General features: G+C 42.0%; 2 long non-coding RNA genes across 4 annotated transcripts; one reads left to right on the forward strand and one right to left on the reverse strand.

The window, feature by feature from the left end:
• Positions 1 to 1,567: 1,567 nt before the first annotated feature.
• On the reverse strand, positions 1,568 to 36,502 carry LOC124849756. Its single transcript, XR_007030282.1, has 3 exons — positions 36,319 to 36,502; positions 32,787 to 32,839; positions 1,568 to 1,664 (listed from the first exon to the last, which is right to left on the reverse strand). It is a non-coding gene; the product is annotated as an uncharacterized LOC124849756 (long non-coding RNA).
• Positions 36,503 to 44,996: 8,494 nt separating this feature from the next.
• Positions 44,997 to 47,496, forward strand: LOC118290861. 3 transcript variants are annotated; one of them, XR_004786499.2, is made up of 5 exons: positions 44,997 to 45,132; positions 45,834 to 45,907; positions 46,084 to 46,199; positions 46,350 to 46,551; positions 46,646 to 47,496. It is a non-coding gene; the product is annotated as an uncharacterized LOC118290861 (long non-coding RNA). The 3 variants fall into 3 exon arrangements; XR_004786498.2 differs by having other exon boundaries at positions 46,084 to 46,551; XR_007030279.1 differs by having other exon boundaries at positions 46,084 to 46,527.
• The last annotated feature ends 4,626 nt before the right edge of the window (positions 47,497 to 52,122 follow it).

The following is a 52,122-nucleotide window of genomic DNA, read 5'->3' on the forward strand; positions in this document are numbered from 1 at the left end:
GCTGCGAGCTCCTCGTTGCGAAGACGTGAGCTTGGTCGTGACCGAGCGAGTGAGGTTGTGAACGGGACTGCAGCGCTGCGCCGCTTGTACTCGGATGACTGACAGAGCGGAGATACGCCCCCTGGCTGTGATTGGACATTTTTGCTGGGGCGCGGTGGATCCTGGCAAATGGCATTAAAGGCAGAAGGGGGAGGGGAATGACCCAGAGTCTGTCACAGATGATCTGTCTCACATATTACTACCAGCATATAGCGACAGTTTCAGCAAATATGAAAAAAAGTTATTTTTGCAAATCCTACCGACAGCAGCTTTAAAGAATAAGGCTGGTGTTATTACAAATTTGTCAACAAATCCTTTAAAAATACCTTTACCAACTATGTCTAAGTCTTTCTCTCATAATTTCAAACTTATACTCTGTGAGACTATTTGTCCTCCTAAAGATCTAAATCTTCAAAAGCTGCTCACACAACGTTTATTTTTTTTTTTAACGTTCCTAAAACACTTGGGCATTGTAGTTACTCAAACAATAAATTTATTTGTTGTGGCCTATTTTTAGTAATGAATTAATACATATTTAGTGCTTTAGTGAGTATTTGCTACAGAAGGACTGTGAATATGGAACTGCCTAAAAAACAGGGTCAGTATTCATATTAATAAAGTAATGTGTTACCCAGTTTGACAGAGTGAGGGTGCGGATAAATACACAAAGGACTATCAGGTCTTTGGCTATGGAAAGACAACACTTGTTAGTAGGATCTAGTCTTGTCATGGTAAAGTACCAGAATTATGACCTTCATATGATAAATGTCTAAATATCTTGATATGGTTACTGAAACGATACCACAGGCCTGCTGCCATTACTTCTCATTTGATAGAAAATGTGCCCAGTAGAGCGCTCACCTCCGTCGAAGAGGGGTATTGAGTCATTTGTGTTCAGTCAACTTTGGTGCACTACCGTAGTGTGCAGACTAATAATCCTTGGTTACACCTTCATCAGCACAGATTTATATTTAGTAGCAGACTTATATTTAGAGTCATTTTTATGCTCAATAGAATTGTAGATTATGTGCTGTTCAGTGTTTTCATGTTTGTTTTTTCACACAATGAATTAGTGAATTTATATCATTAATAATTGGATTATTGTAAATAATTGTAAATATTGTCAAAGTTTTATCAAAGATTTTACATGGTGTGCAGTAATCCCATATCCGCTCGTACTTGAGTTTATATGTTTTGTCTTTGATTGTTAACTTAAATTTGCAACCAGATATCAATAATCAAACAGCATTTAATAAGATTATATAGACCTCCTTGGTGGAGGTCATTTTCTGCTAGTAGTAATAACCATTAGCTGAAGTGGTTAGGGCACACACAACCACCACATGGGCATAAATGCCCTGAGGTGCAAGTCCCCTCTTTGACGGCCTGCTGGACCATTTATTGCAGGTCATTCCCCTACTCCCTCCCACATTTCCTGTCCACATCACTGTCACCCTCTAATAAAAGTCATAAAAAATTCCTCAAAATGTAATAATAAAAAAGGTACATACCATGATTATTGTAGCCTGACTTGCCGGATGTAGGCTGTGGGTATAAGCCTCCCATTGGCCACATGTCTCACACGGCATTCTCCTTCCTTTCCACTCCCGGCCTCTTCCCGTTGGCTATGGGAAGATTCAGATTGTGTAATCAAACAGTCAAGATTTTTACTCTTTTGAGGAGTTTTCTTTGAGGGGAATGATCACCTGCCCACGGGAAAAACAAGTTCCCCCCGACACTATTCTGCAGGGGCCCTGTTGATGCCTGGTATTAAGCAGCTTGCAAGTTATGGTAAAGCTAACATTATTGGTGTGAATGTTGTGGTTTCATCATCGGTTGTTGTCACTATGAAACCTGGCGCGTGCATAGGAGTGGAGAAGAATGGTTTGCGCACGCGCGCACGCACGCACACGCACGCACACACACACACACACACACACAGACACACAGACAGACAGACAGACAGACAGACAGAGCCCCTATGTTGCACATCAACTTAACTCAGGGATATGGCTCTTAGTTAAACACACTTTTCAAGAACCGGTAGTAATAAAATGGGGGAAAGTACCATTTTTATTGTGATATCTTACTAGTATTGGTTTACCATGCAATTATAGTAGGACAATTCATTATTTTGGTGGTTTCACAGGATGTGTTGATCAGAAAAATAACATCACCATCATTATCCTTCCAGGAGAAATACACAAAAAACACCCGTCACAAATAAAGTTTACAGAATATGTCCTAAACACACATCTAGCTTTAGTTTGGTCCTTTAGATGACTGTAAAAAAAAAGACATGACCAAAAACGGAGATCATAAGCAATTATCTTGTCCAATATATAATAAAATCAGATGTCCTTATAATCTCAGTTTACAACAACAAACGTGTCCACAGCCCGAGGTTTTGCAGGAGCCTTACACGCCGGGCCTCCGTGAGCTGCCATGAAATTAGGATGGGGTCTGCGGAGATGGAGGTGGAGTGCAGTAAACAAGGCGGTGCTGCTCCCCAGCTGTGAAGGTGACACAGGGATGCTACACGCAGAACAAGCCCTTTTGATTAATCACAGGATATTTACTAGCTCAGATCTAATCAAAGACTGCAGGATCACAGGCTACATCATACACGGCCGAGGAATTTACACAGCAGAGTTAACCTGTCACCTGCCACCGTCCCCTTCCCTACATCTATAAACACTGTGTATAGTTTGGCCAGCAGTTACACACCGCAGGCAGCCAGCCACCCCGAGACAGCGCCAGAGGTGATTGTTTTATTTCCGCTGAAACATTATAAGCTGCACTCAGATACTCAACACATGTCGTTTCATATAAAACCTTATGGCAGAGGGGAGAAAGAGCCATTTATCTCAAGGTGGTTGTGGTAATGGGATACAAGAACGCGAGCCGCTTTCTCACTAAGTAAAATACAGCATTGTGTTCAGCGGCCTGTTCTGTCAGCCTGGAGCAGTGCGGGATGGTGATCTCCGGAGGACGTGATAAAAACTAAAGATGAATCAGAGTTTACAAACAAGAAGGGATTAAGCAGGTAGGATCTGTGATGGTTTATAATGGGACTTTAGAAGTGGTTCATCACTCGCATTAATGTTCAGAGAACACAGCAGGGATTTTACATAGAGTTAAGTACATGTAATCTAGCTTCAGCGAGGATGCTATTTCCAGCAAGTTGAAAAAAAACAACTGATATTCCTAAATGAATCCCCAACTATTCTGAAACTTCACTGCTGCTGTGCTTTTTAATAAATGTTAGTTAACTAAATGTTTGAATGTTACATGTTTTATTTTGATCCTGGGAAGAGCTTTGTGCTTATTTGCTTGAAAAGTGCTTTATAAATATAAATAGTATTATTTCCACAAGTTCACACAACATCCTCATAATCGCATATAATTTTTGCAAATGAATTAGACATTTGACAATACCTAATTACTTAAAAGAAAAAATTGGAAATTACTTCTCTATAAACACTTAAATTACAATGCATCCTTTAGTTAACTTGACAATCCATCTTTTGAGACTTTAAAACTACTGAAACTGAGCTTGAATTATTGGAGAGACACCAGCACTAAAACTGATACATCGAAATTAATTTGTCTACTTACATAGGAACACAAAGTTACAGTATTCATATGCAAAATGTCTCTTTATTCTATAAGCTAATAATTGTAGCCAACATTTTGTAATGATTATGTTACACTTGTGAAAAAATATCTGAAACTGTATGAAATGGATAAAGACATAACCTTTAGGGTGACCTGTGTGCTGTCTTCTGTTGTTAGCCCTTGTACTGAGGAGACAGGCAGTAGTAGAAGTGTTGCAGCACTGCCATGTTCATGAAGGAATTGGGATAAAGTGTGGCCTGCACTATTGTGTCGCCTGGAAAATGTCACACGGCGGGGGGGGGGGGGTCTCTCAAGAAAACCCTGACAACACTGACAAATAAGGGAAAATTCACAGACTGTTAATTATTTTTAAAGATAAAAAAGTACAAAGAAAAGCAAGAATCTATCTAAAACATTTTTATCCCTTATCTATATTAATGTGCCCTCAGTGAGAGTTTGAGATAGAATACTTTAGGTTGTGTTGAAATAGTGATTGAACATGTTCAAGCAATCGATCACTAAGTGATATCGATCAACATCTCTGCCACATGAGCTTCGGACAAACAGTTATTCTATCAGAGGAGAGCCTTTTTGTCAGTCTCCCCTTCTGCCAGACATTTTCGCAGAGTGACGAGTCACATTAGACGTTAGAGGGAAGAGTAATTTCTGTGTCACAACCCTTTAGCCCGACCTCAATGACAATCGCCAAGACGAGGGCGTTCTCGCTAAAAATTCATCACATTTGCCCTTTTAATGGCCTCCCTCAGCCCTCTGCCAAGGATTCACAATCGTCTTCCTCCTATTGTGTTGCTCCAGCGGCTCGGTATCTCTGGTGGCAACAAAGTGATTTCAAGGAGTGTATCAATACTTACATCACCCCTCTGGCCCTCTCCCTTCACTGTTGACACTACAGCCCTCGGAGCTAGGCCCAACTGGCAGAGGGCCATCCGCTTTATGGAAATGAGGCAGACAGAAATATGCGGTGGTGGATTTAAAGCTCTTTACTTAATAGATTGCTAGAAAAGTTTTAATCTGCCATTTGGAGATACACGTCTGAGAAACATGCAGGTTTGTCAGTAGGCTGCAGTGTGGTAGAGAATGCCACTGCTGGTGGTCAGTGACATTTTCACCGAACACTAACATAAAAGGAGAAAAAAATGGAACAACTTAATAAAACCACAAAAACACGAAATTTGATATAAATAATAATTATTCGAAAAATGCAATTCTCCAACAGCATTCGACTGTATTTAATTGTTTCAACGTGATAGATCTGCAGAGAGAAACCTTCTCACTAAAGCCTCAGTCTCTCAGTAAAAACAGGTTTGTCCCGACATCAAATATTCAGACAGACTTGTAATTCCTTGTGAGTGAGAAACCCTGTAAAATGACTAGGAAACAAAACACTTGTGGTAAAACAATGTTCCGAAGACATTCTGTCAGATTCGACCCTTTTTTACAGATTTCATCACTGAGCTGCTGTGGCGTAAATGCCTTAAAACACTTTGGCATAACATGCTGCGTCCGGAGATCCTTGGCTTCTGAATAATGAATCTACAGTATGCTCCAAACAGCTGTCTTCTTGCAAGAAGGTTGTTTTTTTTCCAAGGCTTTTGGTTCAAGTCACTCAAGTGCTTTTTAAGAAATCGGCTTCATTTGTAATAATTCACCTGGTTCTCGTCATGACATTGACTTACCAATCGGTGGTGCCTGACCACGCAACAAACCCTTGTGATTGGCCAAGAAGCAAGTAGACAAAGTAATGACCATCCTCCAAATCTTGCTGCCCACGCTCTTCATATTTATTTCAGAGGTTGTGTATTTCTTTAGGATTGCAACATCTGTTTGCTCCCAGTGCCAGCTCCCTCTGTCAGCCACCCTCTGTTCAATAATTCCCATCCTGACCCCCGAGAGCCCCTGACATCACAGCACCGGCTGCTGCTCAAACTTCAGCGGGACCAGACACAAAGGAACAGGTGCCCGCTCACAAACCTGCATCACCTACGTACATCATCCATTTTGTTGTTGTTAGCATAAGACAAGCAAACTCTTTCTGTCCTCATCATAAAACTGATAGGGGGGTAGGGATGAGTACCTAAATGATAACCATGCAACTCAGTTAGGCGACAAGCTTTGGAAGTATTGGTTTGTATTTTCATGTAAAGTGGGCGGACAAAATAATGGCAACACCTCATGGAATTGGACTTTCGATGAAAATAATCAATTAGTAAAATCGAACAGCTTAAAGAGGTCTGAGCTCAATCTGTAGGGGTATTGTTTGGTGAAAAGATAATATGTTGGGAAGGAAATCATGACAAAATATGCAGAGATGGTACATAACTAACCTACCTTTGTAGCAGTATTTGCAATTGTAATGTAGTTAAGTCTTGAAAGATAACATTTTTCTTATCACCAACAGACCCCTAAAACTGTCTTTGAATACATACGACTTGCTCAACTAGCCTGTTGCTGTGTGGCCCAAGCTCACAATTCCAACTGAATTTGTTAAAATTTGAAATGGATCAAAGATGTATGGTGTAAACATTTTTAAGATTATAATTTTCCTAAAACAATTGGCCATAGTAGACTTTTGCAAATGTAACTCAAACAAGAGTAAAAAGTGCATTTGCTAGGGATTTCCCGCTGCTATTTAATACACATTTGGCACTGAATGTTTACAGCAGCAGGATGGTGTGTGTGTGTGGGATTGACTCAAAATAAACTACAGTGACTATGTTCATCGCAATGAAAGAACAGGCCACTAAGTGCCACAGAGTGGCTCGCTGATGTTTTTTTAAAATCCGTTTTTGGATGACGAAGGAGCTCAGAGGAACAATATACAACAGATTTTGGTGAGACAGTATTTGTAAGCAAAATCAGCTTTGCTGGTTATGTCTATCATCACCATTATTCTTAGTAACAATTTTGCCCAAACCCTATTTACATGGATGGAGAAATATTGTTTTGAAAATGATTCACAACTCAGTGATTATTAATATTTGTACTTCTTCCGTACAGAGGCATGGCAGTGAGGGTTTACAAGACCAGACCGACAGCCTGTCAGCATTTCTGACTAATCAAAGCTTTTCTGTCTGGTTTTCTCAGCGAGATCCTCGTTGTCAGAGACACTGATGGTGGCGGGGTCTATCAACAGATGCTACCCACTGACCTTAGAAAACATGGTGTAGGGGCCAGATGTTCGCATAACCTCCCAACCTTGGGACCAGCTGATGTGGCAATGACGGAGATGGGTACTGGCAGAAGAAACTGATCTACTGGCATCAAAGGTTCCCGTATTTCCCACTTTTTCTGTGTTGGTCTTTACACCCCAAACTGGGCAATACTGGAAGGCAGGGAAAGATGGAGGATGGACGGAGAGAAATATGTAAACACAGAAGCGAAAGAGACAGAGGCAGAGGGCGGGAGCGCTGGTCAGTGGTGCTGACGCTTGTCACAGATGTTGAGTTCAGCACAAAACTCTGCCAGGAGCCATCATGTCAAAGCTAAGTTAGCTGAATGAACAAGAAGAACTCCAGGCCCTGCCACTTCACATCGCGCTCAAAATTCAACAGCTGTTTCTTGAACGAACGCAGATGCAAAAATAATGATAATAATGCCTACTTACAGCTTCTGCTTAGAAGTAAACAATCCTCCTTGACCACACCCTGGACACACAATGCTGTAGCTCTTTTGGACATTTTATTTTAGAAGCAGCATTGGTTTTGGCTGGAGGAAACAATTGTCAGAAAAAGGGTTTTCAGAATAAATTAAATATGCAATAAAATCAGTTTTTTAAACTAGGTTATCCAGCAAATTTGTTCTTTGATTGTGCAGTTGTCAGAAACAAGCAAATCCTCTCTGTAACAGATATATACTGTGTTGTTGTTGCTTCAACATCATTTCACTTCAAACCAACGCCTGTGCTTGTCTATTCTGGCATCTGAAATTCTTAACATTTTGACTGGGTGCATATCTTGGCTTAAAGCATCTTCACTCAGCTCACAGAATGTCTTTGTGCCAAGGCCACAGCCTGTGGCTGTTTCCTAGTGACAGATGAGCGAGCATGTCAACATGTTTGTGTGTGTGTGTGGCGAAACAATAGGCCTTGTGAGCTGTGAACTGTGCTATTATGGGCAAAACTGCCAGGTTATTCAGTAACCAATCCTCCCAAAATATTAATACAGATACAATAACATGTATTCAACTTTGTAAACATTAACATAATATTCTGAGAAAATGGACTGGCAGGCAAAAGTAACATAGTAACCTCTGAAACATTGCTTGTTGCATGTCCTTGGCCTCACACAGACGAAATGATCACACATTAGTTGTAATTACTTTCCCAAAAACGCTCATTTAAACAGTGACAAACTGTTTAACCCCAGACACAATGTGTCCTTATTTGTCCGAGGAAGGTTTCGACTAGAAGAGCATTAGAAAATAATGGCGAGCTTAACACAAAAAGATAACTCTGACATGTGGATCTAAATCTGTCCGTCCTGTCTCCAGGCCTGTTGGCAAAGGGCAGCTCAGCTGTAGCAGGCAAATTGTGTGAACAGCGGACTATGAACATCTCTCCACAGGCCATACCAAGGTGTCTAATCCAGGAAACGCTGTGAACACACACCCCGTGGGCTCCCACAGTGCACTGCACAGCACAGCCTACATCCCAGCACACACTGCAACAAATCTTCCATTTCAACAAGTCGGTTCCTCTGCCCTTGATCTGAATTATTTTTTAAACACTTATACAATTTGCTAATAGGCTCAGATTTTGTCGTTTGTATGAAAACAGATGTCTTGTTAGGATCGGGGCAGTACGCTACGACATTTGTTGCATGTGCTATGAGTCCATACATCCAACATTATTCCCACAATTCCTTGGGACCAATCCCATCAGTTCTATGCAGTTGCCTCTATGTCGTTTCATCATTGAGTAGAGTCAAGTAGAAGACTATAAAGGTATTTCAAATGAAATGACGTGCCAAAGAAAAGGGAACACTTACAGATATAACATACAAAAAATGTTTTCCTTGGCTCACCTTCAATGATAAATGGGAGCTCTTGTTCTCCTGTTGGTAATAGGTACCAGCATTTTAAAAAGTGACAACGAAAAAAGAACAAAGAACCCAGGCCGCTAAAGCGGATGACACTACTTGTTAGGGTTTGGATTTTGTGTTGTGTGTGCAACAACGATGTCTGTTGCATAACTGTGTAAATGATGATCTGCACCACTTGTGGTTGTTTTTAGAGATGGGAACAGATGCTTCAATAACTATTATAAACGACTCTTCAATTTTAAAGTATTTATTAGTCTTGTATTTATTGGTTACGTCTTTTGTTTTGTTTTGATTTAAAACTGATTAATCATGAATTTGTGCTGTTTTCAGAAGCAGCTCCACTAATATATGATAACTGTTTTTGTACTGTTTTTTTCTTGGATAATGAAAATCATTTTGAGACTCATGCAACAAAAAAAATCTACCTCTGTAGCATCGGCTTTATTTGCAAATAAGTAAACATACAGCCCTGAAGATGGATTATATTTCAGTAGAACAGACTTCATAAAGAAACTGGTTGAGTGCCTAAATTCCAAAGTGTAGCATGAGTCTGAGCATGAGGCATTCAGTGAAACGTGAAATTCACAGCACTGTGAATTTTAAATGGTATTGTTTTACTCACATTACATACTGTAATTGTTAAGAAGGGGTTTACTTTAAATAAAAAAATTCACATTATTCTAATGATAGCAAAGAAATAACAAAGTCAACCAATCTGCAAAATTTAAAGCAAGTGCTTACTGATGATATGATATGTCCACATTTCCTCTTCCAGTGGATTTCTGGTTGTGATGCTTGTGATATTTTTGAGGACATTTATATATCCCCCCCAAAAAAATCCGCTGTGATAAATTTATAGATATTTTTCATCTACACATTACGGCACTTTACCTGAAGAAATATTGCCAGCTCGCCTAGGAGTGTGTCTGCTGTCCAGCACCTGTCATATTGGCTGAGTGTCACCCACGTCACAGGGTGTCGCAAAATGACAGCTCCCAATGTCTGCAAAGATGAAGCCTCGGGAGAAGGGGGGGGAAAAACTGGATGGATAGAAATTTCATACTCCCAAGTATATCAAAGTGACTCCTGTCAGCATTGCATCAAAGCGGAGACACAGGAACTGTTCATTTTTACAGCTGAGAGTTGGAACTGTGGAGAGGGTTTCCTGGGGGGAAACAGGCTGAAAAGGTGAGCACCGTAAATTATGTTGGGTGACTTACACGAAAAATGATGACAATGAAAAGCACTGTGTCAACCAACAGCCACTTGGATTTATGACAGCAGAGTCAAAATAAGGCTGTGACAGCGGGGTGAAGTTGAAGGGAGGCTTTTGAGACAAAGATAAAGAGTTTGAGGGATTTTCAGAGACTGGTTTCTTTATGTCAAACAAAACAATGTCCATGTGGAGCTCATTGTGAGTCCACTGGTAACCGTGTTGGGAGAATGGTGCAACAATGTGCAACACCTGTGATTTCATATTACGTTGTCTAAAGAAATCAAATCCATCATTTATGTTTTCTTATTTAGCTGGATGTAGACTATAGTGATTTTAAAAGAGTAAATTTAAGTGATTAAATTTGAATGTCCCCTGCAAATGTGTAATTATATGTGTAATACAAAAGGTGTAAACGTGGAATGAGGACTGTTTTTGTGGTGAAAAAAAGGAGCACAGAGAGCAAAAACATGATCAGAGCGTAACATAAAATAACACGGACAGTTACCATGGGGGAAGCCTCGTTACCTACACAGTCTGGATAAACAAGTGGGTGTTTTTGCTTCTACAGGCCTAAAGAGCTACGAGATAGAGATACGACTTGTGCAGCGATGACAAATATTAGGGGCTTGAGGCTAAAAGAATCGGAGGCAACCAAAATCAGATTTTGTCCCAGGGCCAAAGAGCCTGCACTGCACCGTGGGCCACTTGTGATTTCAGCACTAGCTGGTGTAACGCAACCAGCCATGCATTAGCATTGGCCCTCCAGTTAGAACAGGCTCTTAGGATCCTGTCACCCAAACTTATCATAGACGCTCACACACATTCTCTCACACACACACACACACACACACACACACACACACACACACACACACACACACACACACACACACACACACACACACACACACACACACACACACACACACACACACACACACACACACACACACACACACACACACACACACACACACACACACACACACACACGGAAAAGCAGCGCGTTTGCTGCAGCAAGTAGCCAAAGACTTCATCTGTATCAGTTTCCTGTTCTCTCCGAAGCTCTCATTTACACTCATGCTACACTCACACAGGAAACATATTTAAACTCTGCTCAGACCACTAACACCTCTCCAGAATCTCCATTGGTCAAACACACACACACACACACACACACACACTTAGTAGCCGTCAACAGTGGCAGCAGGGACGTCACTCTGCACAACATAAAAGATTGAATCTCCCTGTTAAGCAGCCAGCCCATCTCCCTTACCACTTAAAGGGGGGCCTGAGCTGGCATACAAAGTTCAACAACTGTGAAGAAGGAACTATTAAAGAGGACACACAAAGCAGTGACCTTGACTGACAAGTGCTCTTCATTCTGGCCATAAACAGCAGTGGGGCCTGATAAGTGTTCATCGGTGCAGGGAGTAATGACCTATCCGTCAGCAGTGGTTGGGCTGTGTGAGGTAGTATAAATGGAACATACATAATGTACAGCAATAATACCAGCACGCTCACAGCCTAATGTATTATCATTATTCTTGGGGACTAGGGTTCCCCCCCCCCTAACCCTGTGTAGTGCGCCACAGCGAGGCCGGTAAATGCCTTCCGGCCACGATAATTTCATTCTAATCTTTGTTCCATATTATAATTTTCATGGACAGAAATACACCAGCAAGCAACAGCACATTTCTATCAAGGGCTAAACAGAACACAGGCCATAACCGGAGATTTTATGTGACTGTATAACCCCCCAGTCTTAGCGCACCATGCAGTCAATTTATGATAAGAATGGAGAAAGCTGTAAATTAATGTGTTATGGCCCATCTCAAACAGCATCATTATGTGCTGAACTCGGGCAGCTGTATCTGTACATGGCACCAGAACCTGCTCAAAGAGGACAAAATTCTACATTTAAAATTAAAATAAAACATCAAATGTTACACCAAAATTAAATTAAGTTTTGGATAAAGAGACATGTAATGTAAAAAACCAAACTATAAATAATTCAAATTAAACATAATACCTGAACAAGGTTCGTTGTGAACATACTGTAATTTACAGAAAGCCGGTGGGAGTTAAAACACAGGCAGACAGTATTTGACTCACGTCTCTCTCAGAGAAATCATAGATAACATTTTGTACTATATTCACTGCATTGTTCTGCATACACTGCACAGAATTACCTTTTTCACATTCACAATAATTGCAGAGGGAATATATGTAAAGTGATGAAGACATGTTTCTGAGCATCACAAACACCTTGAAATTACTTTGTAAAATCACAACTTGATCCATTAGCTCCAATAAAACGTTTAATGTCTGGATGAGTATAAAATTGAATGGATATGTCGTTTTTGAAGCAGCTTCCGACTTTTGTCTTTTTTTTAAAGACTGCTGACCTCTAGGGGTGGTTAGTAATCTTGCTGATTCTCTGCCATGTCACCATAACCCTTATCTTAACAAGCTCATCAACCATGAGAAGGAAAAGCAAATAAACCCCCACAATGCTCTGAGGCGAAAAGTATTTGTGGCGTACCTCGTGTCACCTGTAGAGGCGCTGTTTTAGGAAAAGTGGTTGTTTTTACCACATACGACATAGGTCGTCGTATGAGTTGGAGGACTGTTTGGGAGCTTATTGTAATAATTTGTTTTAAGATAAAATATGGCTAAAGATGTGGCGCTAAAAAATGAATAAGTGTTCTGCCATTACTAAATGAATGTATGAAGTAGCGGAAATACAGAATTTAACTAGAATGGCACTCAGTAGCGTGCATACCTCCGCCAAGGCCCAAGAATCCCCTTAAATTCAATCAAGATGCACCAAATAGCACACAGATATTAGTCCCCTAACTATGGCTGATTTTGTTCATCAAGATCCATGCATTATTCCCTAGGAAATTGGTGAAGGACATTTTTTTTTAAATAACGCAAAGTTAAAGAAAGTGATTTAAAGAATTCCTGGATCTGCCCCTTTGTCCTTATCTGCGCCAAAATGTAATGGGTTCTTTCTTGGCCTCATGTCCCATCCTTCCACCAACGGACAGGGGTGAAAACATAACCTTCTTGGCGGGGGTTATATAACACTGACATCAATAATGGATGGGTAATTTCTTAATACTTGATTTAAAAGAGTCAGTATCAGCCTTGATACTGGTCCAGCAGATCATCCCTAATCTAAAGATTAAAAAGAAGTTAGAATGCATAAAACTGCTGGTGGTCTAGGAACAAATAAAGTGTTGAAGTCTCAGCACATTTGTGAAACTACGGTACTATTTTATGAAACTACTATTTTACATATTTTTTGTTGCTGACACTACACCATTATCAGAAATGCCCCCCGCATCCCATGAACATAGGAGCTACTTACTGTACGAAAAATAACACATCCCAAAATACTACCTTGTGAGGGCTAATTCAGTCCGGACCATATACTGCTTGTGTTGAGAGTAATCATGTACAGCAACACCATTAATTAACAGGCATTTCTGAGGCCTCCCACACACATACCATATCAAAGTCACAGCCAATGTCCTTATCCAAAACTTATCCCTGCTCTACAGAAACGAGGACTTGTAGTGCTACTACACAACCCAGCATACATCACATACTGTATAATGTAGTGTTAAGATTACTTTGATGATTATAATATTCTGGTTTCATTTGAGTCTTGTAAATATTGCGTGCAATCCTCCCAGGTATCCCTACAGAGCAGAGAGAAAAATGAAGGATGCCTCCAGAGCTTGGAGACAGTAATCTCCCTCGTGGAGGTCAAATCTAACATGGCAGGTTAGTGTCTGTGGAGATTGACAGCCTGGAGAAATACTGCTGCCAGGCACAACCCACAACGCGTAGTGACAGCAAACACCTCCCAGGAAAAAGGCTGGTTACCAAGCCTTATACATCGACTGTCAGAGGGCGCCTGTTGTCAGAGCTGCTGCTGACTCCGCGGTGACAGACTCTGTCAACCCATCTCTATCATATCCAAACCATCTCAATCATGCAAACGTTAAGATTGCCCAGAAAATATACAGATCCAAGCTGTGCAGGTCTTCATCAGAACCGACTACAGGAAATCCTGACTCTTTCCAAGACAACACCACCAACTGGTTTTCCCCCAAACAACCAGACAAACCATTAGTAGATTTTAAAAGGATCTAAATCATAGGAAGTCCGGCTGAAACACTTCTTCGGTTAGCAAACTGATCAATCCATCATCAGAATCTGCAACTACTTTTTTAAGAAGTAGCACCTACTACTTAATTAAATAATGGCTTGGGTGATTTTTAAAATAAAAATTGCAAAGAAAAGTGTGAATATTTGTATGTTTCCTTCATCTTCTATGATAGTTAACTGGAAATCTGGAGACACTGGAATCTTGTAATGGGCATGGTTTGTGATTTGACATAACAAATAATTAGCTGGTAATCACAGTAATCATTAGATGCAACCCTAATGAGAAGGCCTATGTACATACAATCACCTTTTTTGGTGGGGAGCATTTCTTGTTTATTCTGAAGTTTGTATAAATTTCATGGAAGATATAATTATCTTTAAAAAGTAAATCAGAGCAAACAGACATGTTTGTCAGACAAGACAATGCTGTTGTTTCATGAACAAATATATGAATATACAGTGTAGAGCAGACATAACCTACACTTGTTTGTGGAGAAGCTTTAACGCAGAACAGAAGACCGCTAATTGCATGAAATATGTTATCTTACAGGCTTGTGCTGTCTGCCTTTCATAAACAAAGGCTGACAGATCATGCCCTGAACCAGTGACCCTGCTGTGAGCATGTGCACTAATGCAAGGTCACACTGGAGACTGGCCGCATGAGGAGAAAACAGCCATCCAATTTGCCTGGTAAGACCAACACAGACACAAAATACTGATGTAGTCGTCAGCCCCTACAATAAAACGTCAGTGTGTTAAACGGGGTGCTTCTTTTAACATTAGCAGCTGAGATAAATGCCGCTTCTATAAAACAGAGATTCCCATGTATGTACTGGAGAGGAGAAATTGATAAAAGGGATATGCGAAAAATCTGTTGTACGCTCAAAGTCAAGGAGGCTTTGTTGGCTCCAACAGCGCTCAGCTGTGTGCAGAACCATAGCAACCCCTGATTTTCATAATGGCAGCTGGCCATCTTTAAATCAGAGATCCGCACACAACACAAGGCCTAAACCACAGTGGCTGCCACATTTACCAAAATGACTGACTGCATCAGCCTCAAAACATTCAGTAGCATGCTCCTTCAACTACTAACACAATTAGTTTGGTAAGAATAATTCGCCATGGCGTATAATTTGAAGCCGCATAAATGTGCTGTTTTTCGCTGTATAAAATGCCACAGCTGAGGAAGACATGTCTACAGTTCTGATTGGTATTATTTTGAGGGTGAGTGTTGATATGAGAGTGCAATGGGGGGGGGCAGACGAACAGACCTATAGCCTAGCACGAGTCCTCCTGATCCCTCTGCTTGCCCTTTGTCATGCACCCTCCTCACCTCCAGAGCTGTCACTGGCTTGTCAGAACCAATCACAGGATGCCATGCTGTCTGCCAGCCATGCACCAGGATGACATAAAATTTCTGGTGCTAGGTGTCAAGGACCATATGAAAACAGATGTCCTCATTACTGGGTCCCCCGTTCTTTAGAATTACTACATACACCTTCTCGTGTAACAGGGGGTTAAGAGAAAAGGTCTGATCATTCAGTTTAATCTTAATTTGAAGAAAGACAGCAGTGACGTGATAAAATGTCTTATTGATGAGATATATTTTTTTTCCAAACAAAAATGCACCTAAGAAATTTCTAGTTTGCAAAAAAACAAACAAAAATAGAAGATGAAATACACAAAACTAAAATCCAGCCAAAGTGTGATAACACAGTGACATGTCCAGGCCTGGTGTTATGCATATATGAGACCCTCTGAGATCCAGCATGACAAAAGTAACTTTATTGAATGGGACAGATCGCTGCTTGTCTGACTGACTTAATCTGTTTGATTGAGCAACGGGACGCCTTCGGCTTCACAAGTCCTTCAAAGGCCGCAGATTCTGCAAGTGTGAAAAAAAGAGGGAGGGAAAAAAGGAAAAGAGAAAAATCCCCCCACTCTCCTTCTGCTGCAATAGAAACACACACGCACACACACACACACGCTGCTTTTAGAGGGGTTTATTTATTAGCTTTAAACATCTTGTTCATTGCCCTACCATCCAAGCCCTTTCAGGTCATTAGCCTCTGACAAAAGACCCCAAGCATGAAAAATCTGTCGCCTGTCAGAGTCATTGATTAGGAGCAGAACTCTGGGCAGATGATGAGGTTTCATTGAAGACGGCCGTTAAAGAGCAGAGTTTTAAGAGTTTGTCCCGGACAATAACACGGCGGCTGCAATTTCCCCCGCCCCAGACTCAAAAGCATGGCGCATTACTGGGCCATACATTCATTTGCTCATGCTTCACGATCTTATTATGGGGATCCAACTTTCTACTCCGCCCCTTTTTTTCACAACGCAGTCCAAACACAAAGCAGACTTCAGCTATCATTGAGCTTGATCTGAATTTTATTTAGAGCTCCATATGCTTCTACGGCCTCCTCTCAAAGCCGGGTGTCGATGCTTGGCCTCCCTTGGCCCGTTAACCATTGAAAGAGGGGCCATTCTGTCGCCACACTGTCTATTGTGGGCCTGCGAGGTGAGGAGATAAAGTGTGAGCTAATGAATGAGTGCTTGGCAGTCCATTTGAGGCTTCCTTCCACACAATTGAAACTTGAACATGCACCTGATACAAGTCAAGCATCTAATTTGAAAGAGAAAAGGGTTTATTTTGTTTGTTGGAGTGGTGTAATTGAATAAAAAGGGCAATGTTTTGATTTTTTTAAGAATTAACACATTTATTCTAAATAACTCTGAAAGGGCCCAAAGTGGGATTTGCGAATATTAATGTGTTTTACAGAGAATGCAACTAACACCTAACTACGCGTCCGGCTCACTGTCAGCACCCAGACAGACCGGTTACCACGCGAGACCACAGAGGAGCTGGACGAAAGCCCAGAGATACTTAAACACCTCGCAGACAGCAGCAGGCTTCAGAATTGCCCCTCCACCATCTCCAGGGGCCTCCTCTGAACATGCATTTCCCCCTACACGTTCTCCCCTCCAAGTAGCCAAAGCTGTGTCTCTCAGACTCCAGGTCCCCCCTCAGTGACAATTTGTCCACATCAGAGAGCCGTCATGCCTAACGAGATCTGACTCGTGACACACAGATGGGGAGGGGCTGGGCATGGGCAGCGCGAGCGCTGGGTGCTCGCCTGCCCCGGGGCTACAGAAAAACGGCATGCTCAGACTGCCGTGTGAGAGAACACAACTGCTTTATGATATGCTCTTCTTTGCCACCATGAGCTCCACCAGCCCACATTGCTGGGCTATTGCAAGGAAATGGGATGCAATGGGAGCAATGAAATGAATGTTTTTTAACTATATTTGCACACTCACAACCAAGTGAAGTGTAACGTACACAACAGTGGAGGAATTCCAATGCTAAGGGATTTTCTTAAATCATATCAGCATACGGTTTGTTTGCAAAAATTAAACTTCTTCTAAACATATACCCGGAGCATTCCCAACTAAATATCTGCTGTTAAAAATAACAGCAAACTTCAAAGGATAATGCGTGCCACTTCGCTAAACCAATCATAGCAAGAAAAGACGCTTTCTTTGCAGAACAGACCGAAGGAGCCTGGGACCAAACGGCAAAGCATGTGAGAGAAGCTTGCCATTGTGGCACAAAGAACAGACCCCGTCAGCTCCTCGTCTATTCAGCAGCGCTGCGCTACAATCCCACACGAGAGGAGCAGGCCAAAATCTTCTTTGGAGCCTTCGGGCAACCTCTGTCATTGAAAATCGCCACAAGTTTCACAACAAGTTTGGTAGAATATCACAAAAAAATGTCTCTAGAATTATCCAACTCGGCGTGGCTTAATGCTTCTGATTGTCATTTCTATCTTGACACAAAAACTTTTATGCTAATGATATTGTATTACTGACATATGTTGTTCTCGTGTCAGGTGATATAAGACACACACACTGCACACCATCTACTCACCCACATGGGATGAAGAAAAGAAAAGAAATCACAGCCTCTCTGTTCCGGTCAAGTGCATCAGCCACGCAAATGTATGCATTTAGGTCATGCTGTCCACGGTGACCCTAAAGCCCATCAGGGCACAGGGGGTGAAACTGTCTGAGGACATAACCTTAATAAACCCCAAAACACAGAGAGAGCACTATGGTGCACACAGTTCATGATAAACATTAAATTATCCTTCCATATGCTGGGCTTACCCGGTGCTGGCATATAATTTTGGAAAAATAAAGGCATATTGTGGCTCGGAAATTATGTTTGAAGTGTGTAATAACCTGGAGGCCCTCTTTGAAAACTGGCCCACATAACTCTTGAGTTTTATAAACTTTGACAGGCTCATCTAACCAAAATGACTCCACACTTGGTCAAAAATATGAATTCTAAATTAATCTACATTTTTCTACTCTTTTTTAACTCAACCAGCCGATGTTTCCTCTCTCTGCTCTCGTATTTTTCAGCGCTCCTTTCCCCTACTGCAGTATCTCAGCCCCACTGGCTACTCTCACCTCTCTCTCCTGGCCCTCTGGCCCTCATCCTTGGCTCTGGCTCCTGACAACCTCACCCACTGAGCTACAGATTGGCCTGCACACAATGTCCCAGATCCTCATTCACCAACACAATGCACTCACCGGCCGTACACCTTCCCCTCTCTTTAACTCTCTCCCCACATCCCTCCTGTCCATTTGCTCATTTTTCTTTCCCTTTCGTTCATTCTCTTCGTTCATTTCATTTCCTCAAGCTGTCTTCAAACCCCATCTCTTGCCGCTGTGACTCTGCCGTTTCTGGCAACTCGGAGGTGACTGGTGAGCCGACAACAGAAACCGTCTCCTGCCTTATTTCCGCGCAGGGCAGCATGAGCGGGACGAGCCAGAGCTCACAAAGCCACTGCCGAGCTAAACAAAGGTTGTGTGCTCCATCATTCAAACCGAGGCCACTCAGACAGCTGCCTCCGCCACGCTCACACTGACAAACGGCCAGAAAAACAGATGGTTTGTGCATTCATGACCAGTTTAGTGGAAGCCCAGGAGTCACCCCCATTCAAGGGGAGGGTTTTTGTCAGCCATTCTATAATAAAGCTTTTCAGTCTGGTAGAAAATTAGAAATGCATTTTAAAATTGTCCCTTAATTATTGAGGTCATCCCAGTCCCATGGAGGAGAGTGTAAAGAGCCGAGGCTCTGGCTTTGTGACACATGACTGATCTGAAAAGATGGGCTGCCTCATTTCACTTTTAAAATCCTGCCAACACATTAACATACATTTGTCAGTCGCTTCTGAAAAGTAGATGCATTGAATTTTTGGAAGCAAACTATCCTCCGAGGGGAGAAAGTTCATCATCTCAACATCTGATCGATATTGGCATTGAGACTGTGTACTTCACTCCAAAATAACCAAATAAAAATACCATATCAATATTCTTCACGAATAACATCATTCACAATTCAATTATGGAATTAATTATCTGCATACAACCTGCAGCTGGAATGCATTTGTATATGCATCTATGTGCTGTTCTGTTGCGGGGACTGTCATATCAGTCAAAGTGTCTCACACACACCCACACACACCCACACACCACCACCCCCCACACACACACACACACACCTGCACTATAATGGACAGTTCATGAGTTTATCCAACCTTTGAATCATTTGTCACATGTACTCTCTGAAAGACTCATATGATTAAACCAGTGCAAAAGGTAAGGGAGCACTTGACTCTGGCTCCTCTGCCCAGGATGACTCTGTGCAGGGTATGTGTAACTATTTCTCATTCCTTAAGTCCTGTCATTTAAAGTTATAACTACAATATACCGGAAACTGCAGTAGATACGCGCTCTACGCCATTGTGAAGAATGTCTTTCAATCTCAGTCTACCTAAAGACATAAATCTTTTTCTTTCTTTTTTTAAGATTTACTCAACTTCATAAGCAAGAAGTGCTGAAACAAGACAAACAGGTATATGAGACTAAGTCGAGCACAACAGTGTATGTCATATCATTAAAAAGAGCTTAGCAGTTGCTTTGAACCACTGAGGCGTGAACCATACTGGGCTTCTGAGCATCATCATCAAGCTCTTGGCAACACACCCCAAAAAGTAATTTCCAATTGTAAGTGAAAGCATTCACCATGTTGCACTATATCATACACAATACTGTTCACACAGATTAGCTGGAGTGCCGGCCAAAATGACACTGACTAAACTTAGTTTGTTTGTTCCCCCATATTAAATGAGTTGCACATCTCCCATTGCCCAGAGACAGGGCCTAACAATGTGGGGGGAACAGCTGAGCAGATATAAATTAAAGATAACACCGAGCCACCGCACGTCTGTCTCTGCCTGCAAACCATCTGGACGTTCAATATTACATCCTTGTCTACACTTTTCCCAGTGATCAGGATCAGAGTTTTCTGACAGGTCTTCATGATGCATCACACCCAGATGTGGTTGCTGACTGAACAAATTTGTTGAGGTCTCACTCTTGTTCGGAGCAGTCATGCAATGGCCTTAAAAAGTTGTCTCAAAGGGAAGTCGCGGAGCGAGCGGAGATAAAAGCCACTTACTCCCTACCTTAAATTTGATGGAGACATCGTGTCAAGCTCTAATTTCATCAGAGGCGTTTGCTACAACATCTGAATATATCTAAACCCCAATTAGAATTAGCAGCAACAGTTTAAAGATACTGAATTTTGATTTACCTTGTAAAATAAATTTGTGAATTCGAATAAGTAAAATGTAAAGAAAAATAACCAACACCATTAACCCCCCAAAATGTATTTCTGATTTTGGCATGTATTTTTTTTGGTGTCACAGACAATTCATATAAAGACTGCAAGCATATCTTTACCATTCTGTGAACTAAAATGTTGTGATTATATTAATAATCATGTGAGCTCAGCATCATTGCACTGGACTGGTAAAGTCAAATTAACATAATGATTGTCATCATTAGCATAATTTCTGTGCTAGTTTGTCCATGTTACTTACTGTAATGTATAGCACAACAGAGACACCCAAAAGCATGTTACACACTGCAGATAATATCAAACTGCGCATTCGTGTCCCACATAGTTCCCAGAATATAAACAAGGATACACACAACACCTTCGCCCGGTGCAGTATCACACACACAAGTATGAAGCTGACTCTACCCTGACAGCTCCTGCTTGGTTCCCACTTAAGCACTGCCCTCCTCTGACTGTCCAAGGAAGTGCATACAATCAATATGGCGTCACAACTTCCCCTCATCACTGCTGCGAGTCATTACATTTTCTGAAGCAAGGAGCTCTTCAAGATTAGTTTTATTACTTGTCTGCTGTGCACAGTCAGTGAATGAGAGGACCCCTCCCTCCCCCTTCCCATTCCACTCCGGCCCAGTATCCAGTGCCGTTTGTTGTTGGACTGCAACCCCTTTGGCAGCGGACAGGAATCACTTCCTCAGAACATGATGTGGGAGGTGTTTAAAGATAGATGCTGACAGAAATCTGCTGCCGTTGCCAAAAGTGCTGGCATTTCTGCGACACAAGCAGTGACTCCAAGACGGATGCGATTCGATCACATAAATGTAACAAATGTGTGAAACTGGACAAAAAATAGCAATCTGATTTTTTTTTTAAATACAAGCTAAAGGTGGGTATAAACAACTTGGAAAATAATTCACAATGTGTTGTTAATATCATTTTTCAGCAGTAAAATCATATTGCTGTTGCCAGCATAGCCTTTTTGGTTACATTTTTAGTGGTGGTGTTGTAATTTTAACCTCAACCATCTGGTATCTAAATGAGACCCAAATTTGTTTTCTATCAAAAAGAAGAAAAAGAATTATCCATCTTTTTTTAACGACAACTAACTGTGATAAACAGGCTGCTACTGCAAGGTTCAAACCACAAACACCAATAGCATCTTAGGAGAAAGTAATTAAACTCCCTGTAGACTCTCATCAGCATTCATGAGTGGCATCAGCTCCGAGGATGATATACAGTACAGACCCTGTCAAGGTGATTTCTCACTGCTTACCGGCTCCTCCAGCAACTCTCACCATGGCCATCGCACACGCTCACACACAGCTGCCGCGTGCTGGTCCCTCCCAAATTAATACCCACAAGTAAAACCGTGACCTGCAGAAGGCAGCCCCGACCTGCTGTCCCAGAGCTCCTCAGTGGATCCACCCCCTGAGCGTTTGGCTCTGCCAGTCTCCCCCTCCTCTCCCACCCCCCAACACTGAACAATGTGCTTGCACCAGAGAAATAAGATAATCGCGGGCAATGCACCTTATAGTGTAGTGTGTGAAAACATAAAGAAACATAGATCATTACACTAACTGATTTACATTATGGTATAATAGTAGAAGTAAAAAAAGATTTAAATGTCAAGTCACTGTCAAAGCAACACCTTAGAAATAATAATTTCATGCTTTTATCCTACATTTTGTCTCTAAGTCATTTCTTTTTTCCACTGCACCCTTTTCTTATTAACAAGAAGCTGTCATGGCAGCTGCAGGGACCGAAAAACAGCCGGACCTCAGGAAGTGACGAGACTTGAGGCCGGAGAGACAATAATGGACCTTGTCTGTACAGACACCAAATGGCTACTGCTTGGTTAGTTGTAAGCTCCATTTTGGGACCTTTGGTTCCCATATTAAATTAAAAATCCATTATCACCTCTTAGCAGAGTGAGCAGCACTTCAGCCCATACTATCCAGATCTGCAATCTTAATTAGTCTTAAATGGACAAATGGCATTTCATGCAATCCATAAGTTAGTTCTCTAAAAGGAAAAGTTAAAAGAAAGAATTGGAACGAGTTCAGAGTCTTGTCAACTAATGATTCCACTCTTCTGCAACGGTATTTACCAAGTATTGCTCCATTACAAAAATGATCCTCAAACATTAGTGTGTACACGCAAAACACATGCACTTCACCAGACCTTGTGGCAGGCAGACCTTGTAGGCAAACTGTTGTTTAGGTGGTGCATTAATATTCAAAAGGGGATGCTGCCAAAGCACCTTGAGCAGATGCACACTGGCACACAGCGATGGCCTGAGTGAGGAGCTGCAAAGAGAACCACAGAGAAAAGGGTTTACACACACACACACGCACACACAAACGTAAGGATAAGATCAAATGAAAATATTGAGCAAGGAAGGAAGATGAGAGCTACGAGTTAAGTACAGAAGGAATTTCTTTTTTTCTTTTCTTTTTTTTATAAAGGAGGAAGAAAGATGAGCTCTCCTTCACATCACAGTGTCGTTCTCCTTCATTGTTACCTCTACGAGTGCGGCCAGGCCCCAGCTCCCCTGGCAGAAACTAAGTGGCTTGCTGGCATATGGTGTAACCTCCATTTGAGTGCTAAAAGCTGGATATTGTTTTTGTGGAGCAGATGTTGGCGGGCATGGCAAAAGGCACAGCTGACTGGGCTGCACAGCTGGGAACGATGTGTGTGTGACCCACATACAGGGGGAGCAGTAGTCAACAGAGAGCCACAACCTTAATGGAGATTGGAGAGACATGATATGAAGTTTGTCCCTCTACTGTCTTTACATGCAGAAAGTCGAAAATGATGTCTGTTTATCTCTGTTTACTTTGTATTCTTCTTTTTATCTACTGATATTATTATTCAATGAGAGCTGAAATATTATTCAAGAAGGGTCTATGACCATCGCACTCTCTTCTGGTAATAATGATTTTGACTCTAATATCATAATGTTACACTAGAAGCACTGGATGTCAGAGAGAATAATCGGTACAAACACACAACCCCAACATATTAAGTGTAATCCGACTCACAGACTAATAAGGTTTTATTTCTACGACCATTTTAATTTGGGGGAAATGTATTTAGGCTAATCACAGAAGGATTGAAAACAACCGCTGCTGTGTGCCTCTGAAAAAAAACACACACAACCATCGCGTTTTAAATTGGAGTTAAAATGAGCTTTCATGATTTGAGCTAATGAAAAAGAAATGAGGACACTTAAGAGTTCTGACCGATTTCCCAAACCCAGAAGTGTCCCAATGCCAAAAGTGGACAAATGAAGATTATGCTGAGATTATAATAAGGATGCCAAAGCCATTATCCAGTCTACTTTGACAAATGTTGTGCCGTTCTCAGAGCAGATGGGACCTAGAGTTTGGGTGGGGAAACAGGCAGAGTATCCTTCACCCAGTTGGCTAGAAGAGAACAGGATAAACGGCAAGCAGGGACACTGTCAAAACTCCCTAATATCGCAAGTAATTTTGCGTTTGAGAGCTTATCTTCTTTAAATACATTGATTTTGCTGTTTGATGAAAAGTAAACCGTTGATCCAACAAATACAATGAAATTACTAAATTTAAAAAAAAAATCATTCTACATTTCTTTTACTATTCCAGATCTATTCACAGCTGTCATAATAAAATGTGTACATTAAAAAAAAAGAAAATTTATAATGTTAAAGGGACATCAACTGTCCCTCTGCTCATCTGTCAATCAGCACCAGCCAATGGCCTCAGATTGGGCAGAGCACTTTGGCTTCAGCCACTTAATTATGGGAGTGTTAAATGCCGTATGCTGTGGGCTAGGGCAAAACAAACCAGAGGATGCAATAAAGGCTGTTTCCCCTCGTGAAAATGGATTAGAATGGCCTGTCACTCAGCAGGGTCATACAGAGCAGGGGCACTATTTAAAAAGTCATTTAGAGAATTAAGATGCCCCCAGTAGGACCTGCAATCGGGAAAACAACATGCTAAATAAAACATCAAATAAATACTCAGTATCCTTGAGGCAAACACTGATGACCACTATTGTTTTGAAGTTCTACATCTGCAAGGCTTTGCCGTGTTGAATTCCACCCTCTCATGGAGGTCCCAGTAATTAACGAGAGGTTTTCTCGCCCGCAAACTGATTAAATCCACCCCTCAGAGAGAAAGGTATAATGTGGGCAGCACCTTGATGTGCACTTTGCTAGTGGGAGCCGTCATTTCCTGTGGCTGGGTTTACTCAAATTTACCAAGGGCTTCCTGCAGAAGTTAGACAAAGACCAATCTCCCAATAAAGACAATGCCCGTCACAATATTAACAATGCAGATGTTCTGTTTGAAGTTCGCCCCCGAACAGTATAGGACTGGAAAATCACCTGCGGCACTGTGGAATGACAGAGACAAGATGAAAACAAGCTTCACGCAAAGTGATCCAGGGACCATTCTGTAATTACTACGCAATTACCTTTGATTACTGCTGTATTTAGTTATTGCTGCATATATTATTGTTTTACCAGGGGCTGCAAAGACAAAAATACTTGAAAAGGCTCTGAGTACTAGTAAAAATTAGCTCTTACATTTTTTGTGAGTAGTTGCAAACAGCATTCCAATTTTACTGCCTCCAAAATTTTACCTTTCACAATGAAACCAACAACAATTCATGAGTTAAAATAATTAGATGAGTGAGGGTCCGAGGTGACGTGTAAAGCGTGACTCTGGACCTTTGAGGATACGTTGACAACAGTTAGGCCAGGCAGTAATAGATCTCTGTATCTGGCCAAGAAGCTGCATCATCTGAGCAGGTTAGAGAGATTATATCCAGATTACTGAGCATTGCGGCTGCTCCTCACAGAGGCTGGAAGGAACAGACTGGATGGCGATGCTTTGACAGAAGTTATGAATACAGATCAGACCTCATAACTGACGGGCCTTGCTGATGGTTGCTCGGGGCCTGAGGGACTGACCAGATGATTTGACATGGAGACGTGGAGACCTGCTCATACAGAAAAGGTGGACAGCAGACACCTGGTAAAAACGAATTTAGCATTGGGATTTACAACTCATGATTCCATTACAATTAAGAATATGCTATGAATGCTCTTTTTATCGGAAAATATGGCTACGGAGATAGATATAACTTGATTTCATGTCAGGTTTTAACAAAGTGAAATGTGGGAGTATACATTTTAAGTTCGGGTGTAGTGATTGTCCAAATCTGTGCTTTTATTCAGACCTCTGTTAGCTGAAATGTTCCAAGCATAGGCTATTTCGAAAAATGGACGTAGTCACCGGGTCCAGAAAAAAAAAGCCAATGCGGAAGTGCCTGAAGCCTGTATTCTCTGGAATCACCAGCAGAGGGCGACTCGCTGGTTGCAAAAAGAAGTCTATGAGAAAATGACTCTGCATCTCACTTGATTTATAACGTCAGTAAACTTTTTCCTGAGGAGTTTATGGTTCAAAACCTTAGTTACAAGTCGTCTTCAATACAGCATGATGTTCAACTTGTAAATTGTGGTCTCATTTAAATTAAAATAGACGAATGTGGAATCAGGTTGATTGGCAGCTGGTCCGTCCAGCAGGTGTAGGTGGGCGCACAGTAGACAAGCTCTCAGTAAGACCCACCCCCAATTCTACTGGGAGTACCAGCACACAATGTCCAACCCTCGCACCTATATTACCCACAATCCAACTGTTTGGTCAGAGATTTGGGTATATCATTAGCAGCAAATGTGACCTCTAGCTGCTAGCCTCCAGCAGAGACAAGGAGGAGGCAACATAGGTAACGTCCCCTCTTCCTAAATATACAGGCCAAAAGTTTTCTTTTTCATGGCTTCAGTGACATCACAATCTATCAGATGGTGCAGCTCCCTGTAGAGCCACAAAAGGCTTTGTAAAACTTGTTTCACACATGCGGTAGTACTTCCTTATAATTGTCGACAAGCTTCAATGTGTAAATCTGTTGGCAGTTCCCAGTTATGGTTTAAGTAATATAATCATCTTGTTTTGAATGAAATATAACTGCCTTTCATGCCTCAGACGATATCAATCATTTTCCATTTTAAACTGCTTCTTCATGTCAAACACCAATATCCTGTTTTAAAAAGAAAATTCATCAAATTACACAAGATTCTCTTAAAATGCTGATTGTGACTTTAGACCTAAGACCAACAAGCCCATAAATGTTCCCTAGATAATGAGTATGTAAGAAATCTTTTGAAATTATCACTACATAACTACAATAGTGACACTGTTGTTCTATCTAGATGCATATTTGTCCTGCTCATCATCTACTGTTCCATATTGCATCTAAATGTGATCCAGTTGCTTTAAGTTTCTCCGCACTGTCAGTGTGTCAGTGTGTCAGTGTGTGTGTGTGTGTGTGTGTGTGTGTGTGTGTTGATGCACTGTGTGCTGTGCTGAGAGTGACATGCTGATTCCTGAGCTTCTGTATGAGTCAGTTGCACCCTCACATCTATTGAGCAGGCCTCAGCCCTCATGGCTAATATCAGCATGACTTTGATGGACACATGCTCCCTCTGTGCTTGGCAGGACAGTCTTTTGAGGAAACTCAAACAAAAACGGCAACAGTGATTGGGTCGCCACACCGCAGTGACCCCAGATCCCAACTCATAAAAACCTCAGCCATATAAACAAGCAGACACCGTGATTCTGCGAGCTGCTGTTTTTACTGATGAACTCTGGAAAGATGTGCTCACTGTGTGTCAAGTGTCTTCAACTTCAAAGTTATGTTTGGATAATGTCTAATGAAGGGAAGAGAAAAAGAGGGAAACAATGAATGTTGGAAATTATTTTCCTGTTTCTCTAAAAAAATTATGAGTTGTATGTTATCATCTTAGAGAAGGCAACGACTAGCCAACAGTCAGGGGACAGATTTAAATTTACACCATATGAAAAGTTAACATCTATATTTGAATTTGAATTATAAACCAAGGCAATATTTACTACAATAATTGTTTGGCTTAGGCAAACAACTCATGAACAATTTGATATAATGTTAAACTCAGATCAATTGAGTGTGTCCAACATGAATGCCACCACAGTGTTAAAACTCTATACACTTTATTCAGCATGGAAGCACATTTGAATGAAGCAAGCTCTACTACTTTGCCCACAAACAAAGGGAGTCCTGCACTACATGTGTGTCAGTCTGCTCATCCCATTATATCTACTCTGCTCTTCCCAGTCATCAGCTATGATGAGCCTTCACCTGAGTTGACAGGTGACTGTCCTGAGGCAGCGCAGCACCCAACAGGGGAGCCTTAACCTGCCAACTATCTGTCAGTCCCCCAAAACCAGCTCTGTCATGTCATCTCCTCCACGCCAATCACGGTGACACATCAAGTTTGTGTCAGGAAAAGGCGTCGGAGATTACAATCTAATACAACGTTGCCCTGAGCCAATGGGTGGCCTAGGTAATTATTATGAGAAAGAGATGCTGATGTGAATGTTGGCAGGCAACATGCAAATAATTACAAATAGGATATTTCCTCTTAAAGCTCTAACTCTTGGTGTAATTGCTTTTTGCGATAAGGAGGAGGGGTAAGGACTCCAGAGGACCCACTAATGAAATGTTGACAGAACATGACCAGAAATGATTTCATTAATTAAATTCATTTAAGTATCATGTTAACTTGTCGATTCATCACCTGACTAAGAAAAGGAACATGAATATGGTTGTCAGTCCAATTTCAAAATATTTCCAAGAACTGGGGTTTTCCGGGTTATATTATTTTTAGCTGATTGATCCATGATACCTTAAACATGTTTTGGCTTGAGGCTCTATCAGAGAAGTATTTTTGTTCACCCCCCCTGCTGAATGATGTCATCCAATGCCAAACAGCAGGTAAGTTAGCGACTAACTGATGAACATAGTGAAGCATTTCACAGCTCGAGACAAGTTTTGCCTTTCAGGAGAAAATGTTCAATTATTGAACTTAAATGACTTGCTATTAATGCAAATATTGCTCAATATCTTGGATATCTACTTCTACCATTTGCTGTATGGACCTAAAAAGTGATAATATGCCAGTGATTACAGATTATTCCACTGTCTCCAAGTTACCAAGAACAAAAGTTGCAAACATCTTTGCTTAACTCGTAACACCACGCCACGCACACGCCATCTGCTGATGAAGATCATGTAAATGGAAGCTCCATAAAATAAACTACTATTTCCAACATCAAGAATTAACTTTGAACATCAAAATTTTAATAAAATATCGATCAGAACACCTTAAAACAAATCAGACCAACACTCAAGAAACATTTATATTTACACCTACGGGTCCATGACAAAAGGAAAAACTTGTGATATTACTACTAATTGTGATGAGATGAGACAAACTAACTTGTCGGTTCACTTTTTATTAAGTCTGCCCTCGACAACCAAAAACTCACCAGGATGCAGAATCTGAGTTCCATTTACACCGAACAGCCACAACATTAAAGTAACTGGTTTTATTGTTGTGTTGATCAGGGTATTTTAGACTTGGTCAATCAAGGGTGCCAAAATAAGTTTTAAATCACATTACTGATGGTTCAGAATGAACTCTTTCAAAACAGGCCGCAGATACAGTATACACCCATCTGCCACAGCATTAAAAGCACTTACTCATTTTAATGTTGTGGCTGATTGTGCGGGTAAATCCTCCATTGTTTAATTGTGAATGCAGCTTAAGTAAAATTCTCTGTTGTCCTTCGCCTCTGATTAGACTGAGATTCATTTCTGCAATGCTAAAGGTTGCGCTGACCTAGCCCTGTAATCGCAGATTTTTGAATGCTAGGAGGGGGGAAGCAGTCTGTGCCATATGGCCAACGATCACAATAATAAATCAATTTCAGGCGCCCCGTCATAATTTATCTAAGAAATTATGAATTTTTCCATTCAGTAGTTTCCAGTTAGTTGTCATGGCATTCCAGGGCCTCATTTGAAAAGTGGCAACGAGGCAAGAAGACAGAGTTTTAACAAACTGCTGAGATTTTACATGGGACTAATCACAAAGCATTGATTGATTGAAGCTCTGTTATCAGTGGACGCCCCCCCCCCCCCCGCCCCCATATGTAAATGAGTAACCTTTAGGAGGGCTCCGAGTGGCAGCAGTGGCAGATGGGCAGTAACTGTAATGGGCTGGAGGTTGGCTTGAATAAATATCCCATGGTCTGGAACTTACCTAATCTCTACAGCGTCCAACTAGGCTCAATGACAGTCCACAATAACAGAAAGGTTAAGACTCCATTATTCAAAGTAATTGAATGGTTAAGTGATGTTTTGAGCAAAAATTCCAAAATACAATTTAATATGTGAGAATGTGGATTTTAATGCCATTTATTACTTCAAAGCGAAAAGCTCTGGCAATGAGATGCTTTTGTGTCTCCAGCCAAAGGTAAAGGAGGAAAGAGATTCAATGGAAGAGGAAAATCAACAAAAACAAACAGAGGAGGAGATGTTAGGATAGAAAGCAAAGCAAAGAAAATCTGTAGATAACACTTAGGTCGTCCAGTTCTTGATTTGGGAAAGAGGCAGCACACGGAGAAAATGAAAACAGCGTAGCACAGATTTGAACCCTACTGTGAGGCAGACGTGGAAATGTCCATTTTCCCCCGTAGCCTTAAATTAACATGACAGCTAGTAGCTTCTTGCTACCGCAAAAGTGAGTGATTAGTATTATCGTTTAAATTGTAATTTGGCAGTTAATTAAAGTGACCTTGGTTTCTATTGCTGCATCTGTAAACGGGCAACCAGAGTGCTGTTCTATCTCTCAGCCGTCTGTGAGGCCGGTGTCACTGGGGCCCGTTACAGGATTAAGTCACCCTGGTGACAAAACCAAATTAAGCAGCTGTCATCGCCTACCTGCAGCTCGGAGCTTAAGATGATCAACTTATGACCGGTCGGGGAGCAGAGCCTCTTCACTCCGTCCCTCCTCCCATTATCATTTTGTAATTTATGATTACTTTTCATGCTTTTTTCAGTGTCACTAAAAGCGAGATGTTATGAGTGAACTGCATGAAATCATTGGTACCACGCGTTAATATTTGATGAAAAGTTCATGGCAATGTCTTCAAAACCCAGTGGAGTGTGCTTAACAATTAGTCGTGTAGTTCTGTGTGTGGAAAATTGCTCGCTGCTTTCTGTGACTCGCATAAAAGGGTGCAAAATGAATAATTTACCAGAAATGCTGATGTTTGAGATTCCTGGTGTGTAACATTCTCTAAACACTCTAATCCTGAGGAAGAAATCAGATGTGGCAGAGCAAAACTGAGGTTACATTTATAAGCACCAGAAGTGACTCTGCTCAGGCCACACCAGGATGTTATAATACATATTTCATACTGTGATACGGCATATAAAGTAAAAATACACATACACTGCACATTCATTATGCACACAATCCAATCATCCACAGACAAACACCAGTTTGCTATAATCCTGCATACAAAATTACTTAACTTTAAAATAACCTATAGCATGAGATTTTTTTTTTTAAATGGGGGAATCTTTACATACAGTATTTGGTGTACTAACATCCTGCCTATATCTATTACCTTAAATTAACCCCATGAGAATATGTTTTACATGTTGGTCAAGCTCTTCACAAAAGCCATACTTTTGACCAAATGGCACTTTGGACTACAGTGCAGTCAGAAAACATCCCACTGTTCTACACCCAGTGCAGCAGTGATGCACCATCAACTGTAACAAAAAGCTGCATTACAGTCGGGTGTGGACACAAGAACAAAAGGCCACATTCACCTGTGGTGGTGTATGTGGTCAGAGGTGCAACAGACTTCACGTAAATTGTCCTAAAATGGGAAGATAATAGGGCTGCGACTAACACTTATTTTTTCATTATGAATCATCTGCCTTTCAGGTTCTTGATCAACCAATTAATTAGCTTGGTTTCCAACAGCCGGAGGTGATATCCCCAAATGTCTTGTTTTCTTTCAACAGACTAAAACCCATTCACATTCAATTAACTGTTGTTGTTGTTGTATCACAAATCTCAAATTTGGTACCTGGAACCAGCAAATATTTAATATATATTTAAAATATATTAAAGACAATTTGTAAATCAAACCAATGCTCACAAGCACATGTCGATTTTATAAAATGTAACTGAGGTTGAAACGGGTGACAGAAGATGTGAAGGAAGGATGTGTGTGTGTGTGTGTGTGTGTGTGTGTGTGTGCTTGTATTTGCGTGCGCGAGTGTTTAACAAAACAGGCCCATACAGACTGACAGCAGGTAAATTATATGTCAGCAAGGTCTGTATTTCAATCCTTGCATATATTCAATAGGCACCAATGAAAAGTCTCCTTGAATCTCTGCTTGCAAACAGACTGATTCAGTGCTAACTGTTTTTGATCAAAACGTCAATAAGACTGTTGGCCCCTTTCAACTGTTGGGCCCCAAGCTGTCTGTCTCCTCACCGCCACATACTCTCCCACCCCCACGAGTGGGGTCCAGCTAGTGACATGGATGGCCATTTATCTACTCCGAGGCTCATGTCATGTAATAAGCCCCGTCTCCGGAGAGCATTTAGCCTGATAGGAAAAGCTGATTGGGACAAAAGGCCCCTGAATCTCATTCTGGCTCCTGCAGATGCAGGTGGGTGCTGAGGTAAAGAAAGTTCTCAGGGGATGAAGGGGAAGGCGCAAGAAGGAGATGGAATAAAAGTGAGAGAGGGTGTGTTTCATCATCAGCACGACAGCTTCTGCTAAATCTTCTGCTAAATTTGGGAAACAAGAGCCAAGCGAGACTATTAATCACTATCATCATAAGAGGATATGCTAGCTCACTAGCTAGCTGGTTCACAGTTTCAAATGTAAACGTGAAAACAGAAGAGACTTGCCACTGACGACGAAGACGGGTATAAGGCTTTCGTTCGCCAGAAAAATACATTAACTACGTGTCATACAAAACTGGGCCTTTAGATTGTAACACTTACCCAAAAAGCAGGAACATGAGGCTGCTGTCTTGTTTGGCTCCGTTTGTTTGAGCCTGAGAGAAATAGAGAGGAGAAGGCAGGATGGTCAGAGTAAGCGGCAGCTGTATCCACAGATGCTCATGTAAAAACATCCTTATTCACATGTTCCAATCCACTTGTTTGTTTCCTGGTAATTTAGCCCTTCAGCACGAGAAAAAAACGCTGCTTTGTTTTCATACTAACAAGGCAATTAGCAATCATTACACATCACTGTATTCTAGGTTGTCTACAGGCGGATATTGGTAATGATGTAACCTGCTGATAGCTGATCTCTAATTCGTGTGTGTGTATTTGCGCGTACATGTGTATGTTTGTTTAAAAGAGAGCACAACTCACATAAAAAGGTTAAAACTCTGGGGCTACCAGCTAATTTTTCTGCGGACATTTTCCCCCTCTGTATAATAGTGCATTATAGATGTGCACGTCCTGAGTAGGGACAAATGCAGGGCAAGTGTGGGAGGTACATCAGTGAGGCAGAAATTAGAGCAGGTGTTGACACCAAAAGGGCTGTAAATGGTGCTGCTGGCTCCACAAGGACAGTCAATCATGTTGTGATCACAGGTAACACCAACAGGAGAGCAAGACCAGAGGGAGGGGAGGGGAGGGAAGAGCGAGGCAGTCTGAAAAAAGAGCATAACTTAATGACATGTAAAACAGCGCTGGGAGAAAGATCCAAGGCCAAACTACAGAACTATACAGAAAGAGCAGACCAGCCTTGTCTGAAAATTACAATGCGGTCAAGACAAAAAAAAATGAATTCCAATAAGCATTTTCTAACTACCATATCACGCATTCACAGCCTCTAGTTTCCTTCATGTTCATGGTCCTGTGGCCTCATTTCATATGCAGGTTCATCTGGCTTAGGACAGCGTGGCCCTAACTGCTGAGTGGCCCAGCACAGTCCCGAGGGTCAGGCCCTCTGTTCAAGTTCCCCAGGGGCCAACCCCCTACCCCTGCTTACCTGCTTCAGTTCATATGAGCAGCTATGGTTGCCATATGTTAAGCTGTTGGAAAGCAGATGCTGTTTTTCCATTTGTGAAATCAAGCTTTTGGAAAGCAGACAGCATTTTGATGGCCAAAGTCGAGTCAGTCAGTCAGTCAGTCAGTCGGCGACTGCAGAGGGGAGAGTGCAGCGAGGAGGCAGCAGGCTCAGTTGTGCTGTGAGGATATGCTGATCTCCCAAAGCGGTGGCGTGACAGTTTTTTCTGTGTAACACTTGCATACAGCACAAAGATGCACACGCATGGCCTTCATGAGGGCTTGTCTGTTGCTGCGCAGTCTCTTTGTCAGTCATCTGCTGATGCTGATGGACAATACGGGGGTGAGGATGCGTGTCAGAAAGAGAGAGAGGCCCAAAATGAAATGAAATGACAGACACGGTCTGAGCCTCTACTCCACCACCTCCATCCCACCCACAGCAGCCCGGGAAGCCATGACAACTCTGACAGCCGTCAGTCATACACTCGCAGACAGGATGGAGAGAACAGCAGCATATACAGCTCCACACGTTACTGCAGTGAACAGCACTGAACTTTGCCACTAACACACACACACACACACACACACACACACACACACACACACACACACACACACACACACACACACACACACACACACACACACACACACACACACACACACACACACACACACACACACACACACACACACACACACACACACACACACACACACACACACACACACACACACAGAGTAGGTACAGTACTTCTGCTATATGGTGACACTGCCATGTGAAAAATTGTTTTTCATTCATGTTTCTGTAACATTTACAGCAACAGAGCGATAATTAAATAAAAACAGGCAATTTCATCCTTTCTAATAGCTTATGGACCGTCTGAGAGCGATAATCTATAAATAAAGACCATATATTGAATTTTTGATGCGAGGAATAATAATATTACAGTTAAAGCAGTGCTGACTTGAAGTTTGAAAGGTTAGATTTCACACAATTACGTGTCAAGGCACTGAAAAACCTCACTCATCGACTCCCTCCCGGCGACAAATTTCATTAACAAACCTGATGTATACGGCACACGCAGCCACAGTTCAAATGGAGGACATAAATTTGAGCCTGTGGGGTACTGCGGTCACATTACAACTAATCAACCGCTGTCCTTATACCCTTCTGGAAAAATCTTCTGTTCAGATGGGTGGGGGACGATAAAGGAAAATATGATGCTTTATTTCTAATCAGCATAAATTACTTGCATCCATCAGGTGAGGCTCAAATTAAAATCCTCATCTGACAAATCAATGGGGACTGAGCAAGCTCATTCATGAATCAGTATGATTTAATCTAATCATATAAGACCCCAAAGCCAAATTTACCCACTTGAGATCAAACCAATTGCCCTTATCTTCACATTTCCTTCATAAAAGTCTTAAAAAGGAACATTTGGTTCTGTGGTTCAACTGTGTTCCAAGCTACCATCACCTTTTCCCTCATCAAAACAGAACATTTCAACAAGGCCAAAGAAACCAAATATTAAACTAACATGGCATCATGTCTACCCAAACACCCAATCTTGATTGTAAAATAATAATCCAAAATAATAATGTTAAAAATGATAAATTGCGTCCTCCTGAGTCATCTACAAAATGCACCCATGGCATTATTATCTTACTCTCTAGAAAGTGCCTGAGATAACCATTCTTCCATGGTGGATACATGTACAGTACCATCACCAGCCTGTAAGGCTGCTGAATGAAACTCCACGTGAACGCTCTGATTTGATTTGAAAGAGTCATTGAAACAGAATGAAAACAAAGAGCTGAGCGGGTCATGGTCTGTGTCAATCAACACATGATCTCCAGCACTCCTCACGTAGATATATCAAGTATTAACATCAGCTGAAACAATTTGTAGATTAAAAACCTTGTCAAGCCACAGAAAAGGAAACTGCAACTAAATTGAAAAACTGACTGTTTATAAAATACTCACTTAATGTTTTAATTGTTTGGTTTTTTTACTGTTGGGATGAGAAAATAAGCCATTAATGTGTCACCATTTGCTCTGGAGAAATACAATGTTTTCAGGTTTTCAGGACGTTCTCACATTTTATGACCAATCAACAAATCAGAGCAACAGATAATAAACATATCAGTAGGGGCAGCTTCTGCTAATATAAGTAACCAGAAATGTTAATCTTTACTCTATGTGCATCAGCCTAGCATCAACTGCGTCCCTGCTCCATGGTCCAGTGTATGTAGCCGACTGCAACATTACTAAGCCAACAGTTACCAGGACAACGGGTGGGCTAACCACCTCCACAGCACCTTTGCTAGCTGTTAAAAACCTGAACTCTTTCTCTCGCCAAACTGTCCGAGGCTGCAGCTACATGTCAGACAATCTGTTTTCATCTACCTTTAGTGCTGTGGAGCTCAAAAAGTGTGTGTTTCATTGTATTAAATTAAACAAACAAACAGGAGGTAGAGTGCAGAGGCTAGTTGGTTGCTAAGGGCTTACCTGGAGTTGGCTAAAGGCAAATGTTTGTTCCACCGCGAGCAGAGCTCCTTCGGGCGACGTGCGTCCAGCGGCGCTCCTTCATGTCGAAACTGGTCGGTCAAACTCCAGTTGAACACTCGCCTCCTTCAACAACCGGCGGACATTTAGAGTCCACAAAGTTAGTCCACAAATTCCGCTCACGGCGTCCTCCGGCATTGCAACGCATCGACATACAACACACCTGTGGGTTAATTGACAAGCCCCGCCCACGGACATCGGGATTGGTGGTGGTGACCCCGGCCTAGACCCAGCAATACTGGGCTGAGGTCGAATTGTCCTTCCTATCTACTATTCCTTGACCTCATAGGAAGATGTCATGAGTCAAGACTGATAGGACTTAGAAAAAGCCGACAGCGGTGCTCAGACAATCCGACTCGACTTTCACAATACTATGTTATCACACGATGGCGGATGTTGTTGACGTGCGTCTGTCGTGGTGAAACTACAGATTTTCCGAAGATGGACTGCAAAAAGCGCAGCGGCTCCATCAGCATGTTTCAGTGTGTTTTACCACCGTGTGAGATCAGATGTAAATTAATGTAAAAGTAACTTTTATGATGACGTGCGTCTCTTCTTGGTCATATTCCTACTCTTCTACCTCTTCTACTTCTACTTCGGATTGAATCGTATACGTCCGTGCATGGCGCGTCATGTTAAATATCGCTGCCGCAATGAATTGTGGGGCGTCTTTATCTCCTTGCACTCTCAAAATAAGCTCCAGTGTACCCTATGCTAAAGGAGATAGGAAAAGAAGCATTGAAGCTCCTTTCCTATGCATTTAGAGAATCCGAACAGCTCTTGTCATGGCTGCTGATCGAATACTTCCGGGTCACATCAAGATTTAGGAAACTTCCTTAGACAATTTGACAATTCAACCTCACCCCTGAACTTTATATTTGTGATTTTCACCTAATATTTGCGGATGTAATATTTTGCAGTTCACTCCATGACCAGGCCAACCTGCTAGAAGTCCCTTGGCCAAACTGATAACACTGTCCTGGGTCAGGTTTGCTGTTTGATGATTTAATGTAACACATTCATTTAAGAATATCCACTTTGGAAGCACAGTACTAGCTGAAATATTGACAATCATAAGATTAGATTTTGAAACAGTGGTTGTCTTCGTACAAGCTTTCATGATTGAGGGATGTGGAGATATAGTATCACTCAATATTCCCAAACAAGGTCAACTAGTTTATCGAATCAACACAAACCAAGTGCAACACAATATTCATAGGGTATGCAGTGCTTTGAAGGATCCAATGGATGCACAGTATTTGTGCACTTTATGATCTGGACATTTATGTATAAAAGATAGTGATAAGATAGCTACAGTTGTGAGAGAAATATCAGATTCATTGTGTTATATCCTAGTAGGTTATTCCTTTCTATGATTTGCACTTCAACGATAGAGAGCAAATGGAGCAGATCTACGCGCGTGTCACCCTCGATCCCAAACATGAGGTACTCACCGTGAGCGCCTGAAGACATCTGTGACATAAGTGTTAACATTAGGTGCATTTTTAAATACATTGACTGAAAAAAATAATAATGATAATAATAAATTTTATTTATAGAGCACTTTTCATTGCTAAGAGCAATCTCAAAATCACATGATTTAAATTATTATTAAAAAAATGAAAAACATACACATCAACAGCAACATTCATTTGAGAACAAATAACAACAGGAATGACCATTTAGGATCCGACTAAACAACATTGTGGTGGATGTACAGTAGGCAGTTGTGATATACATCATGTATGGAAATGAAGTAGTATTTTAAAAGCCTAACTAATGTTTTTAAAAGTCCCTATAAGACTTATTTCTTGTGCAGTCGTCTCTAGCCTTACAGCTAATATATTGGCCGAATAAAACCAATTCAATTTGGGTGAAGTACTATTATTTTAACCTTAATTGGGCTGACCAGAGCCCCGGCACTACATCCAGACGCCCACTGGTCACAGATTTAAGACTGGAGTCACAAAGCCAGCACACTATAGATATGAAACTTGAAAGCCACTCTACCATTATCAATTCAACTTATGATACTAATTAGTGTAATTGATCTAATTATTAGTTAAAGTGCACATATTTAACATTTGTAAAAATGTTTAAAAGTGGATGATTAAGAGTACTCCAGGACACCTCTATAAAACATGGGTGGTAAAGAGAGACTACAATGGAACTTGTCCAATTAATCAAATAAGTGTGGCAATTAACTAAGTGAGTGCTTAAGGCCGCAACGGCGGAGAGGACAATCGATTTTCTCCGAAAGTACTTACGGCCTCTCGTTTTATTAGAACTAAAGAGTGGCGATGGTCAAGAGGCTGAATCCAGATATACAATGTACAATAAAAGTGACTGCAGCTGAATTAATAACATAGAGCAACTAGGGACATGTAGGAATTTTAAATATGATTAAAAAAAAAAGGATAGGACATTTGAAATCTAAATATTTACAACTTTTGGGCCTTCTTCTGCAAATGATAATATCCTAGGCTGATTCTGAACCATGTGGCAGAGAGTTCAGAGACAAGAAACACATCCAATCAGGACAGCCTTGGAAGCAGCTCTCCCTGCCTAGATTAGTTTTATTGAACAGATGGCGTTTCAATTTTGAACTTTTGCACTGGTGCAAAAAAAAGAAAAAAAAAGGCTTGGAGAGTCAGGCTGTTTTTCTCACATCGCTGACAGAAGCTGCGCATCAGATGAAGGGGATGTGTGAAATAGCATTCCCAAGCATTTCTGTCTCCATGCTCAGGACACAAACACTCAGACACAGACACGATGCGGAGGCCGGACCATGCTGCTCCATCAGATGTTAAAACCAAAAATCATCACAGGAAAGAATACAGTATGAGAATGTAAAGCTACGTTATGGCGATGGGATGTGTTTCTGTATAATGATGCTGGTTTTTGTGTGGTTACGTGTGTGTGTGTGTGTGCATGCATGTGTGTGTGTGTGTGCGCGTGTGTGAAATTGAATAAAAAAAGAGAGGCAAATCATGGGGGTCCTGTCATATCAAAAATAGTTATTTAATATCTCTAAGCCACCACCCGCTCCTATTGCCCCACATTAGCAGCATCTTGTTCTCAATTTCCCCCCAGTACCATTGGTAGTCCTGGCAGCCAGCTCGCCCACGCCGGCACGAGTCGAGAGGACAACTGGAAAAAGATCACAGTTCAGGCCCAGTCAGACGGAAAATATGGAAATCAGGCGGTGGACAGACAGACCGCTGTGTGTTACCCCTGTTTCAGCAAGCTGCCACAGTTTGACTGACAAACTGACTTTTTGAGGGGCCTGTGCCCATTCCAGTGAGAGTTTATTGAAGGTGATTTTGATCTCCTTCATGAGGCCACAGCAGTGGTGCTGCCATCTGTCACCTTGATTGCATGGCGGCCTCTCTGGGGGGAGCGCCATGGCTCCTGATCGTTTACAGATTGCGCTGCTTTCGCCTCCATAAGGGCCACATGCACAGGGCCAGATGGTGAGCATACACGCTTATTATGAGTCTTTATCTCTGTGCAGGAAGGACTGGAACCATTAGGCCTCCCTCAGGATCTCCACTCCTCTCTGCAGCCATGCTGTTCCTCCACAAATACAGTCCTCTTCTTCAGCTGTCACTGGCCTACGACAGTACACACACACGCACACACGCACACGGCACACACATATATACACATGCGCACACAGCGAACAGGACCAGTTGTCAAAAAAACAAACACAAATCTACTCAGGGCATGTGATGGTTGTGTTAATGCATCTGCATACACACAAAGCCCGACACACACACACACACACGCACACACTAACACCTGTTTCTAATCCTGAATAATGGGAAAATATGGCATGTGGCAAAAATGTTAGGTGGGTATGGGTGTTGGTGACATTCGTTGTCTTGGTAACACACCGTCATGTGATAGACATTGTGATTTGATTTGTGGCTAAAGATTATTGCCATACGCAGTCAATGTCACATCTTTACACAATATGTTGACAAGTCTCCTGCACGATCGTGGCAGAGGCTGTGTGACCACATGTGCCACATTGATCAGCGCTAATAAGTGCTTCTAAAGAGGCGTCAGTGTGCATGCCTGGAAATTGTCATGATAAAATAATCAGAGAACACTATGCTGTGCAATAGAGTCTGTGAGCACAAATGTCCATTCATCCATGAGTCTGATTCAAACAGATTCAGCCTGGTATGAGACATTGGCAGGAGGCTGTTGTCCCTATCCCTGACATATGTACTGCATGACCAGGAGGGTGAAGAGTATGTTCAGGATTAAAAACTGACATGTGTAACGTCACCGCACATTTGTCATGCTCCTGTAGAGTCCAAAAGTGCATTCACTTCGATGCCGTCCACTGTTTGGTAAACTGTCTGGTTTTTACGGGTAGGGGAAATGGAACTCATAATTATTCAGGCATTTACGGTGTAATGCCTTAATGAGCATTTACCAAGCTCTTCATGAGAGGTAATATTCCACTTGATCAGAGATTAACAGGGAGCATTTCAGTGCACGCTTTAATGCAAAAGGCTTAACTGCTTGAAGCATGGCTTTATTTCTCTCAATTACATCTAATCTAATGTTTGTATTCCCTTAGCAAAGATGCACCATTCAAGCGCATAGCTGACCTAATGAGTTAAGAATAAATAAATGATGTCTCGAAATTTTCACTGTGGCATAGCCACTGAAAACCATTCAACTTAATTCATTTGTATGAGTAACTAGAAACCCATTAAATCGCAGTTTGTTTGTTAACAGAGTGGACTGATATCAGCAGAACATGCGCTCCATTGTCCTTTGCTGTCCCTGATTCTCTGTCCTGGGGCGATACGGCAATGTGCTGCACTTTTAGGACAACAGCCGGCTATCTGCTAGGGTGTGCCCCCACGTCAGTCTCCAGCACGGTGCACAAACTGACATACTGTACGCCAGCCTGTGGTCACATTTTAGCTCAGGGCAAAGCGGAGACGCTCCGTGGCCAAGGACTGCATCACTTTGGTTAAACACTGTCAAGGCAACCTGAAAAAAACATTGTAAATACATCTTGATAACCAATAATTTAGACAAACAACTGTGTTTAACCTAAAAATGTACAATGCATCCTAGAACATTTGTCCGTATGTAGCCAAACTACTACACCACAATCTATCTCAGGGGTGATCTGATGCGAGTTCACGAAAATAATTTGCATAATATGAACGGCCATCATTACCTGCCACTAGTCCATCGAAGAGACAGAGTGGCTCTGGCTAAATGACCGCACGGCACCATGATGTCACCGCACCAAGCATGAAAATAATTGCTCATGAAAGAAGGTCAACGGGGCCCTCGGGGGGTGTACTGTACTGGGCAGCACCTGAACTGGACCCAACTGTAGATCGGTGGGGTATCATGGAAAGTGCCACGAGCAACCAGCCCTCGCAGGCCTGTCACAGACTGAAGGTGTCACCCAGGACACAGCAGTTAAATTTAACCTTGGTGGGCTCCAACCAAACACAGCCTGCAGCATGCCAGCATAGTCCGACCGAGCCCACGCTCCACTCTCTGCCTGGTCGACGGAGGAGATGGTGAAACAATGCTGGTATGATATAAGAACACTGAAGTGAGCATATCATAAAATAAAATCAATCAGGAAATATCTGGATCCAATTGATCACATTGCTTTGCTCTGGAAGGTACCGCATTAGTCGTTGCGTCGCTCTATGAGAAATGCAAGAGGCTCGCAGAGACCGCTGTAGAATCTTCTAGCAGTTATGAGGAAATGGACAATTTCAGGTGAATGAAATGATCAGTGCGGAAACGATGGAAATTCACATTCCTCAGAATGCATCAAACTGTCTGTTTTAGATGGGATTTGGTGGCCAAACCTCCATGTAATTGAAGAGGCTATGCTGGACCCCACGGGGGACGTACCATCGGAGCACACCGGAGCTGGGCTGCTCAGAAGAAGCTTCCTCCTGTTTGCCTTGGAATTAGCTCTGAGAACACATACACACACCCGATTCAGCGTACACATACACATACACTCCCTCTCAGCCTTTTTCACCCTTCTGCATCAATCTGTTCCCAAGCTGTTCCCATATTTTGGTGAATTTCCCAGGCTTTATTCCTTGGCACAAGTGGATACTGGGGCTGATTACTTTAGCGTGAACCCATCATGCCTGCCCAGTGTCTGCAAAGCGTGCACACTCAAAAGAAAACCAGCCACCGTTCTCTTCTCGCAGTGACCCTCTTAAAAAAGACATTTTTAAAAAAGGCTGTGCGTGAAACGCTGTAAGATTTTAAAAAAAAAGAAGAGAGATTTAGTTTAGTGAACATTTACATAAACTGCACATATATATAAGCAATAGCAGTCTCCTCCCTGATGCACCAGGACACCAGCGCGTCCACATCGATCTTTAATAAGGAACAACCGACTGCAACAAATCCAAACCTCATTAAAGAATATAAATCCAAAATCTATTCTGGCACTCAATCCAATGCAGATTTTCTCCCTCTTTCTGTCTCATAAATTACAGTTCTGGTGCACTGTGCAAATATTACCAAGCTGTAAGACAGCTGTGCCCCATTAAAATGTGTTATGGTTGCTGATTTCCTACAGCACATGGTCATCTTGCCAAATCTACAGCCAGTAATTAGTGGAGATGAAATGTTTAATTGTGCCTTAATTTTGATAAAATTTCTCTGTCACCCATCCTATAATCAGGCATTATGCTCACAAATCAACGTCAGCAGATTTAGGCAGGGAGACATCCACTAACCTGACAGACATGTCGAGATGTCAGTGCCCTGCTCTAACTGCTTAGAGCCCAGGAAACAGGACGGTGCAGAGTCCTGAGGGAGTCAGATAGATAGAGACTCATGAAGTATATTCTAAGATATAGATATAACTATCACAGATTAGAAATTTTACAGTTTGATTGCATTCATGCAAACAAAAGAACGCTCATATTCAATTACTCTGAAGTGTAAGAAACATGGGCCGTGCACGCAGCTTGTCTCCCTGTGAACAGACAACGAGATGGGACCATGTGGGTGATCTTGTCAGAATCACAGGACAACAGGAAGAAAGCATTCTCTGACAGATGGACGACAGGAGCGCAGGAGTGGGAGAAGGTCAGGATGAGAGAGACACAAAAGCCTTCCACACCGACTGGTTAGAGAGAGTACAATTTCTCAGGGTGCTAAACCGCGTAGTCCTGCCAAAGCACAGCCCGGGCAGATGAGAGGAGCTGCTTGTTGGCTTCTCCTGTGGCGATACCGAGACCCGAGATGAGGCGGTGGAGAGGACCACATATTAGCACTGACAGCAAGAGGATGACTGTGGCTGAGAGCGATGGGTAAATTGTGATTAACTGATTCATCAACATCTGGATTAGAGGGTAAATGTTAAACAACTCAACCATATTCTCATTCTGCTTGAGCTCTGGTTAGTGCATCCTTGTGTAAGATTCTTGGATTTACAGGAACGCAGAAGTTGTAGAAAGAAAAGCTTTCAACATAAAATGTTAGCACACAGTTAGAGCAACCTTGAACTGAAAAAAAACATATTCGCGAAATAGCACGCAGTGAGGACTTCAGCCGTTCTGCATATTTATGACTAATGTTGTGCCTGAGAGCCCCCCCCCTCCCTTGGGGCATTATGGGTGATTATTGTCATCTCAGTGCAGCCAGTTATTCACCAACATGCACTGCATAAAACTCATCATAACAAAGGGCCGCGACAGGAAATGAGATGTGGGGCAGGGCTCAAGGAGCGGCCCTTTCTAATCACAAGGGCCAACTGTCACCTTCTGCATCCGCTCGTCTGCCACAGCTTTGAGCGGCAGTGTGGAAGGATTCCACAGCAAACTTTTGAGTGGATCTGCAGTGGTAGGACATCCTGCATAACATGTGGCACCCATGATAATTACGGCAGAATTAACACAGGCGGGTTTATGGCCCTTCTGCCACGGGGAGACGGCTGCCAGATCGACACAGGCCTCGTGTTTGAGCAGCATACTTGGGTCCAGACGCCCACCCGTCTCCAACACTTCTCACTACAACAACTGTTCTGGGGGAGAGGACCACTTTCAGCAGGGCTGCCTGTCGCAAAAAAAAACCCTCTCATCCTCACAGCACAGTCTGAATAAATTGAGGACAGTTCTAGGAAACTGGCGAATTTACAAACACATAATAGCCAAGTGAATATGGTTAGTGCGAGACTTTGTATTGTCCACATTTCAACTCAGTATTAAACCACAAAGGCATGGAGGAGGCAATCCCAGTGTTTTGTCACAATTCCAAAGCATATCTAGTTTTGATTTAAGGAGAGAAAAAAAAACACAAAAAAGAAAAAAACATAACTTGTTTCAGATTAATTTTAATTAAATCTTTTTTATTCACAGAAGAAACCTGAGATATAATTTGGAGAGAAACTGGATGCTCAGAACAGAGAAGCTTCTGTCACAGACAACAGAATACAAGAGATGAGTCTCATGTATATCTGGTGAGTAAAGTTGATTACCAGGCCCATCAAAGCCTTTGTGTGTCGCCCCGAACACAAACTCTGTCTATGAAGTGACACTACAAGGGAGGAGACATCAATAAAGAAGAGCCAACCACCCTCTTGTCCTTGATTTCTTGTGTTGGTTGGTTTTTTTTGTTCTTGGATTAAAGAAGAATATTCTTGATTTGCATTTTAAAACATCATGATCAAAAACAATTGCCCTCCTCCTTCTGTATTTTCCTCACGACAAATGAATCCGATTACAGGCCTTGGTGAGCACCGGCTTCTCGTGGCCTTGTTGCACTGACAATATTTGAAGTTTCCTGCAGTAACTTCATTAGGCGTATTTTGTCCAGAATTAGTGGAGCGTGCTGAAAATTGCTAATGACAGATGTTTCTCCACACTGTCACACTCCTTGTATCATTTGATTTGGAAAGCAACATACGGCGTTCTGCTCCATCAGTATGTCACAGACTGTCTGCAAACAGCTGGTCATAACTCAGTTCAGTGAAAACCATTACTTTCCAATGAAGTGCTGGACATGTTCCAAATTGGGTTTTGGCATGGCCTCAGCTGCACCCATGATGCAGTGCAGCCCAGTGCTGCAGGTACACATGGAGCAGAGGAGGAGGGGTGAAGGGAGCAGGTGACTCTGCTCTCTGGCGGGGCAGAGTGCCCTGCTGGTGGGGCAGACACAGTGTGGGACCAGAGAGGTGACTCGAATAATGTAATATCAGCTTCTATGAAGTTCGTGCTCTGAGGCTGTAACATACCATGCCTTCTCTTCCCCCAAGCAGCGGGTGAAGAGTTCAGTGGCGATGGGACATATCGCATATTGCACATACTTTGACGAAACAAATTGGGATTAATTCAACTCTTGCTGTGCTTCTTAAATTGACTAAAATGACCAAATTAAAATTTTAAACATCCCTTTATTTCCATTAACAGTGACTTTTCTTTCACAATTTCTAGATTTGATTTCTTTGTGAGCGTGTTCAGACAGACCAACATCGAAATCGCGAGGTGGCACTCTCTGTCGTTAGCTGGTAAGCTTAGCCTAACAGCTCGCTTGGCTCTGTCAAGAGGTGACAAACCCTGTGTACCAGCACCTCTAAAGCTCACAATTAACACATCATATTGTGGTTGTTTAATCCAGCAGAGAAAAAACATATACACATATATATTTCTATATTTCATTCTCTATTTCTTCTTTTCCGTTCAGGGAAGTACAGCACCTTCTTGTTTCACTCTGCCCCAAGTCCTGATGCCTAAACAAACTAAAGCTTGATATTAACCAGACAGGAATGGAAGTGGTATTGTGCGTCTCATTTAAGATTCGTAAGAAATCTGTTGAGTCTTTTTTTTTCTTTTGCTCTTCTCAAAGAAATAAGAAACCAGAGCTCAATAATGTAGTTGGAAATAAAAAGTTAGATGTGGCGCAGAATTGTATCAGAACTGCACACGCTGAATACTCTCTGTAATTGAAAGGTAAAGATTCTGGGTTCAGCTACAAATCTCTGGCCAGGGAAGACGGCGCTGTGTGCCAGGACATCTCACAGCTCAGCTGCCGCCTGCATGCAGCAGAAGTGCCATTGACACCTCGCTCCATCTCTAAAGATAAGGCAGTAATGACGCTCCGTATTCCTCGGGCCTGTTGAGTCTGGGTGTGAGTCGCTATTTGGCCTGAGTGGTAAAGATCTCAACAGCAAAATAGCACGCCGACAACATATGCCAAATTAATCTAAGATCATTCATTTCTGACTCATCTTCTTCCTGTCATTCAGAACTACTATTTGAAGTTGAAGAGGAAAAGAGAAGAAGGAGGATCACGGCCACGAAGACAATGTTATATCAAAAATATAAAAAATGTTCTCTCTTCAGATAAAATAATTGATTTCTCCAGCAATCAATCAACGAGTGATTCATTGCATTAAATGTCACTGCAATCACACGCTTGGTGTTTAAAGGGTCAAAAACACCAGCACCCGAGGGACCGTCCTAGCTAACAAGACAGCCCACAACGTGAAGCGCTCCGATTTACTGTATCGGTCCTGTGACCTCTGGCAGTATCTGGTGCTTTTATTCCTCCGCACGCTTCATAAGTGTGTAACTGTTTGGTAGCAAAACTGACAAAACAGAGCAGAATTGGATTAATGAAGACAAATGTGTGAACTCGGTTGCATGAATGTGGCCTTTCGCAGTCTCTGCGGATGGCATTTTTTTTGCTGCAAAGGCCCGTTCTCTCAATCATCGTAATAAGGCTGATCCCAGTCAGAGCTCTGACAGCTCCGAGACGAGGCTGCCCTCGTTCTGCGCAGCACTCCTCGGCTCGGCACCGGAGGAGACAGGAGGGCTTCGCTGACAAACACAGAGCTGCGGTTTTCCACGAATTGAATGCTAAATGTGTACAAACAGTTTGTGAGTTTAACTTTATCTCGGGAAAATACAAAAAACAATGGAAATATTACAATTTTATGTTTGATAATATTGGTATAAAATCCCATAATGTTGGAATTATTTGAGCTGCATATATAAACTCATATAAACTCAAGTAGTTGGTACCCACCATGGTAATTTGATTATTACTTTGTACATGTTTGTATATGGAAAACGATTATCAATTTGTTTGACTATATTAAAATAATTATTGGTAACAGCAATCCGGCTATTTTCCACTACAATTTCCCATTTCAATTTACTTTCACCAGCTCTCAATAACAACAGTGCCTTTCAGGGAGTTTTAGTTGCATATATGAAAAACAAACATTAAATAAAACAGAACTACGACATTAGGGAAACTAAGGGTGACACGTAACCCATATTTTCCGCATGACTCGAATGCTGTCTCAGTTGTTCTGAAAGACCTACACAGAAAGATTATATATACAGTATGTCAACAGTTAATACCCGAATGAATTTAAATGTGTCTTTTACCTGTCCGACAACTTCTAAGGTAATAATATTACTGAATATTGGTTATGTTTTTATACAAAAATACCATAACTTTTACTTCCTTGGAAAAGATGAATTTCTACATCGTCAAACAACTGGCGTTATATGTGTTAAAATAATCACACGTTGTTTGAGCAGTGCCGCTGCGGAGGACAGTTTGTATAATGTTTTCCTTATAAGAAACACACATTATTCATATAGTTACAGGGATGAGAGGCTGCCCAAATGCACATGGCAGTGATATCTCATTATCTCCACTCACATTGTTACCAGACCATGAGCGGTACAGTGGCCGTACACTCAGAGCATCTTTAAGGAATATTGTCCCTTTAAGCTGCCAGGAGGATAAACCCTTTTTATTTCTCGGATTAATGTTGGCTTCTGTGGAGTGCAGTAATGTGTTGTTGTTGTTGTTGTTTAGCCATGAAGAAATGAAAAATGAAACATAATTTGTGTTTATCATGGTCGCGTAAGCATTGAGCACTCTATCCACAAATGAACAAAAAAAATGTCGCTGCTTTTAATGGGATGTTGTTTGTGTTGAACTGTAAAGGAAACGTGTCCTGAGTTACTCATACTCTCTTACTTTATAGGTCATTAATGCATTATAGGTATTAATGCAAAAACTGACAGCGCTAAAAGGCTAACTAATTGTCTTTAATAAATTAGATATTTTACCACTTTAATATGCTGATCCTCGTCTTCTCCTCCCTGACCCAAAACTGACAATTGTGCTAATTAGATCTGATGAGGTTAGTTGACACAAATTTACGTTTAACCACATTAAAGTGAAAGGAAGGGGACATTGCCCTCGGAGTCATTAACTCAATCAACACTAATGACTCTAATGCTTCTTTTGAATTTAATATGTATCACACACTTAAATGTGAGAAGGAGAGGTGAAGGAGCAGGACTGTCTGATCCCGAGTCCTTCCGCTGGTTTTCTATTCACATTTTCTTTTACGTGGGACTGTTTGTACATTGTCCAGAAATCACGTCAGAATAGAAAAGAGTTAGTGTTTTTACTTTTTCCACCTCTCCACCTCTCCTCCTTTTCTCTGTTTCTTGACCTTCGCCCGTCTCTCATGCTCGCTCGCTGATCACATCTCCATGTGTGGCGTCTCTGCAGTCACTCCGGCGAGCTCCGAGGCTCCACGAGGATGCTCTGCACAACAAAAAGTCACATCTATCTCCGTAATTGGCCGCGGCGTTTAAGTGGATAATGTGGTTATCACTGCATTCTTTTCATTTCTTCCCCTTCACCGCTCCTTCCTTTCTTCCATTTCTCTCTTTTTTCCCCCCTCTGATTTCTTTTTTTTCTTTTTCTGAAACTGTTGAGCTGGTAAGTTCAATGCAGAGGCACGTATGCACTCTGGAAAGGTAATCGAGAAGCCAGTTGAGCCATGACAAATAGGGACAGCTGGCCTAATTGAATCATTTGAGCTAAGACAGCTCAACTTGGTTATCCCCTCTGCAGCCCACACTGATATTAGTGCGGGAATCATTAGCCATGAAATCATGTCTGCTCTCTCTGACTGCATCCTTTATGACATGACAGCCAGCCCAGCCTGTCTCCTCCACCCTCGCACCAAAAAGAGCCCTTCATCACAAACAGGCAGAGGTGGGGGCGACCGGTAACCGAGCGGGGTTTAGTCATAGTGCCTTGTGGTTACACCAGGGCATAACTGCTTTACTGCTATATCACAAATGCGTAGTTTTATCTTGTTTGGTTGTCTAACAATCATGTCACGATGCCAGATTTCTTTTCTGCGACCACAGGCTCCCAAATGTTCGTTCTTTGTTTTATTTTGAAAGCGTCCTCCAGTCTTGTTTGGGTAAAACTCGCACAATAGCTTCCTGTCACACTTCATAGCCCTTAATGAGACACATTTTCATGAATTCCTGAGGATTTGTGCACTATGCAATCAGGTGGGGCAGTGGGCTCCAATGAGGGATCATGGTGTGCCTTGGTGGAGGAAGAGAGGGGTGCCACATGTTCTGAGAACCCTCCTGCCTCGCAACCCGTTTTCTGTGGTTCCTCTCCGCAGGATGCCCGTTGATGCCAGGCGGCGCCAGGGGCAGGGGGCTGGAGCAGTCACAGAGAGAGAGACGCATCCACTGAGGGTGATACTGGTATAGGAGTAAGGCATTCAAGATTTTCCAAATTGCTTCTTCTGATTAATTTTATTGCACAGGCGTTTGTGTTATATTCGATTTACAACTCAAATATGCCAAGGAGTGGAAAAGCACTCCTCTTATGGTCACTTTGGGTTCATTATTCTCTTCCCTAGCCTCAGTGTGGTGAGCTGGGACATGAAGCAGGGTGACAGACGGGTTGACGAAGTCAATGGATGGTCCTTGTGCTCTGCGTAATAATGGACATCCATCGCAGGGTGAGGATGCCTAGCTTAATGGAGCTCAGACTGGGGATACTGTGCAATGTTCAGGCCCATTTCCTTTTGACTCACATTCCACCGGGGTGGCATGACCCCAATGAGACGCCTGCTTTCCCCAGGTGGCAGTGAGCGATGCTCCTCCACAGTGTCGGTGCAGGGGAGCGAGGAGACCCCTCTTTGCCCAATGGGCTGGGCTGGAAAAACAGACGCCCACACAGACTTGCACTATCTCTTACGCACACATACACTCAGTTGCACCCTTCACACCCTCGGGGGCCTTAGCCCACTTTCAAGGAAATTTTGACGTGTGCAATTATTGAGCGTTAGGGAGTGACAGGTCTATTCCAGGTTTCAACAGGCGCACAGAGGAGAAGCGGGCAGACAGTCGTCTAGAATTACCAATCGGGTTAAGGCGGCGTGCTGGACTAAGTGAGCTGCCTCTGTCTGCCTCTCTCTTTCTCCCTCAGGGCTTTTTAGATGAGCTGTGCTGCCTCTCGCTGGATGTTTGCACATCATTAAGGTTCCCCCCTTCTCATCTCTCCTCAGTCCTTTAAGGAGCGAGGCTCTCATAGTTCTGAGGTGGAAGGAAAGACAGTTTCTGGTCAAGCATGAAAGAAGGAAAGCAGTGCTGCGAGGAGGACGCAGCGGAATCCTACAGACAGTGAGAAAAACACTTTGGTTCATGTGAAGAGGAGCCGTACGTCTAGTGTTAGAAAGTTCTTTTGACAAACTTCATGTTCACACTTTGACGCAAACCACTTTTTGAAAAAAATACATTCACACACTAGCATAGTACAGCCAAAACATATAAAATCTGTATTTTTTTCCCCTCTTTTGGATCAACTGTCAAGCATATCATTTGGAGCATTTTCAAATGTGCATATTAGATAAACTCTGCAATTATTATTACAAAAATATAAAGCTATTGCTGATTGTTTGCATGCAAACATCATCATCCTCATCAAAGCTTTAAACAGAACTTTATCAATTTGACTTCTGAAAGAAAAAAAGCAGGAGCGGGGAAGTCTGGTGTGTGTGTGGCAGACACGTTAGACAAAACTGGTAATGAAGCATTGGCAGAAAGTGATAATTATTTTAATTAATGATAATGGTTTTAATGATTCAACATTTTGGCTAATTGATTATGATTGATTGCACATTACTAAACAAGGAAAGTGAATCAGGGAGGTAATCAGGGAGATGACAGCACAGGTCAACACTACAGCGTGACGGAACATACACTACACATGCTAATCAGACCCTGAGAGACGGAGAGACAGCGAGAGGGAGAGAGGGAGAGGCTGGGGGCAGATGGAGGGAGGGAGGGAGAGATGCAAATAGAGAAAATAAACAGAATAGACTAAGGGATAAAAAATAAAATCTTGCAGAATAGGAGATGGTTGTTAAGACACAACTGGGAAACAGGAAATAAGGGGGGAAGAAATATGACACAATATCTGGCTATTTGTGTATAAAGGAAAAAGCTGCAAATTTAAGATGACTTTCAGCAAATCGCCCACATTCTTTTCAGAAGACTGTTCTGTTTGCAGTGAATACATGATGATGAACAGAGCAACCACACTGACTGAAGTAAGAGAGGAATTTGCATCACTACTGTATTTTAAAATGTTTCCCATCAATCTAACTCTGTTCCAATATGCAAATCTCTGTTTACTTGTCAACGGTTCCTGTGGGCAAAGATACAGGTAAATCACCATTAACTATTGAAACAAGTAGGTATAATGGCTTTTTCTTTGAAGGAAAAAACACTTTGGTATGTGATTCGGCTGAGATTGAAAAAAGAGTCCATTTTACGTTTCAGTCTTCATCATACGATAACTCAAAGGCTGCACTTTCTCAATAAAAGGTCTGTCATTTATGAAGATTTCTTCTGGAAAGATTGACTGAGTTGT

This window comes from Scophthalmus maximus, chromosome 21 (genome assembly GCF_022379125.1).
Source record: "Scophthalmus maximus strain ysfricsl-2021 chromosome 21, ASM2237912v1, whole genome shotgun sequence".
NCBI lineage: Eukaryota > Metazoa > Chordata > Actinopteri > Pleuronectiformes > Scophthalmidae > Scophthalmus > Scophthalmus maximus.